We start from the raw sequence: 60,948 nt of genomic DNA on the forward strand, positions 1-60,948 counted from the left end.
CTGTATGCTTGTTGGAGCATCCGTGTCCCTTTCACAATTCCAGTTATCTTTCAGTATTTTCCTAAAGCCTAAACCTCATTTGAAATGCCATTTTTAACTAATCTTAAATTCAAAAAGCGATTAAACATATCAATAGCGTCACGTCATGAAGGAAATGACGTCCTTAATATTTCGTTTCGATTTTGTGCGCGCTGGCGTTTGATTTGAATAGCAAACGGGATGGGATATCAAAAATGCTATTTACTTAGTATTTATCTTTTTGGTTAATCTGTAAACTATGAACTAATATATGCTGGTCCCCTCCCCAGCTAGAGATATTCATTGATATCACATTTACATATTCGTGCGTACAAAATATTATTCAAATAATAAATGCCAGTATTAAATATGTATCTATAAAATATTCATTTATTTTAAATGTATAGTATTCCTTGATCATCTACATGTGAAGAACATGTTTATGTTCCTAATGTTAAAGCCTAGGTTGGACAAGCGACGGCTATCAATACAATATTGCTTGGGAGGATATGACCACCACTGTTGTGGTGTCGAATACCACTTAGAACAAACGACAGTAAGTGAACCGAAGGCTTCTAGTGTACAACTGTGAATGAGCCTTAGGCCTCAAACGTTTTACTTAAAAGAGGGGGCATACTTCACTAAAAAACCAGAGTATCGGATCCAAAAGCCATAAACGCAGCACTGAAATAGTACCGTATGCCTCTAACGCCCTTATGTGAGGGATTCAAAGACCGCAGACTTGACACTGTAAGAAAACCGAAGGTAACCAACGCGCAACTTTAAAATCAAGTAATCAAGCCACTGTAATGGGACCTATATGCACTAACGTGCCACTGGTTGTGACAGTAAAAGAACCAAATGCAACCAACACACAACTAAAGAAACCGAAGTCCGGACACGCTGTTATGGAACAAAGTCATCACGCCTAGTGTTTATAAAGTATATATGCAAGGTGCTTTTTGTGAAGTTGTGTGCTGTTGTTCAATGTTTCTTGTTTGTGATATTTTGTTTGTGTATTATATGTCTTTGGCGTTAGCCCAGTGCCATTAAACGGGGTTTATGTTTAAACTTTTGGCTACTAAGCTTGTTTCTGTAGTTTTTCATATAAATATCAGAAGACCTATAAACTACCAGATGATGTAATAAACTGACTTTCTCTCACAAACTAAAGTATTTTCGACAACAATCTTCGAAAACAATTTACAAGCATGATCATCCAAGAAAAAACAATTTGAAGGTAAATATATATGTATATCACCGCGTTTTATTTTTACCGTCTTTTTTTGAACTCAAGAATTGTAGGAGCGAGTGCAACAAATAAACATAAAAAACATGATTCTCTCTCACGGAAATGAGCCAAATTATTAGTTATGGGGTATATGGAATAAACGTGGGAAATGAAATATGTTAAGTATGATTATTTTAGACAGTTTGTTAAAGTTGAGAATAACTTTATTTCATTTCTCTTTGGCACAAAGCGTTATGTTATAGCCCACTACGACTTGACGTATATGATGTGACTTTTTTTTAATTATATTGATGGGTAACATATTAATGTCATATTAAACATTCAAATGCTATAGTTTTGTATTTATTTTACATACATCAAGCAAAGGCAATTGTGTGTAATCATGTATATAAGTTTACATGTGTTATATAACACGCTGCATATATAAAATTAAATTGAAACATTAATCCCTAATTCCAGCAAGTCATACGTGTATTTCTTATATTGTTTTTGATAAAGATTGTTTGAATAAAGAAGTGATTTTTTTTCATTTAAACATCAGAAGAAAACATCATATTTTCTCAAAATCTCATTCTTAAAACATTCGTCACTTTCTGTATTTATGATATTGATTCACAAATGTTTATTAACACAATAAAATATATACATACCATTATTAAACCAACTTTTCTCCATTATATTTTTTTTATATTTCTGTTCATTTTATTTCTGGCATTCATACAGATATTATTCCATACTATATTGCCAATTGTCATGTATATTTGCATAACATACAATTTTATCAAGGATAAACGGTCATTTTTTAATTATGACTCTATGCCACATATTCTTCAGATTTATGTTATAAATCGTTCTGAAACGTTAACGTAAATGAGATAAATGCAAATAATGAGCCGCCCGGTTAGATCAGGTGGTTGGTGCGCTATGCTATCCCCTAATGGAAACCTGATTCCATGCGTCCGCAAAAATAATACAGATAATTGTTTTTCCTAGTATTTCTAAGTCAAAATACCGTCAGTTAATAAATAAACTCGTATTTCAATACATTTCTTTACATTAACAAATTCAAGAACTAAAATTAATCACAAAACTGGGGTTTGTAAATATGTTTCATGTTTAGACAAACAACGACATAATAAAGCTCATTCTCCGTATGTTTGCTTTATGATATTATCTTCCTGCATTGAAGTTCTTTAATTGCTTAATATATGTTCAGCCAAACCTGAATTATCCTACGCAGATTGGCAAGCAATAGACTCAGCATTATTTACATAGTTTGAGGCGGAATGGGATACAACTACGCTAAGAACCAGCCTTTCGGAGAGCGCCGTACTCGTGCACTTTACAACATATATATATATATATATATATATATATATATATATATATATATATATATATATATATATATATATATATATATATATATATATATAAATATATATATATATGTGCGTGTGTGTGTGTATTCCAGGACCCAATTGATTCTACGTCTAGAACTTCATCTATGTTTTCAAATCAAAACATGTTACGATAAATGGTAGAACGAGTACAGAGCAGTTTCATTTCATAATTCCGTCAAAATCTCGTAACAGAACTATACCAGTTGATGCCATAAATGCGGATCACATACATAAGTGGAGGAATTTGCCGGATTCGGAACCAATGTGATTCCCTTTCAGTGTTTCGCGATCAGGATTTTTTTGTCATTTCACTGCGCAATCGCGCGGCAAGTATTCATTATCCACCCACTTAGCGTTGAATAATATTTAATTTTACTTGATTCAAAGAATTAAAAAGAGCTTTATCTTAACATACGATGTTAACATATCGGACTACTTTGTAAAAAACACTTTCACGGAAAGTGATGATATAGTGTAAATAAATAATGTTTCAAAAATCATCGGGCATTTCCGTATGGATTTTCATTCGTTGTTCATCGTTGAAAATTGTCCATTTTTTTCTCAAAGCTAACACGCGTTTTATAAGGACAACGTTGATGAAGCGTTTCTAGTTTCCATTAGTTGAACCAAAAATGTTCAGGCCCATTATTCCGCTTTTTGAAATAAGTAGTCCCCATTTATCATATTTACATGTAGAATATACAAACCACCGGAAAGCATAACGAGGGTTATTGTTAGATTGAGTGGTTTAATCAATTTTATTTCATTGAGTGAGCGCGAAATTAGTTTTTTCAGCTGATGTAATGTTTCGATATGTGCAAGACTTATGCCTAATCCTGATACCTACTGAAAACTGACTCTTTTCAATTGTATTTTGTTTTCTTTTAGTATGTTAAATAAAAACGAAACATTTTAACATTGAACGTTTCCAACATTCACTGTTAATATTTGTTCACCTCCATGGGCGATTACATACCAGTTCATTTTTAGTTGAACAGCCTACCGTCTTGTGCAAACATTATAAAACAAATTATCAAAATAGATAATACTATCTTCGTAACCAGAGACATCTATAACGATGGTGTATTGAAAATGTACTAAAAGGTTAAAGTCGGTCTAATTATGTATTTATGGTCTATTGAATGGCAATGCACACATCGTAATTAAGTATTACGGATTCCAAGAGGTACGCGTTGTGTTTTATTGTTCATTCGCGTTAAACATAATGATTTAGAAGATGATTATGATTATTGAAATTAGTTATGTTAATGTATGCATATGACATTGTAATTTTTGCACAAACAAGTTAAGATATGCAACTTTACTTGAATATTGAACATGAATATTGTGTGGAATGTAAACTCACAGTAAATAAGGATAAGACAAAAATTGTTATTTTCAGAAAAGGTGGTAGAATACCTGACAATTTACATTTTTATTATGGCAGCTCTGAAATTGATACTGTTTCAAAATATTGTTATCTTGGGGTAGTCATGACGTCAGGTAGCTTATAGGTAGAATGTCAAAAAACTATATCGTGTCAAGCTCAAAAAGCTGTTAACAAGCTTAAAAGATATTTGTTTAAATTCACGAACATATCTGTTGATCATGTTCTTGATTTATTTAATAAGTTGGTTAAACCTATATTGTTCAATAGTTGCGAAGTTTGGGGTTATTCGCAGGCCAGTGCTTTTGAACGAATTCATACTATGTTTTGTAAAAGCCTGATGTGCATTAAAATTACGCTGCAAAATGACGTTTTATATGGAGAGGTAGGTAGTACAGATATGTACTCGCATCGACTTACTTCTATAGTTAAATACTGGCTTTAGATATTAAAATGTGCAGATAGAAAATATACGAGAGTAATGTACAATGTATTACTGCAAGATTTTGAAAACAATCCGAGATGTATCAACTGAGTATCTATGTTACGAAATATGTTATGTAATTTTGGTTTTAATGATGTGTAGTTAGCACAAGGAGTTGCTAACATAAATAAATTTGTTAAAGACACATTTATTCAAAGCTGGTACAGTAGAAGGTTCAACTAGGGCCTCCTTTTGCAAGATTCTTACAAAATTTGAGCTTAGTAATGATCTGAAGAGTGTTAATGTGAAAAAATATATAATTGCCTACACATGATTGTTAGTGTCATCACACAGACTAAATATTGAAACAGATAGGTGGTCTTACATTCCACGGAATGAAAGACTGTGTAGTATATGTAACAAATTAGAAGATGAATATCATTTTATTTTTGAGTGGAAGTTATATGATGAATAACGATAGATACATTAAGAAGTACTATAGATTAAGACCGAGCATGTTCAAATTGTCGCGTAACGTAGTATAAACACTTTAAAGTGTCACGTAACATAAAAGTTACGTATGAAACACTTTAAAGTAATAACAAAAATCAATAGTAGAATTCAAAGTTTATTTGTAACAAAAAAAGCAAATACTTCATCATAAGTATTAAATGTAGAGGTACTTAGCTGGTGACAGTCGTGATAGCCGCTGGCTATTAGTCCAATTAGCTGGACAGTTCATGACTGTAGAATACGTTCTTTTTGTATATAACAAGAAATTAAATATGCACAACTGTCACTAGCTAGACAAAAAAGTGGTATATATAGACGCATGATTATAATGTTAAAGAGTTGGGTTAGGCACGGCAAGGAGACCGGCCTTGGGTCCTTAATGGACGGCAGCTAGGATGTGGGATTACCTTAAATGTCATGCTGTATTATATACTGATTATTATACTTAGAAAGAACGGTGAACAATAAAGACTTAGAACACTTGAACAGTTGTTGGTTGGTTACTGAACGAACTATCACGAAAGTTAAGTGAGCGGTGGCATTACGCGACACGTAAAAGTTTGGCGCCTGCTGACCGAAGATATTCAAGAACAGGGTTGACGTGGAACACAATGGCGAAGTACTTACAACTATTGGATCACATTTGAAATGAAGAAGAAAAAGGTACATGATGACAACTGCGGTTCGAGTGACTATGGACATTGCAGCGCGACCAGGCCACGGGACAAAAGTTAGTGACTTTGTATTTCTTGCCTAGATATGACATGTGTTGCTATAATTTAATTATTGCAAAATTTTAAAGTTTTGGATAATAAATGGAATCAGAGCCAAGCTGTTCTTTTGAAAGAACCCCTAAGTAATCTAATTTCTGACTTAACAACGTTAAATGCAAACGAAGAGCTTGTCATGTATTGAACTAAATCATTTAAGTACATTATTGACTAACTAGATGAAAACGAAAACTAAGTCAATTGAAGGTGAACTGAACTGTAATTTCTAGTTCTTAATTTTATTCATTGTTTCTACTAAACGCGCTCAAGTTTAATATACAAAGCGTAAATTTTGCTTCTACGGTCTACCGTTTCCACGGAATCCGGCCTCTGTTCTGCCCATTCTATGGTTGCTAGATGAATTAATGCCCTTGAAATGAGTGGACACTGTGTTGTCTCCCTTTGTTTTAAGTGCGCATGCCCAGCGAGTACCACAATGCATTGCACCATTTACCACGATGCATTGCTTTAATTTCCCGGAAAATGTTAGATATTTCTGGGTTTCTGATATCGCCTACATATTGATATAAGAATTAAATCTACAAAATCTACGTAGTCGGTTTGAATAGCGATACGAAGTGTTTTATATGAAGTCAGTCTGTATCCTTGCGATAAATATAAACGTGTTACTTCCCTTGGATTAAAATAAGCCATTTAAAATGGAGGCCATGGCAACACTACTTTCAGAAACCGTCAATGACAGACAAGTCAGTGCAGTGTGCGAAATTAACCTTTTTTACCTGGTAGCCAATGGGGCTACAGACTTTGAGATTTCTGTAGCCCAAGCCAGATTTCCATAGCCCACCGGTTAACAGAAAAACGCATCTTGAGTACCTTAAAAACAAGGAATGATATGTCAACTGTACAATATCTTATTATATTTTGTATAAAATGCAAGTATGTTGGTTGTGTGGTCCTGTGTTGCCAGGGGGCTGGTGGTGGTTCGATGGGGGGGGGGGGGGGGGGGGGCTGGTTCTGTCAAGGCAGTTGGATTGTTGATGAAGGGGGAGGATGGAAGTCCTGTCAACATGTGCTGCTTGTGGCATTAGTGACAGGATTTTACAAACATCTATTTCATAATTTTCGGTGACTAAATAATCCAAGTTTATTTAAAAAAAAAAACACACAACAAAAACAACATCCAAACTTTAATATCTCACTAAAACAAAAAAAAATAGTATTGACAGTCCGAAATATGATTTCCGTCAAAATAATTATTTTCAAGCAGTATATATATATAGCGTATAACTGCTTGACAGAAAATATCCATAACAATGAGAGATTATCCGGAAGTCGGTCAACGGTGTTGAGGTAAACATTTACCCGACAATTTTTTTTAACCAACAAGCCCGATGATTTCATCGCCAGTCGGGCTACCTTAAAGGATTTTTTCATAGCCTGGGTCAATTTTTCGTCGCCACGGGCGATCGGGCTACCGTTAATTTCGCACACTGCAGTGGCACAAAATAAGGTAGCGATAATGAAATGCAGACGATCTTAAACTTTTACGACCGTGCTCGTATGTTGGGGCAGCTGGTTGAAATGGATTGATTTACCAAACAATAATTGCAGTGCCATTCAATCGTAATACTTGCGAGGACTTGGACAGGTTATACACATTGGAGATTTTTTGATACAAGGAAATTGGAACAACCAGCATTCCATAATATTGCTTTACATTTGGCTGTTTTAAGTCAGCGTTTTTAATGGAATGCTGTGTTGCACTCTACTTAGGAAGAAAAAATTGTGAGAGATAAAGGTGAGTGATTTGATAAGTACTTGTATTTTATCAAAGAATGACCTCCACAATAACAGCAGTAAATCTGTGGGGAAAAGTGGGCCCAATGATGGGCTCGAACCTATGATCACTAAAACACTAACCGGTGCCCCATGTTCGTATAGGATTACCCACAAACTTCACCCCTCTCCCTTTTATCTAAAGACTTATCAAGACACCCTTGCATTTAACATAAAAGTTAACCTTGGATGAACAGTGTGTCCGGTGTTGGACTCTAGCCAAAAAACACTCAAAAGTTAGGATGAAATTCTTATTAACTTAACTAACCAAGCTGCTGCTTCCCCAAATACAATGCACACTACAACAATAAGGCAACTATCAATTCATTGCTGGATTTTCATACCCCGACATCCTTTTTTTTTTGCCGCCACTTTCAAATATTGACTCAAATAAAAATGTTGATCTAGTGTACCGGTATGTATTTGCATATCGGTCCAGAACTGTCTAGGAACTGAGTTTATTCTTCGATGTAAAACATTGACTTATAAAAAAGGAGAAATGTTATGATCTTGATTGTGGTTCGTCTAGAAACTCATGTTTATGGCCCCTTATGCATTAAGAAAGAGCATGAACATTCATCTAATGAACAACAAAATACCCCCATTTAAAAAAATGGTTGTGAAATTCTCTATCAAATTGTGACAAATCAGAAAACTTAAAATATTAATGCTTTAAGACAAACTTCTTATCATTCTAAATTTTTGTTTTACAGCAGACTGAAAAATCTTTGGGTTTTTTTCTGAATTATTTTAATTAAACCCCACTTGAAAATATATATGTTTACCATATTTACAAGTATACAAGTCATTTTGTGAACAAAAAGCAATCAGCTGCTATAAATGCATTGAGTACAAAGAGTGAAATGGACAATGGCTGTATTCTGTCACTCCCAAATAATGACATTTATCTTTTTTATTGAAAAGAGGTTTACACTTTAATTTCTGTTGCAATTAATTATTATTAAGTTTGTCAATTTCTTCATTGTCCTGATCATTGAAAACAATGAAAAATCTTTCCTGAAAATTTAAAAAATAAAACTGCTTGTTGAAATGCATTTTTTGTTGTAATGAATAAAATTTCATACATAAAATAGGGAATTAATTTGATAAAACTTGTGTATGATTTTTAATAATACTACATGTATTAAATACATGGTATTAAGATACTGTTGAACTTGTGCTCATAGAAATATAAGTTTACACTTTTCAAATAATTAATAATAGTAATGTTTCATTACCATTTTTATGAATGTTGTCACTGTCATTCAGAAGAACTAAAATAAAAATTAAATCAAAGTTTAAGGACATTAAATCTGTATGCTGTATGTCAAATTTTGTGTTGGTTGAGATTCGTTCTTTATGTACATGTTATGACCTACTGTTGCTTTGTTTATGATTTTATTGGTAAAATATTCTGTATTCAGCATTTGATGTTTACTTTTATTTTACTGCTTTTTGTCCTTAAACTGTAATTTTATAGGATTTAAAAAATACTGTAAGGTTAAACACTGAATCAAATTTCAAACATATTAGAGTATTGAAAATCAATTACATGCAATATTTTTATATCAGTATCTTTTTCAACATTTAATATATGTATAAAAACAAGTATCAGTTATATTGTTTATTGTGTATAATTTTGATTGGATATCATGAAGATGAATCAACTTAAATAAGTCAACTTCATAAAATGCTCATGAATACTCATATGGAAAATCAGTATTGTGAATAATGTTTTTTCAAGACATTATCTAGATCTGCGCTAAAAGCATTTATAAATTAAATTTATCATCATATCATAAAATTAAAACTGCACTCTCACAGATTGAACGTTTTGACAACTTCTTATTTTTTTCTTGAAACGAGCCAATTTTTGCGAAAAATGCACTGAAACTAGTTATGACTGCTGACAAAAAAAATGATCTCCGATTTTTATATTTAAGTTCAAAAATTGATGATTTATGCATTTTTCTTAAACCGTTAGTTACCATTTAACATGAATTTTCGAATGGAAATATAAAGTTCTATGATCTGATCTTTTGTCAGCAATCTTTTATCGTATATTTGCTGATACCTACGCAAAAATTTGCTCTTTCCAAGACAAAGAATAAAAAAGTTGTAAAAATGCTATATGTGTGAGAGTGCAGCTTTAACATGTCTTGACCACCTGATGTTTAGACTCTAGAGTTGCAAGTTTGTCCTTAATCTTTCCACATGACTTCATTCTTTGAAATCGTATCACACTTACCTTAATTTATCTAGTTAATTTGTATAACTCTGTCAGATTCCGTGAATGGCAGATTGTGACTAAGCATCCCATAGACTACAAATGCACTGGTTTGGAACTGCCAGTGCATAGTACATTCATGGCATACTAATCATGTTCAGATGTTTGTAGTAATTTCACCAATTTCTTATGTAGAGAATACATGTGTTTGGTCAAAGCCAGCATGAACCATGATGAAGTTCTCTCACCTTTAGAATGAACAACATATGCGCTTCTTTGCAAATTTCACAATAGATAGTTTTGCAAAATTAATGTTATAAATAGATGCATACATTTGAAGTTTCTGCTAAATGATTTAACATTTTGTGCAGGTTTTATCTAGCTAACCTTGATGTTAAATTTGGTTGACATTTGAGAACTTTTGCTTAGCAAATAATCTATTCCATGGCTAATTTACATAAATGGGATGTTACTCTTTAGTCAAGCCGACGGTTAGAGACGGCCTTTCTTTAAATACAAACTTTGATAGTACTCCATCGATAAATACCTAGGTTTTTAAAGCCACTTTTGTTGTAACATAGCACGACATTCCTTTTGTCAGTCAAATGACTGCCACTAAATCAGCTTGGCATTGCCATCGTTTTGTGTGTCACTACTGTTATGCCAGTTTTTCATGAGAATTTAAGTGCCTAAATTTGTAATGGCTGGCAATTTTTTTCTTGGTCTTTCAACATCACATCTGGTCTGGATTGGACGGAGGCAAAGCTGTTGCCTATTTGGGCTAACACACCGATCCCCAATTGAAATTGTATAACCGCCCCTGCATATTATATTGATACTGGTACACTAAATTATTCACAGATTCAGACTTCAACCGGTTCAAGAACACAGGATTTATCGTCAGTTTGAAACTTTCTGTGTTTGACTTGGTTGAACATATTGATTCGTTCCATTTCTTCTGTTAACTTTCAAATTAAAAGTGTCTACTTCGGAAGATTAAGCAAAATCCATATGTTTTACTCGTTATTTTGGTGATAAACCATGTAAGTGGACTGGAAACCTCGGAAAGTCCATGTTTTTTACTGAATTTTCGCGGACGCGGAAGTTGATATGTCGATTGACTGGCTCCCGTTTCATCTTCATTCTGGCAGTACCAAGGGTAGCAACTACGCATGTATAGCAACGCCAAGGGACGCAAGTCAGTTGAGTTTTTTGGAAAATGCGGAACAGGGGATAGTTTGTAACAAAATTGCCAGCTTATGACAATGATTTGAACTGAATAACATATCGTATCAAACTTGAAAATTATCAATCTTTTATATCGTTATGTAATGATTAAATGTCAAATATCAGTTCAGTTCTACTTTAAGGACATTAATTGAATAATTAACATGGAAAGAAATGTTATTAAAAGAAGTCTGAGTAAACTAATTTAGCAGGTCTAACATTAATGAAAGTTGCATAAATACAAAAAATAATGACTTATACTCAGGGTTTAGTGCAAACACTGAAGATAATACAAAATGAGATATTTTTTATGTCGAAGAAGGAGACTGGCAGGTTTCATTACTTCAGTTGTCATGTAACTGTAAGTCATTGTCAAACAAATCAGATACGTAAATGAATTCAATGTTACCTATAATTAACTTGACATTAATGAAATGAAATCATTAAAATTAAGTAAGGTTATAGTTGTGTACATAAATGTAGTATTTTGTCAATATATCATTTTATATAATATTGAGTAAATTGGTGATGGTTTTAAAGTTTTAAAAATCATATAAATAAATCATTGTTTGGATCATAGTAAGGTCTGAGAGAGAAAGCATGCAAAACGAAAAGTAATTTCTTAGATGTCATTATATAAGTGTATCGCCTGAATACGGCAAGTAATTTTCAATTTCGAAATTACTAATTAAATTGTTTGTTAGGTAATAAGTAATCTAATAAAATTATTTAAGTAACTCACAGATTAGTTTGGTAAAACTAATGAATCAATTATAAAGTTGTAAGTTATCCGATGATAAGCATGATGGGAACATGTTAAGCTAGAGTTTAGCTTTCTTATAACTATGAAGATGTACAAAATTGTACAAAGATAAACAAAGATAGTGGTCAAGAAAGACCAGGTTTCTTAAAAGTGATTGGAGATGATACGTTCAAGATATTGAATTTCAACAAAATTGTTGGACTCCTGTGAAGTCACATTAGGGTGTGAGTTATTTAATAAATTAATTGAATCACTTATGTATTAGTTTTCTTAAAATAATGGAATAATTATGAGATTAAAAGTTGTCAAATGATAAACCTACCGAATCTTCAATCTTGTTCGAAATATCTGTTAGATATCTGCTGATAAGCAGGACAGAACGGAAATAACGCACATGTTGAATAAATGGGTGTTTTAGTGTGGTAATGCTAACATATAAGCTTTGTAAAATATTGCATAAAAAAGGTTCTTAATAAAATATAAGCTTTGTAAAATATTGCATAAAAAGGGTTCTTAATAAAATAAAATGCTGTTCATAAAAACAAAACGTTTCACAAAAAAAACTTAGGTCAAACATTCATTAAATCAAACATACGAATACTTACGCACAGATACAGTAATTAATTATAAATGGGGCCACCTTCAAACTATAAGCCTGCTTGAAAATATCAACACAAAATTTCATGGTAATAGCAACACATATGTCAATGAAAGGTAAAAATACAGGTAATATGTCACGTGATACGAACAGTCAATATCAACATTATTCTTCAGCGGACATCGAGATAATATAACTAGTGGCGATATGGTGTTAAGTGGTCATCGGTGTTCATAAAGGATCGAACTATATTCTGGTATTGCGTATGTGATGTGCTAACCAATTGGTTACACTTCGGAATATCCAGAGGAACTAAGCACACATTCTCGTATGACCTGTGCTCGGCTTGACGTCACATGATCAAGTCTTTAGGACCGTGATGATTCCTGTGTGATGGACAACACCAACTTGAGATCGTTAGCATCTTCAATAACATGAACACTTGCACACATCTATCTAAGTACACTTCAAGAATTAGCAGTCGTATAATGGCAGAACATTTTGAGTCGGTGGGGACATTCTACAATCAAACAACCCCTCGGCTATAAACTCTACATCTACAACAACACGGCAGCAGCAACAACAACAACGATGATTGCCTGTCTTCAGAATGATAACACGAAAAGCAGCGCTACATAAAACATTGACTAAATACCAAATTTAACAACAGTACTGTCAGTGTTAATTACTTGTACTCAATCTGCAGTGTTATTTTCTAATTGTTAACTATTTTTATTAATTACCTGAGGGCTAATTACCAATTAGTCTATATTATGTCAGACATTTTGACAAATAACGTGTCAATTTACTTTCTATTGCTTAAAAAAAGAAAATCTTGCATTAAAAAGGGACGGTATCTATACAATTTGATATAATTGTTTGGGATTTAGGCACAGATTTTCTTTTGCGTATTTTTTTGTCGGAAATACAACTTGATCATCATTGTTTGGGATTTAGGCACAGATTTTCTTTCGAGTATTTTTTTGTCGGAATTGCATTTTTTTAATTTACCTGTTTGGGTTGAGAAACATATTTTCTTACGATTTTATTTATCTATTCAATTATAACCATTGTTTTGGGTTGAAGCAAAGATTTTCTTAAAAATCTTGATAAAAAAGGGGACGAATGTCGCGTAACGTAGTATAAACACTTTAAAGTGTCACGTAACATAAAAGTTACGTATGAAACACTTTAAAGTAATAACAAAAATCAATAGTAGAATTCAAAGTTTATTTGTAACAAAAAAGCAAATACTTCATCATAAGTATTAAATGTAGAGGTACTTAGCTGGTGACAGTCGTGATAGCCGCTGGCTATTAGTCCAATTAGCTGGACAGTTCATGACTGTAGAATACGTTCTTTTTGTATATAACAAGAAATTAAATATGCACAACTGTCACTAGCTAGACAAAAAAGTGGTATATATAGACGCATGATTATAATGTTAAAGAGTTGGGTTAGACACGGCAAGGAGACCGGGCTTGGGTCCTTAATGGACGGCAGCTAGGATGTGGGATTACCTTAAATGTCATGCTGTATTATATACTGATTATTATACTTAGAAAGAACGGTGAACAATAAAGACTAAAAACACTTGAACAGTTGTTGGTTGGTTACTGAACGAACTATCACGAAAGTTAAGTGAGCGGTGGCATTACGCGACAAAATGTACTGATATGTTATAGTCTAACGATGTATGCATACTTAGAAATCTTGACAATTGATGCAACAATTAGAAAACTACAAACAACTAATTACCTATAAATCTATAATTACATGAGAAAGCAGACACAGGACTTGAAAAGAAAAGCTGAAAAGAAAACAAGACACAAAGAATCGCATTCAAATAAGATTTTATAAAAATAATTTCTTATACAAAATAATAGTATTTACATTATATTTTATTCCTTTACTGGTTATAACATCTGGGACCAATCCTACTCCAAATTAACATTTAATAAAGACTGGTAATTAATTATTAATAATAACATAAACTTTTAAATTATCCATTTAATTTAAGTCATTTATCTCTGACTACCATATCCTTCAATTCTGAAGAATTTCATCATTAAATGATAAACAACTGTACTAAATTCCTTTAATCCGCTATTCTTAGTTAATAATTAATCTGATTATCCATCGTGTACTGAACTGTGTCTACTGTCTCGAATTGATAAGTATCCTTGTTTAAATGAAATTGCACATCTCACTTAACCATCTCTGAAATTCAATTTTACACTGTCCGTATTTTTGTATCTATTATGCACACATGACACCTATTATTTGTTGTGTTTTGAATAATCTTTACTTTCACACGTGTGTAAACGTCGTAAATGTATACACACTTTGTAACCCAAAGAAATTCTTACGAAAAAGAAGGTCGAAGATAACTGTTTGTTAACCAGAAATTTATATGAATGAGTAAATCATACGCTGTACAACTATTTAATTTATAGAAAAAATATTTGTTAAACGAATTTTTATTTCAGTAAGGAAAAACTTCAATGCCGACAAAATGAGCTATTTAATCGAGTCCTGTCATAGTATAAAGAACTTTCGCTTTCGATTTCAAATTAAGACTATAGTGAATGAGACGTATTTCGAAAGTTATCTAATTCTATATATACCGTTGTTAAATATATGATACAAATGTACTATTTTTGAGTATAATTTATTTTTATTATTCATCTATGAAATGTGATGCAGTTGCTGTTTATTTATTTGATAGAAACATACTTGTTTAATTTTACTTATTCGCTATTTGTATTTTTATACGTAAACCATTACATAATCTATGACGGATTTGATCACGGGTCACGTTGGCCTATTTCAAATTTTGGACCAGAAATTAGTTTTCCCATAATGCATCTGAAAACACTTATTTTATCATTATTTTAGTCTATGAAATTGCAGAAAAAAACAGTTATCGCATAAAAAGTATAATGGTATTTGTGGGGTTCGAACCCACGCCGATAAATTCAAGAAATAGTAGAAAAGAGATGGCTAGTCCTAACGGCCACCGGTGCTTTAACAAAAGTGGTGGATATGTTGACCTGTTAAGGATACATTGATAACATCACGTGATAATGTCAATCGACCAATCACGCAACACCACAGCCGTAATTAATTTTCAATCGCGTTACTAACACGAGTAAATATTGTGGTCTTCAAAGACGATACTTGAGCAAATATCGACATTTGCTGAAGGGTTTCAGCTTTTGATGTATTTGTTTTAAAACTCCTTATGATTTGCCACACCTTATTTCGTAATAAAAAAGTGCATTTTACAAACCATAAGCGAGTTACTATAACAGTAGATACAAATTTATTGCAAATTTGTTCAGTTCATTCCATTGATGTAAAGAATATCCGCAGGACACACCGCTCTGTATAGACTATATATACCCATATACATAAGACACTGCCCTATAGACAGTAAAGTTGATTTCAAGAAAATCATTAACAATAATCCAATTTTGAATGTATTTTATATTTTAAATAGGTAAGTATTTGAACCTAAAGATCATATCAACCTATAAAACTTACAACGGTAGTTTTATCTTATTTAAACATTGGTTATCTAATGCCAGGATTATAGGGTTATTTTGAAATTCCGTATCTCGTGACAATAAGTCATCCTTACCAAAATGTCCTCATTGTATCTTTATTCTGTATTTAAGATGTCATAATAAACAAGTAACACATACTGTGGACACTTCTCTTAACATGAGACACAAAGTCAAGATACCCGATTATAAAGGAAAGTAATTTCTATCGCAATTGTAGTAAAACTGATGATAACCCTTTCCAACCCCTTCCGTTGACTTAACCGGAGTGCATTCCCTTATTTTACTGCCTTACAAGTTAATTTCATTCATGACACTGAGTATATTGATCGCTTATACAATAAGATAAAACAAAACTTAAATAGTAGGTCCTGACTGAAAATTAAAACGATTTTAATTAAACGTAGTATTATTATGACACCTATCAGTTTAAAAAAAAAACACAAGAAAGCTAATTAGTGTTTCAAAAACAGTTGGAAGTATGAACATTAAAGAATAACTATTAAACAAATATAAATTCATAGACATACCTTCACAATTATGTGTAAAAAATATAAAATGAAAATACAAAATGCGTACCAATATTAATCCCTTATAAAACGACAGGATTGCTTTAATTTTCTTTTTATGTTTAAAATAGGGTATTCTGTATACTTCTGCACTACTTGTCACGCCTGTAGAGATTAAAGAGGACATGAACCTTGAAACATTCAGGTGATTTAAAATGGCATCGAGAAATGCATCTGTATGTTTTATGTTCTCGTGGGAAAAGATTCATCAATCAGATTTGGAATTGGTAATCCATGTATTTCGTGCTGCAAATTCTGGGAAAGTTGTTCAATAACAATGTATCGGTCGGAGAGAAATGATATACCTACTAGCACAGAATATTGCAGACGACTCGGCGTTTAAAGCTTTCCAGTAATTGTATTGGTTCCAGCCCGCTGACATCTATGTTGTTTAACAACAACATTTTTTGTACAAGTTGAGATTTATTTTTGTGAATTGAACAATAAAGGCGGTGGTTTGGGAAACCAATACCTTGACTGTAGCAGATATTAAAGTCTTTTAAAATAATTTCTTATGGAATATTGATCAAGCAAAGAGTACTGTAAATATGAAATGATTAGGTCAGATTAATGTTTCGAGTTTTAGCTTAAGAGATATGAAAGGGTTCTGTGCCCTTTCACCATTATTAAGGTAAGCATGGGTACCCTTCTGCCATCATATAATAAAACGCTTAAGAAAATCAAATGTTCATTTGGTTTTTATTTAATCTTATATTATGATAATAAATATTAATAAACTATACATAGATGTGTTAGGCAGACGATTATTAATAGAACTTCATTCAAACACAAATCTTAACATTTTCAGTGAATCTCGAAATATCCTTCACCGCACAATACAATATTCCCTTTTTTCTCTTTTCTCATAGCAACCCGATCGACTTCTGCAGCATCCTGCCCATTTTAAACCAATGTTTATTACTATTATTGTTTGCTGATTCCTGTTTAGTTATAAAAAAACCCAGTTTTTCCTATCATCATTGTAGCGAATTATATTTTGAGCACTTCTCTTAAAATGAGTCAAAAAGTCTTAAGACTCAATTATAAAGAATTGTCATTCCTATAACTATGGTAGTGAAACAGATGTTCGTCACTTCTCTTTACATTAGACCAAAACTCCAAAGTCCAAAAACAGATTATGGTCATTACTGTTAACATCAGACTAAAAGTGAAAAGTCCCAGTTATGAATAATAGTCATTCCTATTACCATGACATGGAAACTATGATCACTTGTATTGACATGAGTCAAAATGTCTAAGTACCCAATTATGAAGAAGAGTCTTTACGTAACCATCGTTGTAAAATTGATGATAACACTTCCCAATCCTTTCGACTGACTGAACCGGAGTATTTCCCCTTACTTAATTGCCTAACAAGTTAAAACTCATTATATTGATACGAACATGTTCCCTATGACATTGAGTATATTGATCGCTAATAACAAATAGATAAACAAATGTTAAATGGCGGACCCTAAAATTAAGGCGATGAGACGATAGATGCTGTACGTTTAATAGCTTAAAGCAAAAAGCCGAAATTGTAAACCGATCTTTAAAACACAAGTTTATCATGACAAACAATTTTGAAAAATAATTAGAAAACATATTAGTCACTTACGAAAAATATAAACATAACATAACATAAAATACAAATATTAAATAATAATAATAAAAAATATAAAGTCATAGACACACTGTTACAAATATGTGTGGAAATAAAAAAATGCAGACTCCCCTTTAATTATGGACAATGCGGCCACTAACAATGATGTCGGTCAATCACACCCTTCTTTTGTACAAGTTCAGATGTATTCAGGGGACTTAATTGGTATATACTATATGGGTGATTGAACTTCCTAACAAATAACTCGGCTCTCGCACATTGTTGAGTGTAAAACAGGTTAATCTTAACACGAATGAAGGTGTTTTTGTCGGAAACAAGGTTTACGGAGTAAATTTCGTTTAGTAAATTGGCTCCAGCGTTAAGACAGTACTAGCTAATAACACGGCTTTATTGTTGCACTGGTTTAACTACAAGAGTATTTGTATGTTGAGGAAATTAACTCCTAGCTATTTTTTGTTTTTTTGTACGAGCACTAAGCTCTTATAGCTACAACAGCTATCAATGAGGTTAAGAGTTGTTCCAAAAATGACGGAATGCGTCCACTACTAGAAGCTGAGCATTTGAGGGCCCAAGACGTTCCGGGGATTGGCATCGACATAAAGAGCCAGAGGTTGCTGTTGGAACGCAGCTTGAGCTCGCAATCTGTTGCAGTCGATCAGGGGTTGTAGGGACGGGTGCATCAGCGTGATCAAACTACCTGTCTTTTTTGCTCGGGCGTATACAGCTTTTCATATTCAACCTCAATGAATTAGCGGAATTAAAATTACAGACACCATAAGGCCGACACAATTTAAACCAAGAGCTCGAGCTCAGGGCTCAGTAGCTTCACGGCATAGGCTCAGCCACAACTTATTCATACACACTACTCTATATATACTCATGTGCGAAACGAATCAAAACTCTCTTCTTTCAAATACCCTATAGGTTGACTTCATGCTCAGTTTACGCTTGATGCTTTTTTTTTATTTATTTACCAGGGACGAGCTCAGTAGCCATACCTAAACTAAAAGCCTGTTTGTAGGGACCAGATATTTATCGAGACACACCGTAGACAATGTTTCTTAGAAACAGACCACATTTGTATTTTTAGCTTTGAATTTGATAAACCTTCATGAGTTTCAAAATATATTATGATGACTGACTGACTGACAGCAGTTCTGTCAATGTTAGATGTGGGAACCAGACGGTACAAATGTAAGGTTTTCCAAGTTTAAGATTTACAGTAAACTCGTATTTCAATGACTGTTCCAAGGCGCTGTGTTGACCAATCTTTTTGATGACGCTATTGTGACGAGTGTTTGATCTGGTTTTAATGATAGTGCGTTTGTGTCTCTTATTCAGTGTTGTTTGGGCCCTCATCTTGTGCCTCTTAATAGGGTTTATATTTGAATAACTGACTACTTGACTTGTACATTGTATTATCATTGTTTTGTTTCAGCGCATGTGAACGATGTAGGACGCTATTGGTCATTCTGTTATGTTTTTGGATCGATCATTGTCATAACTCAAATAAAATGTAGAAAGCAAACACAACTCATATATTGTGATACATGTTTTATTTTTCTGAATTATGTATATACAAGTACAAAGTATACTTTTGACATATCTTGGTAGTTTAGTTCATTTTTAATAAGTAATTAACAATAATCTTACTTCGAATTTATTTCATATAATGAATAGACAAGTATGTGTCAAATACGTAAATGACATTAACTTATACCACTTGGTTATTTTTTGCATTGACAAGGTGTTCATCTGATGTCAGGCATGGCTAGTTATCATGTATCAGCGTAACCTTTTTGTTAGCTTAAGAAAGAAATAAATAGAACAATTGTGAAAAAGGCAGAGATATTCAGCAATCAGAACCACAATGGCCATCATAATGCAGAATTCTCAATGAAGAAAGATAAGCCAAAACACACAACCAGTGTTAACAAACAAAAACATTAAAAACCATATTTTCTTTGGAGAAGTAACACAATTTGTACACTTGTACCTATATCTAATGACATTTGTCTTCGTTGATTCATTTCGCAAAATGTTTTAACTGTTCTATGCATTGTCATTTGAATTGTATGACTTATTTGATAATCGAAATAGCTAATACCCTATTAGAGTTTAAACTATTCACTAAAACATTCACAATCAAAGTAGTCCGTATACTGGTTATAGAGAAAAGAAATTAAACTTGTGCATTAACAAAACAGTCACCTTTCGACTCACAATCCCATTGAATTCAATTATATGTATTTTAATCTGAACTTCATTAGTAATAATAACAGAAACTCGTTGTCAGACATTAACTAGATTAGTATCGTGGTAAATAGGATAAAATTACCTTAATTCAATTAATCACTAAAAGTTCAAATTTTATCTTTTTTGTTATAATTATTTTTTTATGTGACACAAAATGCTATGTTTCGCCAAGACATTCGTAACAGTTTCGAAAATATACTTATAATTACAATTTTGTTAATAATTGATGTGAGGTGTCTGTTGAAACTTGTAAATAGTATAGCTCAATTGAAACGCAGTTTAAATCATTCCATGCCAACATCAACTGAATGAATCCCTCGTTTGATTTTGTTCAAATCTTCGTTTGTTGAAGTACTTAAAATAATTAATTTAAATAAAAGCCTTTGTTATTAGAAGTCGTCCACAATATGGCACCTAAATATTAAGCGTCGAAAAATGTCTCACTTTTGGTATGCAAAGTCTTTGGCTCTTTAGGTAAAATCCATGATACATATACATAAACAATGCGAGAATCGATAAGGGCACACTAAAAAATTATCAAAGTCTTTTACAGGGAAAGAATGGTGTACGCAAGCAGAGACAACAGAAGGCTTCCGAGAGCGGCAGCCATTTTTTCCTTCCCGCTGCACCCACCGACTTTCACCGTCAGTGTAAGGTCGTTGCTTTCACCACCAGTGACGGTGCCAGTAATGGTGACCGTATGTTCGGCTGCTGTGGCCTTGTCGAGAGTAATACCGGAAGCCGTTGTCACAGCTCCAGTAGCTGAATCAACATCAAAGGTGGCATCTGGAATGGTTAGACATTGACACATAGAGATATTCTGACATTGCCAATGGTGTTCTAAAACAAATAGTTAGTATGCATTACAAATACGCTTACATAAAATGGATGTGTCTCAACTTCAAAAAACAAACAAGATTGTTATCGACTTTCGTTATTTACAAGCATGGACTATTTATTTTACTTACGACTGAACGCCGGAACACGGTATGCATTACGGATTGTTTAAACTACCTTTAAAAACAAATAGCAAACGGATCAAACTTAACAAATATAGTCTGGTGAAAGCGTCGTAGTTTAAATTAAGCAAGTATCTTGAAGAAAACGAGAAAGGCACGTCTGATATGTAGCATATTTGCACAAGTACAGATACTCTATTGGTCTTACCCTAGGGTTATATAAATGTTTGTCATAGTCTTGTTTTAAGGACTTAGTAAACATGTTTCAGTGGTCATATTCTAGGGCTATATAAATATCTTTAACAGTTTTGTTTTTGAGTACTACATACAGATGTTCCAGTGATCCTACCCAGGGTTATATAAATGTCTGTCATATTTTGTGTGTGAGTACTATATACAGATGTTCCAGTGGTACTAACCTATGGCTGTATACATGTCTGTCATAGAGTTGCTTATACTCAAATAGTTAGAATTGTTACTTATTACCCCTCGTAAGTTCTACACTAGAAAAAAAAGAGTTTGTTTTACACATTTCATTCAATTTACCTTTGATGAGTTTGATGTGATGGTTTCTTTTAAACAAAATGTTGTTTTAGCAACACAATACTAAAATTTGATCATGTCATCTTAAGGTGTGTAAAGAAATGTTAATTACTCATTTAGCAATAAAATATCAATGAAATAGTGTAGACCACATGTTGAGGACTGCTGCTGTTTATATTATTAGCCAGAGTATGGAAATAGTTTGTGGTTTAATGGAAGGATGCTACACCCTGTCCTCCTGAGAGCGATCCCTTCTTTCCTCATGGAGTAAAACATTGCGCCCTTCAGCCCTCAAGGAGATCAGCATTGGCACCCTTCTGCCCCTATGGAGACCAGCGTTGGCACTCTTTTGCATGCAATTAAATGCTTATAGAGACTGGCAATTGCAAATTTTATTTTGATTATAATTTATAACATGATTGTATGATTTTACATATTTGGCAGTTGAAACATTATATAACACTTTCTGTCGAGTGCATAATATTTTTTACAGACAATCTGCCATTTGTCTTTAAGCTAAAACCTGGCTGAAACCCTATCTATTTCAATCAAATACATTACTTCTAAATGTTAGTGTCAATCCAGATATTCTGTTTAGTTTATAGATAAACCCACTCGCTTCTCACCAAGGTACCTCGCCGGCCTCGGCACATGTGAGTTTAATGTGGTCACTAAGCCGGACAAGTGGGTTTTCTCCGGGTTCTCCGGTTTACCTCACAACATATGACCACACTCTCGCGTGAAATCTCCAAACGAGAGTGGTTAATAGATTGTTGCAATAACTTCACAATCATTTTCAAATAATACGTTAAGGTACGTACCAGAATCCGCATACGTAACGACACTGCCGGTAACAGAAACAGAAACATCACCAACCGATTCTCCTTTAAATAAAAAGTTCGTTTTGTAAATTGGGCAATAATCTATTTAAACAGAGTTTAAAAAGCTTTCGCAGTTTTATAGTCTTATTTTCAACATGGAATATTATATTTTATAGTATATGCATATTATATATTTTCATTTTCAATTTTAATTAACAATTTATTTCGAACGGCTGTCTCCTGTACCATTTTGGAAAGTCTTTTGTTTGTTTTCGAGCATTCATTAATTCAAATATCGGAACGGTATCAAGTAGTACCGTGCCGTAAGTAGATTGCCGATACATTTTTACGCGGTTCAGTTTATCGCATACTTCGTAATAGTTTTTCCCTTTAACCATTATGATGTACTAATTAACTACTAATGTAACTTATATTTTAATTAGCCGATACGCATTCATAACCTGGAACTGGTTCGATTGAAAATAAGTTAATGGAATTATTTTAACAACAGTTTAGACTTTAAATACTGATTCCTTCAACATCCCACCATTGGATTGTTTTTAATTTAGTGTGATTTTGATTTGAAAAAATGATGTTCATGGAATGCTTGATTTGATTGCAGTATACGGAACTTTTGGTCGTCGCTTGTATGGACTAAAATGATTGACAATCGGTCATCCTGTATTTAAAATTACAAATTACAAATTAGCGGTTTCTTTTATTTGCCAGTTTGCTAGATTTAAATTAAACCAATACCACCAAAAAATATTCGCGCATGTATATCATCATCGTCGGCGACCACGGTGCTTTCTTCTGTATGTAACATAACGTCAGAAAAATTAACAGAAAATATCTCGTTTATATGAATTGGCGTAATGCAGGGGAGACAACTCTTCTTCCAATGCTAAATACTATACAATTACCCTGTACTTGTCACTTGACTTCAAAGGCGAGTGGTCTGAGTAACTGGTTTAAAACTTGAAGTGATCAAGCAAATCGAGTTAAATTGGAGCTTTCGCCAAAATACTTTTTCGACGGGAGAATATATATATGCATTTTTAAAGATTTTTTGTTTCGAAGGGAATTTAACAATCACTGGACAATGTCTACAAATTTTAATCAAAGATTTCTACCGACCTGGACCTAAACCATCGGCTACGCATAACTCTTTTGTTGTTGTTGTAAAAGGGGGCCCGGCGACATCCCCAATTGACACCGTAACCGTAGCTGTTCCAGTTGCAGAGGTATCATCTGTTGCTCTAAAAATAGCAAAAACTCGTCAGACTTTTCGATATCACTTATAATAATATTATCGCACATGCCCAATCTTTTTTTCGAGCTTATGGTACGATCGATTTGTAGAATTGCTATGTATGTTTGATGATAACACATATTGTTGATCTTACGAAACATTATCGTACATTCGTAAATCAGCTTACCCAAGTCAGTATAACTAAGATTTATGAACGATATTAGTATCTTCGTTTGTCTTGTTTTTTTTTCGTTGGTTTGTTATTCGTTATTAGTGCAAGTCATCGATAAGTATGTGATGGCCGAAATATCTATATATATATATTTTCCGTATCTATTCCGTAGCAGAAATGTTTTACTGAAATGTTCACTTACCACTACGTTTGACAGAATGGAAGGTAGGGGAAGATGCTACATGTCTGCATAGTCTTATATGACCTTTTTTGAAAAAAAGACACTGATATTATCCTTCGTTTAATTTTATAAACTTACATGATTAAAAGAACCAACTCTGTATTTGCTTCGTAGTCCACTAGGGCTTTAAGCGTTACTTCGCCTGAAGTAGATGTGGCTATTTCCACAACGTTACTTGGAGTTCCGGTGACCGTGTATGAGTCCACTGAGGTGGCACCAGTGGTAGCTGTAAGCGTTGCAACTGTTGTTCCCACAGGTGAGTTCTCGGACATTGGTGCAGCAAGTGTTATTGTTCCATCGGCTCCTGTTATTGTGCCCCCACCCGTCTCGGACCAAGCAGTGATAGCCGATTCTAAAATGAAAGTATTTATTGGTTAATTAGATTGATATGATGAATGATATTTACAATTAATTAAACACCTATATGGTAATGATATGTTATTTTACCCAAAGAAAATTTTATTGTACATTTAAAACGGCTAATATTAGTGAGGGTTAATTCTCTTTTTTTTAAATTTATATCATGTTATCATTTTCGATCATTTTCGTAACCGGTTGCAAGAGTTAATAAAACGCCAAATGGCTTCCTTTTTGACAGTGTACAAAAAAATGTTCAACGAATCATAAAAGCCGAGAGGTAATGAATTGTTGCCTCATCGATGTTTAAAGAATAAATATTTACACTTGAACTTAATTAAATGAATTTTTTGTAAATATGCATAAATAAAAAAATACTTTAAGTGCAATTTTTCAGTTCTGTTCCTGTCTGCAGCTGTACTAAAACAAATTAGCACAAGAAAAAGTTGCATTGTTCAAAATAGTATATTGTATCAATTATGTAATTTGCAACAATCATTTATTTATTCAGAAACGAGGACGATAAAGACCCTTCTACCAAGAGAACTATATTCCATACAATACATTTCCAACATAAACAGGACCACTGCAAGCGATTTTTTTCGATAAATAGGATTTATTTTTAAATCAACAATAATCATTGCTATATTTAAGGCCATGGTTTCGTGTTAAGGGACATAAGAGTCAAGTCTATTTTGAATATCTTGACCAATCGTTGTGTCATAGTTGAAGCCAAGTATTGAGTTTATGCGCGCCGACCTCGATCATGACCACTAATGTAAGTATTAAGACATGAATACGATAATTTGAAGCTTTCTCTTACGTCACTCTTTTCCCATAATTCTCTAATAGGTGGCGCTGTGTTTTAGAGCCTAAAGCATTGTTAAGCGCGCCTTCAGCCGGGAGCGGTCATTTTTAAGAAATTTGAACCCGCTCTCCCTCCCATTTTGTAATTATACTTGTGCATTTCATGGCGTGTTTTGAGGCTGCATGTATACAATATATTTGTTTAATTCTCATTGCAGCCTCCTTTTTCGGCCAAAATTAATTAAACTATGTTTTTATTGCATGGTGTTGTTTTTCCTGTGTTCCAGCTTGATGCTTTGAGTGCCTAGGATAACTAAAACAACACATTTCTATAACAGCAAATCGTTGTTGTTGCCATTTCTTTAAATGATATTGAAAATTGAACGACTGAAATAATACAGTTATAAGTGGTTTTCTGTTGGTCAAAATAACCGAGACATATTTAAAAAAAGGACTCAGCTTTCACACTGCTACTTTCCTATGTTTCCTATGTTTTTGGAATGAACGCGGTCGATTTCCAGATTTCCAAAATTTGCTCAATATTCACCTGTAAAGGTTACAATAACATATCATAACATAGGTACGAGTGAATATTTTGATTCTAATTTTCAATTATTTCTTTTTTAATAAAAGAGTAATCAAATTCTTAAACATATTATCTTTTGTATGTGTTGGATTTGTATTAATGTAGACCATACAAATACTATTAATGTATTCCCGAACGTTGATAATCGCTTGATAATCGAATTGTTGTCATCGCTTTTTATAACTTTGCTCTGCTTTTTATATTGTCACAGTGTGTGTCAAAATATTTTCTACAACGCATTTCTCTCCTTTAAGAAAGATCTTCGAAATAATTCTGGTTTTATTGTCAAGGTAAATTTATGGAATAAATATTGACTTATTTTAAAAAAAAACTACAAATATCAACCTAACCAGTGGTATTGTTATTCTACTTCGGCAACCGTATAAATATAAAGAGCCCGTATGTAAACTGCAATGGTACCGCATGATTCATTCCGATGCCGTACGGTACTTGGTCGGGAGACGGACGGAAGTCGTCAGATACACGTACGATATTAAGACTAAGATATACTAAGTAAGAACCTAAAAAATCACGCCAGATAGACAAGGTACCCTCGCTGCCGCCCGGGTATTTTGCAAACTTTCAACGTAACTTGTAACATACTGGCAACCAACTAATGGTCCAAGGATATGTAACTGTTCTCTTAAGTTCAAATGTAACATCATGACAAAATACATGCGTTTTCAGAAAGTTTGTTTTATGAATTTATGGATTATTAAAAACTAAAGAATGCATACTGGACCATTCTCTAAACGATTTCTTAATAGTATAAAAGTATTTTGGAGTTCAGCAAATGTAATTAATTTATTTCTAACATACAAGTTACTTTCGCTGATGGTATCTATAAGGATCATTATAGACCTTATCGCTCCGTGTAAAAATAGCATTCGAAAAAGATGCTTGATTAAAATTCAAAGAAGTTACTTAACATAAACATAGCTTGTGCTATATGCTTGTAATAGCAGGTCAGTTTCATAGTTTATAATTGTTTTTGTTTATGTTCAACCCGAATTCTGAACAAAGTCACTAAGTAATGATTTCTTCGTCACAAAAACGCTGCTGACTTTAAGATATCAATAAGTCAGAGGCGTTCCAACTCCTTAATGTGTATGTATTTATGTTAAAATTATTTAGAGTAAGATAACAGAAAGAATCTTGCAAGATACCAGATCTCTGAACGTCGAAGAACACAAAAGCACAGAAAACAATTTCCCGAAATCTTTATTAATATTTTATCAATCATAAATAAATGCAAAGTGGACCGACGCGGCTCTGAAATTTAAAAATAAAACAGATGAATGTTTAACACTTTATTGTATGCGTTTTGAAGATGAACTGTTTGAATATTTACATTCTCATGCTCGTGCTGTTATTTTCTTTGAAAAGAAAGTAAATGGAAATGTATTTTATTTCATCCCTGTTCCTCGACCCATTTACTTTGCAGACAGTCTCCCGGGGATTTGAATGACCAATGCAATGACAAATGCTATACAAACACAACTTGTCATTATTGTATAACCTTTTGTTAAAACAGAAAAGGAAGTATATGTTGGCACGGCGCATTTGAATTGTAACGACGTTAAATTTATAACGACGCATTGAACAGACCGTGTTCAGTGTGAACACACCTGAGCAAACACAGAATAAAATATAGGGCAAAAACCAGCCAGATAAATATGATCACCGCGTACTCGGTTTGTATAAATTGCAACCCAACCTTAAAACGTTGTCATATTTATAAAGTAACATTCTTTTTCTCTAAAATTCGTATTGAGTATAGTGGAAACATGTTGTCTGTCAATTTTGCAATTTAAATTCCATTGCACTGATGCAATCAGTTTAAATCTTTCAACTGTAAAACTACGCAATTATTTTGTTCTAATTCACTGATGTGAGGCTTTTCGAAGATATTAAACACAAACGAGATACGATTAGTTTACAAGTATTAAATGAAGACCACATTTGAAAGACATAAGACTAAGGCTAACAGACACTTGACATGAGACCCTCGACACAGGCAGATCACACATGCATCAGAATACCTATAAACTAAAAAATGATGTAATAATCTCACTTTCTCTAACAAACTACATATATTTTGACCACAATCATCGAAAATATGTTATGATCCCATTTAATTTACAAGTGGGATAGTCCGAAAAACACTATATACATAACCACCTCAGATTTATTTTTGACTGTCAAGTTTTGATTTAAAAATTGTAGCAACAGGTGCATCAAATAAAAATGTTCTTTTCTCTTGCAGGATTGAGCAAAGTGGTTATTAGGGAAAAATAGGTGACACGATAATTGGATGTACGTGACAAATGGAAACTGTAAAGCATATCCATTTTAAACAATTATTTAAAGTTGTTAATAACGTAGTTTCATACTTTTTTATTTAGCGAAGAGTTATGTTGCAGCCCACTTTATTTAGATAAAAGTCTGATGCTCGTTTCATCATATATTTACGAGATACACAATCGTATTCAACTCGTTTTAATATAAAATATTTTAGTAAGCATATCAAAATGCTCGCTTACTAACAAATTTCCTGAACTCGTTGACTATATGACGACTCATGACAGTTCCTATATATCTCTGTTGTAAAATAAATATTTGGTATCGCATTTGCTTGTTAGAACGTACCAAGATATTTTTGTCGACGACCCTTTATGCTAAAAGCTATATATTTTTAGAGTCAGAAATTATCAATCTTTGTATGTAAAGCATTCAATTCAGAACTGTAAATAACCCTGTCATATTAACAAATTCCACATTTTACATTGTGTAAGATACCATTTGTTCAGTTTCGCCGATTTGCATATTTCAATTAACTTAATGAGAGTTTAATTTAAATTTGTTTGTCAATGGCTTTGAAAAATATATCGAATCAAACATGTGTATTAATACCAATGTATATATTTGAATATTTGAGATATTTCATAAGAAACAAAGTATAAAGTTTATTCTTAATTTTGCCATAAACGACTCGAATGTTATTTCATTTTATTTCATGCATTCAAACAGTTATCTTTCTTTTTATAAACCCTATAAACCTCTATCGCCATGCTAATACGCATACTGATAATTTATCAATGATAAGGGGTAAATTTTGACTGATGTCTTCATGTATATTGCGTAAAATGTTAAACACGAAAGAAACTTTGTAATTTTGTGTTATATTATGTGTGAATGTTTAGACCCCGTTTATATGACGTGAGCAAATTTATCCTCGTGAGAAATGTGGCCATATAAACGCAAAAAAGCCACATGTTTAAATTTACCATTAAGGTCTTGAGTTGGGGTAAATGTGCCTCCCGTTGGACTCTCATGTCAGATAAACCTTCTGATTTTGGTCGGAATTTTCAGTAAATGTTCGTCATAATTATAAAATTGTAGAGTGAACATTGTTATAAATACACAATTATTTATTTTATTAAATCTATGATTGTCGAAATTCCTTCTGCACACAATTTATTATATGCATTTTATTTAAAAAAAATCCAGCAGTGAATGAACATGAACAGCTAATATTAAGTGTTCGAACAGTCTTACAATTATAGAATGAGGTAATACAGGACATCTGTTAGATTAATCTAACAAAACAAAAATGAATTATATATAAATATTTATATCGCTAGTCACTGGTCATGACACTTTTTACATTGAAATAAACACGAACTAATATTTGATACGTAATCGCAGAAAATAAGACTATATCAAAATGATAAGGACATAATTAAACTCATTATCTGTATGCTTTACATTTAGCATTTTAGTTTCTGATTGTTCATAAAATATAACTTTTGCCAGTCTTTCTAATTTTGTTTCCACCAAACCCGAATTTGTCCGACACGGATTGGATGCGACAACGCAGTAGTACCAACAGTATTTAAATCGTGAGGTTTAAACAAAGCACCGCGTGTTTGCCTGGTGCCAGTTTTGTCTCAACAGCCTCTAGAAGGTATTGATAAAGAAACAACGAACGACAAAATCATGCAATGCTGACTTTAACATGTAAGCTAGCTTACGGCCAATTACATATCTTCTCATATCGGAATCTTTTAACTTCGCAACAACAACTCCCGATGCGCCCTACGGCTAATTAAAAAAAAACAAGGTGCCTACAGGACAGTCTCGGTACCTTGCATGCCTCATATTTTATAAGTAATGTCATGATAATAAACATGCATTTTCTGATCTGATTTTCTTTTCTGAATGATTGGTTTATTGAAAATTATCGGAGCATTTCAGAGTTAAGCCATTTTAAATTAATTTATTAATGCAATACATTTAATTCACCTATGGTCCACGGTATCAAACGTCTGCATAGAGTCCATGAAAATACTTTTAACCTCATCGCTCCGTTTAAAACAATGTTTGAAAAAAACGCTTATTAAAACACAAGCGATTGAAATTCAAATGATAGTATATAAGTTAAAATCAACTCAGCTTGTGTTTTCTGTAGCATATATTGTTGGTAACATTATGTCAATTCCATATACAATATGGTTATATTTATTTGTGTCAACCATTTGTCCATTACCCGATTTCTGAACAAAAGCACTCGTTCATTAAAGAAGATATAAACCAACTCTGAGTTCTTGACTTGAAGACATCATTAAATCGAAGGCCTTTCAACATCCTTATTTGTTTTTAAATAATATTATTTAAAGTGAAATTACAAATGTTTAAACATACCAGATCTCTGAACGCCGCAGAACACCATTGCACAGAAAACAATTTCCCGAAACATCAGTAAATCGCAGGTGTGCGTGGAACGTTTTTCAATCAGCCGATATGGCGCTACAGCCCCGACCTGACAATTTATACTGCAGAATGCTAGGGTTTCTACGGCAGCAAGACAACATTACCTTATTTAGACAAAATGTTATGTGAGTTGCAATTTTCAATTGCAAACAAACTGACACTCGAGGACTCATTGATTTTATTATATGAGAACTTTTATTAAATGTATTATCGATCGGCTACAAAACAGTGCAGGTGTCATCAATAAATTAATGAACGCCTTGGTGGTCCTGTAATGAACAGATACCAAACAAAGTTAAATACTGCACTGCCTGCGTTTTGAAAATGATTTATATTATTGATTTACAATAACAAGAACAAAAGGGGTCATGTACTGGTCAGGCCCAATTCCAAGTCAAGTTTTAGGGCCATGGGTTTAGGCATTGTTGAGTTATCACTCGGACAAGCTTTAAAATTATTTTGTTATCACTGTGACCTTGACCTTTGACCCGATGACCCCCAAAATCAATAGGTGTCATCTACTGGTCAGGCCCAACCTTCATGTGAAGTTTGATGACCATACGTCCAGGAATGCCATAATTATAAGGTTATTATCTCGTGACAATAAGTCAGCCTTCGCAAAAATGTCCCCATTGTATCTTTATTTTGTATTTAAGATGTAAACAAGTACCACAGACTGTGGTCACTTCTCATAACATGAGACACACACAAAGTCAAGAGTTTCTATCGCAATTGTAGCGAAACCGATGATAACCCTTTCCAACCCCTTCCATTGACATAACCGGAGTACATTCCCTTACTTTACTGCCTTACACGAGATATACAATAAGATAAAACAAAACTTAAATAGTAGGTCTTGACTTGAAAGTAAATCTGAAATTTAAAACGATTTAAATTAAACGTTGTTTTATTATGACATCTATCAGTTTTACAAACAAAAACAAGAAAGCTATTTAGTGTTACAAAGACAGTTGGAAGTATGAACATTAAAGAATAATTACTAAACAAATATAATGTCATAGACATACTTTCACAAATATATGTAAAACATATAAAATGAAAATACAAAATGCGTAGCAATAGTAATCCCTAATAAATCGACAGGGTTGCTTTAATTAGTTTTTATGTTTACAATAGGATATGCTTGTATACTCCTGCACTACTCGTCACGCCTGTAGAGTCAAGAAATGCATCTGTATGTTTTATGTTCTCGATGGAAAGGATTCGTCAATCCGATTTGGAATTGGTATTCCATGCATTTAGTGCTGCAAAACCTGGGCAATTTGTTTAATAAAAAATGTATAAGCCGGAGAGCAAAGATATACCTACTAGCACAGAAGATTGCAGACGACTCGGCGTTTAAAGGCTTCCCGTTAATTGTGCAAATAGGCTACTGACAAAGTGTTGTTTAACAACAAAATTTTATGTACAAGTTGCGATGTATTTTTGTGACTTGGTGGTTTCTATAAAGGCGGTGATACGTGAAACGAATACCTCGACTGTCGCAGATATTAAACACATGTAAAAGCATGCATTATGGAAAATTGATCAAGCAAAGAGGAGTACTATAAATGTGATATGTATGGCTCTCTGATTATGCCAGATTAATGATTCGGGATTTAGGTTAAGAGTTTGAAACGGTGCTGTACCCTTTTTAGCACCCATCCACCATTATGAAGGTAAGCATTGGCACACTTCCGCCATCATAGAATAAAACGCTCAAGGAAATTAAATGCTTATTTGGTTTTGATTTATTCTTATATTATGATAATAAATTTCAACAAACTATACATACACGTGTTTGACAGATAATTCTTAATAGAACTTCATTCAAACAAAAATCCTAACATTTTCTGTAAATGGCGAAATGTCCTTCACAGCATTATTAATGTACTATATTTTCTTTTTTCTCATAGCAACCCCACCGACTTTTCAGATTCCTCCCTTTTTAAAACCAATGTGGTTTATTACTTTTATTGTTCGCTGGTGACGCTTCGTCCTCAAGTATAAATATTAGTTTTACCTATCACCATGGTAGTGAGTTAGGTTTTGAGCACTTCTATTAACATAAGTCAAAAGGCCTGAATACCCAAATATGAAGAATAGTCATTCCTATAACCATGGTTGTGAAACATATGTCCGTCACTTCTCTTAAAATGAGACCAAAACTCCAAAGTCCAAGAAACAGATTATGGTCACTACTCTTAACATCAGATCAAAATTGAAAAGTTCCAGTTATGAATAACAGTCAATCCAATTACCATGGTAGAAAAATAATTAATAGTTCTTTACATGCGACTTTACGTCCAAGTTATAAATATTAGTCATTCCTATTACCATGACATGGAAACTATGATCATTTGTATTAGCATGAGTCAAAATGACTAAGTACCCAATTACGAAGAAGAGTCTTTACGTAACCATGGTTGTAAAAGTGATGATAACCCTTCCCAACCCTTTCCAATGACTAAACCGGAGTATTTCCCCTTATTTAAGTTTAAGTTCATAATATTGATACGAACTTGTATCCTATGACATTGAGTATATTGATCGCTAATAACAAATAAATAAAACAAAAGTTAAATGACAGGCCCTAAAATTAAGGTGAAGAGACGATAGGTGCTGTAGGTTCAATAGCTTGAAGCAAAATCTGAGATTGTAAACCGATCTTTAAAAAAACGAAAGATTTTGAATAAGAGTGTCACTTCAATTATGCACAATAAGGCTGCTTACAATGATGTCGTTCAACCACATACTTTCTTTGTACAGAAACATGTATTCAGGAGACTTAATTAGCATATACTGTAAAGGTGTTGGAACTTCAAACGAATAACTGGACTGTCGCAGATTGTAAGTATCTTCCATGATCAAGAGTGTAAGATTGGTTCATCTTACCCCGACTGTAGTTTTTTTTTTGGTTTAGTAAATTTGCTCCAGCGTTAAAGCAGAAATTGCTAATACTTCGGCTTTATTGTTGCACTGGCAGTTTTACCCACAAGAGAATTTTAATGTTGAGGAATTTTAATGTTGAGAAAATTAACTCTTAGCTAAATTTTTGTGCGAGCACTTAGCACTTATAGCTACAATGCCTATTATTGAGGTTTAGAGTAGTTCCCAAAATGACGGAAGGCGTCCACTACTAAAAGCTGAGCAATAGAGAGCCCCAGACGCTCCGGGCAGCGACAGAAAGAGCCAGGGGTTGCTGTTGGAAAGCAGCTTGAGCACGCAATATGTTGCAGTCGATCATGGATTGTTGGGACAGGTGCATCAGCGTGATCCAACTACCAGACGTTTTTTTGGCTCGTACGTGTATAGCTTTTCATATTCAACCTCAATGAATAAGCGGTATTTAAGTTACAGACACCTTAAGGCCGACACGCTTAAATCAAGAGCTCAGGGCTCAGTAGCTTCACCGCATAGGCTCAGTCAAAAACTATTGACACAAACTGCTCTATATATACTCATGTACGAAACGAATCAAAACTCAACAAGAATTTGACGTAAACGCTTAATGCTTGTTTTTCATGGACAAGCTCAGTAGCAATACCTTGACGAAAAACCTGTTTGTAGGCACCAGATATTAATCGGGACACACCGTACAAAATGTTCATCAGAAACAGACCACACATACATCTTGCATTTTTTGCCTTGAATTTGATAAGGAAAACCTTCACGTGTTTCAAAGTATATTATGATGACTGACTGATTTAAAGCACTTCTGTCAATGTTGTATGTTGGAACAAGTTGAGAGAATTGTAAGGTTTTGCGCATATAAACAAGTTTCAACCCCACAGTAAATTCGCTCCATAGCGCTGTGTCAATCATTTTTGATAAAGCTATTGTGACGAGTTTTTTGGACTTGTTTTGATGATAGTGCGTTTGTGTCTCTTATTCAGTGTCATTTGGGCCATCATCTTGTGCATCTCAACATGGTTTAAATTTGAATGTCTGACTACTGGACTTGTACATTGTATTATCATTGTTTTGTTTCAGCGCATGTGAACGATATAGGACGCTATTGGTCATTCTGCTATGCGCTTGGATCGCCATCGGCATAACTCAGATAAAAATGTAGAAAACAAACACAATTGTGATACATGTTTTACTTTTCTCAAATATTAATATACATGTACAAATGTTACTTTTGACACATCTGGGTAGTTATGTTCAATTTGAAAAAAGAGATTTACAATAATCTTACTTTGAATCTATTGTATACAATAAATAGGTTGGTATGGGTCAAATACGTAAATCACATTAACTTATACCTCTTGGTGATTTTTTTTCTTACTTATAACGTGTTCATCTTATGTCAGGCATGCAAAGTTATTATGCATCAGCATTTACTTGTTGTAGGCTTAAGAAAGAAGGAAATAGAAAAATTGTGAAAAAGGCTGAGATATTCAGCAATCAGAACCAAAATGGCCATCATAATGCAGAATTCTCAATGAAGGAAGATAAGCCAAAACACACGAGCAGTGTTGACGAACAAATAAAATGACCCAAAAAACGATTTACTTTGGATAAATTGGACAATTTGACACTTATCCCAATATGTTATAACAATTATCTTCGTAGATTCAATTCGCAAGAAATTTTATCTGCTCTATGTATTGTCATTTGTATATTATAACATATATAATAATCGAAATAGCTAATACTCTTATAGATTGACTTTAAACTAAACTTTTCATTAAAACGTTCACAAACAAAGTAGCCCGTACACTGGTCCTAGAGCGAAAACTCCTATACTGTATAAATAAACTTGTGCATTAAAAAAAACGGTCACCCTTCGACTCACAATCGCATTGTACTCAATCATATGTAATTTTATCAGAACTTTATTGAAACATATACCAGGAACTCGTTGTCAGGCATCAACAAAATTAATAGCGTATATAATGCGATGAAATTGCATGTTTCAAAGATAAAACATCATAAAAAGTTCAATTTATAAATATTTTGTTATTATTATCTTAAAATGTGCCACCAAATGCTATGTTTCGTCAAAAAACGTTAAAAAAACTATAGAAAATATACTTGAATATAAAATTGTGTTCATGATTGCGTCATAGCTACTGTATGGTATTTGTTTAAACATGTTAAAAAATAGCTCTATTGAAACACAGCTTAAAGCAATCGTTGCCAATAATATCAATTATATAAATGAATCCCTTGTGAAATGTGTTCTAGATCTCCGTTGTTTGTTTTATTAAATTGTTAAAAGCAATATATTTTTAGAGTCAGAAATTAAATGCATACCACATTACAAATCCATCTTTGTATAGAATGCTCTGAATTAAGCATTGAATCAGAAACTGTAAATAACCCTGTTTGAATTTGTTTTTCAATGGTCTTGAATGTATATATTTAAATATTTGAGATATTTTATAAAAATAAAGTATAAAGTTTATTCTTAACTTTGCCAAAAACGAATCGAATGCTATTTCATTTTATTTGATTCATTCAAACAGTTATCTTTCTTTTTATTAACCCTATTAACCTCGATCGGCATGTTTTCACGCATACGTGATAATTTATCAATTATAAAGGGTAAATATTTAATGATGTTTTTATGTATATTGCCTGAACTTTTGAACAGGAAAGAAGCTTTGTTATGTTATGGTTTGTTCTGTGCAAATGTTTAGACCCTGTTTATATGGCGTGTGCAAATGTATTCCCGGGAGAAATGTGTACATGTAAGCCACTTGTGTAAATTTACCATTAGGGACTTAAGTTGAGGTTAATGTGCCCCATTGGGACTATCATGTCATATAAACCTTCTGATTTTGTCGGATTTATCAGTAAATATTCGTCATAGTAATAAAATTGTAGAGCGAACATTGTTATAAATACTGCTGTCGAAATTCCTTGGCAAAGTATTCCTAATAAGCGACTGATATGTCTACAACAATGTTTAGATCTGATTGTGTTTCTTATTTAGTTTCTTCGGGGTGTGTATACAAGAGTTATACAATACAATTTATCATGTGCATGTTGTTTCGGAATAATCGAATAGTGAATATACATAAACAGCTAAGTGTTCTAACAGTCTTACAATCGTTGAGGTGACACAGGGCATCAGTTAGTTTAATCTAAAGTTACTTAAGAGAATAAAATGATTAGATATTTATATCACAAGTCACTGGCAAGAGTTTAATCGAAAAAAAAAATCGAACTTTATTAAAAATAGTTAGTTTTTTATATTGAGGGATGAGGTACAGTGTGGGTAGGAACCAGCCGTCAGGTAAGATATGTTGATAAAGTGCAGCGTGTTTGCCTGTGGAAATGGGTTTTCACAACAGACAATTACTGTTTTGTCTTGTAGGTAATGAAAACGGAATAACGACTAAAGTATTTCAGGCAGAAGTGATTTTAGTTTGGTCAAATAACTGAAAAACATTATAAATGATTCCCTTAAGATTCTCTTAATTTTCAAATGGCCGCTGTCCTTTTCCAGATCACTAAAATTGCCTAAAATTATATTGTAAAGAATATATTATGTGCAGTTGATTTTAGTAGTGAAATGTATTTCAATGACAATGTATACGTTTATATCTTTCATTTTATCAATCTGAGTGAATCCTGGATTCAATGAGTGCTCTGTTTCCCGCAAGCAAAAAAGAGCTAGCATGTACGCAAGATTAATATTTTGAATCATTGTTATGGTTAATGTTCAATTAAAAGCATAAGTTGGAATGTACGCATGCTCCAGAATGCTTCGATTATGTTTCTATTTTAATCTTTAAATTCCTTACTTATAATGCAATTATTAAAGCATTTTTATATGTATATTGTTGTTATTTCGGTGGTTTATGTTAATCTGTATCATACAAACACTCATTAGTGTCATAATACCGACGTACCAGTAAGTTAAAAATAATAGTCTGTGTTGTCGTCGCTTTTCAGTAGTTTGGCCCTGCTTTTAATAATATTCTAATAGTGTTGCCCTGCCAATATATTTACAACAACGCATTTCTGTCCGTTTACGAAGTTATTCGATATAATTCCGGCTTGATGATGAACGTTAAATTAATCTTGACATGGAATTAATAATGACGTATGCTACAATCAGCTATCCACCTGACCCGCTGTTATTCTACATAGAGCGGTTTTCTACGAATTCTGCAAATCATGATGTCAGTAGTCTTTGGTAAACGTGTTAAGCAGGACCCGCGTTATGCCCTATCATTGTTTCGCGAATTCAATCGCGAGGAGTCCGTAAGTAAGATAAAATAGTACTGCGTGATTTCATGCGGCTGCCTCACGGTACTGGGACGTTCTAGAGCCGTCAGATACACGTTATATTTTTTTAACATCGTACGGGGCTCGCGAATGACTCGCAGGGACACGGTTAGGTACTTGAACGATGAAGGGCCCGAAATTTCCTAAAGTCAGTCACGAAATCGTACGGCATCCGCTCGAATCTTGTTGGGACCGTTCTGTGACGGTACACGGCTGTCTCCAACGTGTATGCTAGCTTAAGGTAAATTAGAAATGTTCTCACATCGGACTAAAATCTCCCGATGCGACCTACGGCTGATAAAGATCTCCAAGGCGCCCGCCGGATAGCCACGGTACCCTTGCTGCTGCCGTGACATTTTGCAATCATTCTACGTTATTTTTAGTTCAAATGTAACATCATGACAATAATCATGCGTTTTGCGAATGTTTGATTTCAAACATTTATGGATAATCTAAGAAAACGAGCATAATGCACCATTTTTTTAAATACATTCTAAAAAGTATCGGAGCATTTCAGAGTTTTACAAACTTAATTAAATTATTAATTTAATGCCACTTAATTATTGTAGGAACCTCGGTATCAAAGGTTTACATTGAATCAATGAAAATCATTTTAGACCTTATCGCTCTATGCAAAATAGCACTTGCAGAATTGAACCTTTGTAAACCACAAGCGATTGAAATTCATATATATGTTGGTTAAAATAAAAACAACTTTTGCTGTTTGCTGGTTAAAGAATGTCACTTTCACATATTACATGATTTTAATTATTTATATTGATTTTTAACCTGATTTCTAAACGAAAACACTCGCTCATTAAGGTAGATATAAATCATATAAAAATAAATTAATCTTTTAACATACCAGATATCTGAACGCCGCAGAAACACCAAAACACAAAAAACAAATTCCCGAAACATGCTGGCAAACTAGATCGCAGCTGTGTGTGGAGCGTTTTTCAATCAGCCGGTAATGCGCTAAAGCCCCGGTCCGACAATTTATACTGCAAAATTCTACGGTTTCTACGACAGCAGTAAACATTGCCTTATTTAGACAAAATTTGACAAATAGCAATTTTTCATCACAAACAAACTGACACTACAAAACACATCGACATTAATTTAATTAATATTATTATTATTAATATTATTCGAATAGTTTCAATGTGATTCAAATTTATTTTGCAGACACCATTAATAAATACAAAGTAGTCCCTGGCGGTTTTGAAATACAGGAATACGAGCTCATTTCAAAAGATGCACCAAAATATGCAAATTTTAAATGTGTACGTTCTCAACCTGTCAGTAATTTATATTTTAATACAACCCTTGATCCAGAACCCATTTGTATTACAGGCATCCAGGTGGTGTTAATGGCTAATGTAATACAATCAGCTTGACATCCAAAATATGTTTTGACAAAACAAATTTAGATATATGTGTAAGAGTATACGTTTATGGTTATGTTAATCGACAAGAGGTAATATTTATTCTAAAAATGGCATATTAATATTAACATTTGCATAAAAGTGGTATTAAGTTATGACACAGTGTATTATGCATTGTAATTAATTCTGCATATATTATAGTGCCTTAAAGATTTATAATTAGAATAGAACCCATATAATAAAAATAAATCTTATAATTAAAATTTGTTTATAACTACGCCCTTAACAGTCTGTGCCGTGTGCAATGACTTTGCAAGACACTTAAGCAAACACATAATAAAACTGTCAATGGGGTATAAACACCGAAATGGTATTATGAGTATTTTTGCTTGAGCGTCTGTCGAAATAGTTTTATAGATGCGAGTATAAAATGAGCCGCGACACGATCTCCATTAATAATAATTTATTTTCTTTCGATTGAATACTAACTTAATCGAATAGAAACTTCTTCTTCAAACCTGTTTATATATTTTGTAACCTATTTTCAAATATCAGTTTTTTTCGTTACTTGTGAAACATAGCTTTAAGTGCGCACTCGGTAAAACATATTACCAGCACTGTAATAAACAATTTATTTATTTTATGATATGCATAGAAAGGATATATAATGAAATTTAATTGAAGATTTTTTCGGAAAGCCCGCATACTTAGATGTGAATGGAATGTCGTTTCAGAAATGACGTTGATGAAACTGTGACCCAGACAGAGTCTTACCTTTGATTTATACGTGAGAACGAGAAATTTGATTTGATTTGAAGACAATACTTAAATCGTTTAAAACAGTGGAATATCTTATTTCACAAATCATCGAAAAACATGTTATACTTCGTGTCAGTTTATAAATGTAGCTTAATTTCTTATAAGATCACATCACTTATGTCTAAAAACCGCACAAAGTCACATTTTGTCAGAAAATGACGTTCTTGATTTCTTGTATCATCTGTGTGCCAGCTGAGTACCGAAATGAGTTTCGGTTTTCAAAACTTGTTCAAATCCTGCTACGACAAACCTTCGTGATCTATTACATTTTACCTTGTTATCATTCAATCTATAAAACACATTTTCTAATATAACACCTGATTTCTTTTCAGATTTCCATCTAAACATGTTTATAATTCAATGTATCACCTGAAAGAGGTTTTTGCGCAATAAACTGCCTGTGCATGGATTTCAATGATTTGAAGTATCAAAATACAACGACTTAATGTTAACTGTATAATCAGAGTCACTGCCAAATGTATTTTTACTGTATTTTGACATGAAGCATTTATTAGGTATTAAAAGGTTTGCATCGCGCTTATGATGAATGCATATGCCATTGAATGGCAATGAATACACCGTAAAACTATTACTGATTTTGAGTATTATGTATCTGTAATTTATGCTTCCTTTGCATTGAACATAAAACAGATGGATTTACAGTGTCGAATGGTCCTTTACATCGGTCTGGTTAAGTGTTGCACAGAAACATTATTTTCACATGAAATGACAGAAAGGTCATACGTGGCTACTCGATTTGTTTTAAGTGTTTTATCCCCTCGAGTTTATAATGACGCTTTCCGACCATTTTCCATCGAAAAACAACCTCGGATGTACGCCAATACATCAGTGGATGTAGTTCATATAACACAAATGTAATCATTAATTAAGTGTAGTGTTTAACGTGTATTTTGTATTTCTAAGTTTAAATTGATTGTCAGGGAGGTGTATCATTGCATAAACAACTAACATTGCCAAGAGTACATTCATGAAGTCTAACCCCCAAATTTATATGCGATCTTCTTTCAGCATAGTTAAACTGTTAAGATTTTTGACATTGTAAACCATTGTCCATATACATTCCATTTGTTTTCAACGGATAATGGCTTAGAAGTTCTGAATTTGCCGTCATCCGCTAGCGATGGTAAATGTCAACCATATATACGTCTCTTCCTCTTTAACATAGCTTTGCGATGTGGTCGGGGCATAACGTAGCCAATGGAAGCGGGCAGACGTTTAAATTCTTAAATTTTGCACCACCTTGAGGGTCTGTAATTGTATAATGTCAATGTATAACATGGCGTCCGTTTTGAATCACTGATCAAACCTTTGGCTGCCTGTCAACACTCTCATATTTCAGTGCGGGTAAATTTATTTTTCAATAAATTTACAAGAACAGTCGGAAACCTTTTTCAAATATCAAGTTATACTTAAAACACAGCCTCGGGCAATAGTTTACTTGTCCTTCTCGACCTCCGGCAATAGTTCGCTCGTCCTTCTTCGACCCATGTCAAAAGTTAGCTCGTTCTCCCTCGACCTCGGTCAGTAGTTCACTCGTCTTTCCTCGACCTCGGTCAGATTGTTTTTACTTTTCATCGACAAACTGTTTCATGAGTATATACTAACGAATTAAAAAGAATGATGAAAACTGTATTTTACAGAAAAAACACAGTAATCATTTTATAACTACAAACTACATTTTGTATGAACCAAAATGAAATGTTCTTGGAAGTCCATCATTTTTTCTTGTCATAAACTCGACTTCTAAAAGATTCTTGTATCTTGTATTGTTATCAATCGTATCATGGATTAAACTACTATCAAAAAGAATATACTTCCAAAAATGCATGCTTTTTAAAGAATATTGGTAAAAATGATATGCTATAAATTGTATCAAATCTGCATGTAAAACAATAGGTGTGAATGTCGATAGGGGTATTAAATCCACTTATTGTTGAATAAGTCAGAAGAGTAAATCATTTGCTGCGTCGTTACGGAAAAGCCCCGACTAACTCTCTGTGACTAGAATGGTGCTGTTTCGAGAAAGAGGTTTTCGTGAACGTGCTGTTAAAATTTATATCAATAATAAAAAAAAGCTTGGCCTTGTCCGAGTCGAGGCTTGGCATTTCCCGCACTTTTTGCATAGTTTGTTTTCTTTCGTAACAAAAAGCGCGTTTGCTAAACAATAAGTGTGGGTCTGCAATTTTTCATAAAACATAGGTTCAGATATAGTATTTTCCAGGCTAAAGTTATCACAAATGTTATGAAGATGTTTACATTTTTCTTTGTTCAGTAAGTCATAATTCAAGTCTCGTATGCAGATAATAATTATGTTCAAACGTTATCAACATTTTGTCCAAACACTTTGAAGTATAATTTTCTAATTCTGGATCTAACATCGACGGTTTTTGATACAAGCACAGAATACTCCATTTCCACCTCTGGAGTGACAGCTCGTAGCACAGGCACTCAAGTTAATCATTTTTCAGGTTCCTGTGGCGTTTGAAGGGGAGATCAGCACGGGTGAAGGCCATCAGTCCTCCACCATGGCAGTTGTGATCTCGTATAACTTACATCCGTCTGCATTGAAGAAGTTGTTGTTGAGACTTTCATCCAGTTTGGTTTCAGCAATTACGAGCAGATCTGAAAGTTTATCATCAAGGATTTTACAAATTTTCATGGAATTTGTACCGTATGCTCTTAATATTTAGGTAGATTAAATACCTACCGGACATTTTTTTTTTTTCTAAGAGTTTTAAGGTTGTCGAAAAAATCTGAAGAGTCGCTATTTGTGCAGCAAGATAAAACAGAATCATTAGTCATAGGTGTTGTGGTGTCCGCTGTTGTGTCCTCGCCAGGTTATAGCCAGTCTTCTTCAGGATCTGGAATAGGATAAAAAGAGTCATTTATATCTAAAAACTGGTTGCAACTGTCAGTTGCAGATAATCCTGGTCCACCTCGTCACTGGGGGTGATATTTTCTCTGGTGTAGGGCTATTAAATGAGTCTGAAAAACAAGAACAATTCTTTTATTCAGGGCATATGGCACACGGAGGACATGTAAGTGAGTTATCAGATAGATTATTATTTAATACTGATTTAAGATCTTGATTGTTTCTTTCCTTTAGTTGGGAACATTTTTTTATGAATCCTGTGACGAAGGGTAGAGTTAAGTTAAATATGATGATATTTGCGTACATTGTTTAGGCAAACACTGTAATTATTAATCGAATTGTTACCAGAAGGTCCAAGGTTAAGCGAAACGTCGCCGCTTAATATAAGTGATAAAGAAAATTTATACAAATCTGAATGGTCATTTTACGGTTTGTCAATTTATTTACCCGAAATCATTCCGTCCGAATACGTACTTACCACATAAGTCGAATTTTCATTTGGCTGCCACACGCCCGCTTGTCTTGGTACAGTTTTTTTTATTTACGATTACTGTTGTTTTTGTGATGTTTATCTCATACAAATTATTTAAACTGGAGGTGAAGTAAAGGTAAAAAGACAAAAATAAAATGCTGTTTACAAATCGCGCTATACCGCGGAGCAGGCAACAGTCGTAAGCAAAAATATTTTAGCAGTCACCAATCATTTAATATGTTTGCGTTTTCTGTTATTAAATACAGGGTTACATCCTTGTTATCAGTTTGTTTTTTTTTAATTTAATACAGGGTTACATCCTTGTTATCAGTTATATTTATTTTTCCATAAATGCATTATTTAGTATGTAGTTTAAGGTTTATCAGTCAAAATTGATGTTTGTTATACATGTGTATGTATTGATTTTGAATAAGGGTGTCACTTTAAATGTCCCAGTAAGGAAGAATCGTTATTCATATAACTATGGTATTTAATCAGATTATGAACCGTTGTGATGGTAGTAGAATGTGAGGATAATCCTTTCCAATCCTTTCCATTGACTTAACCGGAGTATTTCCCCCTAATTAACCGCCGAACAAGTTGAATGTCATAATATTTATACACACATGTTCCCTATGGCACTGAGTTTATTGATCGCTCAATAACAATAGCATTAGACAGGTCCTAAAACTGAAGGTAGTTAAACGATAGATGTTGTACGTTCAAAGCTTGATGCAAAATCTGAATTTTGAAAACGTTTTATCTAAAACATAAATTAATGATAAAACCAGTTTCAGTTTTGCAATGGGATACTGGAAAGCAAGGTATAAACATGAACATTGTTGAATATTTAGAATAAAAAGAAAGAAAAAATAAACAAAAATGTTTAGGCATAAAACGTCATAGACATACTGTAATAAATACGTGTGGAAATGTAAAATAAAAAAACAGTAAATGTTTATCAACTTTTATTACCACTCAAACGACAGGATTGCTTTAATTATGAAACATATGGAATGCGATTTACTTGGAAACTCCTTGACTTGAATCGACATGTGTGTAGAGTTTGAAAAGGGCAGCTACCCTGAAACACTCAGGTGATTCAATGTGGCATTAAATACTGTACATGTATGTTTAACGTTTTTATGAAAAAGGGATTCGAAAAGTTCATGTTTTGTGCCCCAAAACCCGAGGAAGTTTTTATCAAAATGTATCGGTCAGATAAAGATGTTTACCTACTAAAACAAAAGATTGCAGACGTATCCACCTTAATAAAAATCCAGTTAATTGTGCAGAATAAGCCCGTTTCATGGTTGTAGGTCAAATAAAACATTATTTTGTACAAGTAAGATGAATTTAGTGACAATCATGGGTACTGTAAAACCGACTGACCGTGGAACAAATACCTCGGCTGTCGCAGCTATTTACACCCTGAGCTGATTTTAAGAAGCATTGCAAATTGGATATTTTTGTGATAACCGATATGGATAATAATTACTCTTTTGTTTGCTGATGCGAATTCTTAATCAGCTTTATTATACCTGCCGCCGTTAATTTGTCGTTATGAACTTGAAGTATAGTCATCAATAGCTTTTCTGTAATAATGATACTTTCAAACTTCTTTCGAGGACTGAAAATTATATGTCTGTATTACTTTACGCTTGTCATTTCAACATTTGTTAGTGGCGCTTCTTTTAACCCAAGACCAATGATCGAAAGTCCCAGTAATGAGGAATATTCATTCCAATGGCTACGGTAATGAAACAGATTTTGATCTCTTCTTTTAACATGACTCAAATCTCAAAAATACCCAATTATGATTTATCTTTCCTATCATCATGGTAGTTAAATTGATGATAACCCTTTCCACACTCTGCAGTGGACTTTACTGGAGTAGTTTCCCTTACTTAACTGCCTTACAAGTTAAAATACCAACACGTGCCCAATGACATTGAGTATATTAATCGATAATAGCAATTAGATTAAATAAAATACTTAATGGCTAGTCCGAAAATCAAGGTAGTGAACGAAAGCTGCTGGACTTTCAAAAGCTGGAAACAGAATTTGAAATTTAAAAACGATCTAAATTAAAACTGAAATTTATTATATGATTCCTATCAAATGATCAAAAATGAATAAAGCTTGTTAGTGACTTTCAAATATAAACATTGTTAGTATTTGAGTCTGTGTGGCCATACAAAATACAAATACAAAATTTGTAATAATTTAATGTTAATCACCAATAAAACGACAGTACTGCCTTTATCGTTTAGTGTGTATAAAAGGATACACTCCGCGAGCTTAGTGCAAGACGGTTGTAATTCAATGCAGAAATAGAAGGCGTTACATCAATTTTGCGTATGCGCATGATTCATCACCTATGTAGCATTTGAAGGGGAAAGGCATTCATAAAATTGCAGGTACTTCAACGAATGCACTGGTATATTTATGTTTTCTTGGATAAAGGATGGTTTTACCCGAATAAGGGTCGGTTGTTTATTCGTTTCGTGCTAATTTCCCGACGAACTGATAGGAATGGTAAACCTACATACACAAAAGAATATAAACGACTCAACGAAGTGAAGCTTCTCTTAATTGTGTAAAATAAGGCCGCTGACAATGGCGAGGGTCAACCACAACATCCGTTTGTACAAGTTAGTATGTGTATTGGTGACACGGTGGTAACTGTAAAGGCGTTTGAGCTTGAAGCCTATGGAATATTGCGACATATCATTCTGGTTATGTCAGGATAAAAAATAGGGTTTTAGCTATAGAGTTTTTCAAGGTAGCAGCACCAAGTCCTTTTTGTAAGCATCCTTCTGCTCTCATATAATTGAATTCAATGCTAGCTTGGGCGCCCGTCTGCTTTCATATAATTAATTGCTTAAGAGAGTCAAATATTTATTTTGTCTTCATTACCTTTTATTCATTTTTATTATAAAAATAGGGATGGCAACGAGTACCCGAGTATTAATCACTACTCGGGTACTCGGAAAAAATGTTTGAAATTCACGAAATACATGATATACATACTATGTATCAGTATTGGCGCATTGCTTATAAGGCAATGTACTGTCCCTCTAATCCCCTCTATGTACACAATTGACCCTTACTATTAAGTAGAATACAACCTACATTTTAACCCAATGACATTGCATGTAGGCTATCATTAAGTACTAGACTTAACCATTAAGAATTTCACCTTTGCGGGTGTTTAAAGTCAGCCTACTGCCACTCATCCGAAACACATTACCTGCGTCAGATTTTGCGCTGTCAATGCATCAACCAATTAGGTTGTATTCTTATTCAGTTAGATGACCTAAAGTAATTTCTTAATGAATTGACTTCATGTCATCTTACTATTACATGAGAGTTGTGAGAGTAAACAAACTGTCATAAAGGGCCTAATTTGCAATAAGCACTGATATCAATTAGCGAAGTCTATCTCATACACATTTTTTATTGTTAACCAACTTTTTTTTTTTCGAATAATGTACGTTGACAAGGGAACTAGGAACGACAGTTACGAGCATTGATTCGTTAAAAGGCGTATTTTTGCAATGATCCGCACAATTGACTGGTGGATATCTTTAATTTGGAATTATGAATAGTAATGATGTTAACAACAGTATAACAATATGACGAATTGTCCCTTAGTAATAATATTGTGTATGGTAAACAACTGAACATCAATCGCAGTGGATTGTAGTGTCAATTATGCAGCTCGCAAAGCCCACAACGTCAATTACGAGCAGCCGACAGAGTCGTGGAAATGCACGCTGTTAGGTGTCGAGAGAGTTCTAGTTTTTTGTATGTGCTTTTTTTTATTATTTTTGGATACATGTTCGTTGGATCTTGAAGTTTAATGTATGCTAAAAAAATTTCGTTCTATGAAATTTTATTTACGTTCATCATCAGTGTAACCGGAACAGCAACGGTGTAAATGACACAATCACAGACTTATTGAAAGTTGAAAATGGCCAATATATATATATGCCCATTATTTGCACTGTATTACTGTCGGAATATACCCGTTTTTTTTTTCTATGGATGAACATAAAGATGAGATTTTTAAAACAAAGTTCAATGGCGTTTAATATCATTTATTTTTATCACACAATCGGTAGCTTGTCAGTAAAGAAATTGTCTCGAGAGTGACCAAAATGTTAAAGTACTGCTCTAAGAAATCCAAGTGTCGTTACTGTGCCAGTAATTCATGTTGGATTTACCTAGGCTATTTCATGAAAAATCATAATGTAGTTCGAAAAAGTAATTTGAATGTTTTCAAATCGAGACAATCTCCGTAAATCTGACTGGCATCCGAAATTAGTATACACACTACACACTTTAAAAGAAATATGGGTAATATAACTCATAATCGGTTGTACAAAGCCGAACGATTGAATTCAAATTGTTTGTCTTTTTTTATATCACATATATTGGATGGTGGCTAATTAAGCAACTACGTTTTATGAAAAACATGTTTACAACTCTGAATCGTATGATCTTATAATAGTTTAAACAGTTGACATTTTTTAACAAAATGCAATTCCCATATGTGTAAGAAAAAAAACTGTCATTGTACAATGATCACAAATATATCAAGGTATAATAAAAAAAACATTAATTGAAAGTATACAAAACATGACTTCAGATAAAACAGAGATTACAAATTGTTTGTGAAACACTGCGTGTAGTTGCACTTAAGTCTGCAGTTGGTGACAAAAGCTGTTTGTACGTGTAGGCTCAAAGACATCATTGCGCGTTCCTTGTGATTGTATTCAATTTTGTACCAGTGTAACCGTGAGTATATTGAGTTTGGCTTAACTTTCTCAAACCAGTGGGAGTAAGATTCATATCGGCTACAAGTTTATGATTTATAAATTGTGCCCATAACTAGAAAGTATAGCATTTAAAGAGAAGCCATCATGTGCAAGTACATGTAGCGTTTCGCAACCTCGCTAATTTTAGAATCGGGTCGTCAGTTCAGCGAACTATCATTGGAAAATATGACTTGCCATAACCCATGGTAGTTGTAAAGGGGTTCTCAAATAATAAACAAAATATTTACAACTGCAGTTAGAACATGTGAATATTTTAGAAAGTTAAAAAAATGCATTGATATTAAGGGATATTAAGGAAACAACGACTTGAAACTAAAACAAATAAGCGTCGAATTGTTTAAAAAATATATGTGTTTTTTTGTTTTGTTTTTTTCATAATTTTAAATAATTGCTTGTTCTTCACACGATATTTGTCTTTAAATCTCAAATCACAGCCTTGTTGAAAAAACATTCTCTGAAAAACTCATCAAGTTTAGATCAGATAAGAAACAATCGCAGACAGAAGCACAGACGCAAACATGGCACCGATGGCTTCCGCGCCGCTGCATGTTGACTCGACGCTCAACGTCACCGTTGCTGTTCCGGTAAGGGGTGCGGCGTCAGCAGCATGAAGCACTAACGTATAGGTTGGCGTTGCACTTTTGTCAAGTGTCTTGCTTGGCGCCACTTTCAGTTGACCATCAGTCCCGTAAGCGAACTCAGAATTGGTGTCTCCAGCTGAAAATAAACACATGATATTATGCGTTTATATCTTTACATTAAACCATGAGATTATATTCAAGATTGAAGCTGATTAAAATGCGGCCGCACATTCGTTACAATATCACTTGCCTGCAGATGTATTATGGATGTAACATTGTAATTTTACTTTTTTAAGCTTTTTCAAAAATCTTTTCAGCCCGAAGACTACAATGTTTATCAATTTGATTGTAAAATCAACTTCATGTAGTAAAATATGCAATATTGTTTCAGGTAACAGCTTCAAAATATTTTGAAAAATCATTATAACATACAGGCAATGGAGTATGTGACGGTATTGCTTGCGTCCGGATCTGTGGCTGTGTATGTGCCTACCAACGTGTCTGAAATGGTACATGATCAATATATGTAAACAATAAACGAATTCAATTGTTTAAGTTTAAAAATGTTTCAATAGTTTTATCAATCGATAAAATTACCATCGATGTATTGACTGTTGGATTGAATGATCCATTGTTAACCAATTGATAACGAAATAGTTGAAGGGAAAAGCTGTAAATTATGTAACTTATATTGAAACCTATGAGGATTAAAAAGACAAGGGGTCTAATTTCAGAAGTATGTTTTAAAAATGCAATGTTGAACTTGTTTAATCACTTTGGAATTCAGGTTCTTTAAGGGAGTCGTTCAAGTGTTTTTTGGTCAAACGTGGAAATAATTAATGTCATTTGATACGTGAACAGACTGCTTGTTGCTAGGATACGACTTCATCATGAGTTCAAAAAAAACTCAATTGCGAATCATTATGGAAAATGTGAAAAAATATGGTATATTTAGCTGTAAAGTATAAGCAAATGATAGAGTTGAAAATATTTGCTTTTAGCGATCTTAATTCTTACGATGATAAATGTTTTTTGTTTTGTTTTAATGTACGTATCTGAATGAAATTAATAATGCTTAAACTAATGCATTTGAAACCTGATTCATTTTAGGCTTTAATTTACAAATTGCTGTTCAAATTAGTGTTTGACAGTTACTATTCGTTCATAAAAAAGGAAAACAAAAACATGAAAAAACTCATATCTGCCCGACAACTGTCCGATATATTTGGTCCTGATGCTGTTTATATGACATCATTGTCACATGGTATGTACAGCGTGATTATATAAAGAGAACGTTTAGCATTTAATGTTTCGCTTTTTAAAGAAACAACCCAAGATAACTAACGCTTAATGCAAATCGATTTAACTCAGATAACTATTTACCAGCGCCAGACTTGTCTTCAACACACGCAGTGAATTGTGCTTCTGCGTAGGCTGGCGCTTCGTTGACGTCGGTAATTGCAAGGGTAATGGTGGCTGTCCCAGTCCCGCTGTCTACACTATCAGTAGCCCTGAAAGAAATAAACAATTAAGCGTCACCTTAAATATAAAAAATACGATTAATTATTACATTGTTTTCGAATAGTTCCCAGGTTCATACTAACTAGGAATGATTGCGAAATAAGGTGACTATAAAATGTCTTAAGCATCCGAGTTTTTATAGTTTTATCCAACAAAAACATGCGATCCATAAGCTTTAATTATTGCAAATTAATACAAATTATAATTTAAACACACCAATCCTTTCAAACAAAAATCGATTGATAAAAAGGTTTATTGAACATAGACAGATTACATATATTTTAAAATGTTTGTATTAATAAATGTTGGGGTTACTGTTTTGAATAATCAGCAATGCAGTAATTCATGGATACTGTTACCTTATTGATGAGGGCTCAACCTCACATTTGTCCAACACTCTTATATGTTTTATATTTTAGAGGAAAATGGAAAAATAAAATACATACGTACTTAACTATAAATATAAGAGTTGGAGCCGTTTCAAAATCCAGTGTCTGGCCGGCTGCTAAGGACACTTCGCCAGATGTAGCGTCTATCGTCCCTTTACCACCCGCATCATCGACAAGAACATAGGAGGCAGTAGCGCTAGCCCCGTCAACAGTTGCTGTCGCTGTAAAGAGGGTTGTTCCAGCAGCACTGTCTTCTGCTTTTGCATCTCCCACAGGAATAATAATATTTCCATCTGCGCTATCTGTAACCCCCGGAGATGGAGATGTCCAAGCAGTTACCGCTGCCTCTGGCAAGAAGAACGAAAATGCACAGTTGAATTACAGTTTATATAAGAAATAATGCAAAAACATCGTTTAAGTGTGCGTGCGTGCGTGCGTGCGTGCGTGCGTGCGTGCGTGCGTGCGTGCGTGTGTGTGTGTGCTTCTAAAATAAAACAAGTCAGGGGAAACTAGCGAATATCCCAATCTATGAATCTGTTATATGTATGATAATGACCTCTGTATAAGTAAACTACAAATTTAAATGCCAAAATCCATAATATCTATCGTATATTTACTGTCGTTTAGAACAGTGACTAACAGCCTACATTTGAGATTAATTATGAAAATGATGAATTCATCACAGCGGACGAATTTTAGTACCTGATTGGGCAATATGTTTGTTTTTTAAAAACCACATTTAACTTATTCAAGGATCCTGAAGAATCATTAAATAAATGACTTCACTCTGGGCTTTTGGACTGTATGCTGGGCGGCTCTACAGCACAAGGGTGATGTTATCCGTGAACCGAAGTGTTTAGTGTAGGTACACTTACATCTAGTTAATACTAATTTGTTTAATCAGGATTGTAAAGACAGCTTCGTTTTCTTTGATGTAAACAAATAATTGTGCCCTTTTTGAAAGTCCAATAGAACATCCCTCTGGTGGTTATCATACCTACACATCTTCGGAACCTTACCACTTTACTAAACTTACGCTCTAAGAAGTTAAGAAAGTTTATCTTAAATCCCCAACCAGCAGTCATAACAACTTGTTTCTTCAGAAATGCACATCAAACGTAATTGTGTGCGTTATTTAAAATCGATGTATCTGTTAGTAGTTAAAGGTTTATCACTCAAACTTTATGTTTGTTATACATGTGTATGTATTGATTTTGAATAAGAGTGTCACTTTATACACCTTTATTGTGGTGTTTATGTGTTATTATCAGATTATTTACGTACTTACAAGCGTTTAAACATAGACCACATACGCACCAAAATAGCTTTATCAATAAATGATGTGATTCCCACTTAGGTCAACAATCACTGGAACTTACTATTAGACATTTAACGGGGTGTATGTTTAAACTTTCGACTACTGAGCTTGTTGATGCAACTTTTAATAATAAAAGTGTACGTAAATTTAACTAATTCCACTTTAAAATACTTTCATTGTGATTTTACGCTTTATACTTAGACATTTAATTATAGAAATCTTGATCAAAGCAAAAAAAAAATAAAGGTGTGTTTATAGTTGTTTTATATATCCGTTGTCTTGTGACGTCACCTGTATATCGTTTAGAGAATGTTGGGATTTGTCCCTCGTCTTTAGCTTATATCGTGTATGATAATTTTAAAATATAAAGTTTTGTAAATCATTTAGTTTTATTTAACGGTTTGGGTATAATTTATATCTTCCATTTGCTCTTTCCATGACCTCACATAGTGGACTCGTCCAATCCATCCATGATACCGGTTATAGAATGTGTGCCAGTGATGCATTACTTGGTCTCTGCAGATATTGCGATATTGCAATAAAATGTTGTATGCACTCTCGGGGGAGTAAAACTTTAAATTAAACAGAAAACACGCCATGCATCTTCACGAAATATATACAGTATTCGTATGAAAACCTACAAAAACAAGCTTAGTAGTCGAAGGTTTAAAGATAAACCCCGATTAATGGCACAGGGTAAGCGCCAAAGACATAGAACACAAAAGCAAACAATCCAAAACCGAAAACATGTACTACAGCACAAAACTGCACAAACAACACAGTACATAAAAACTTTATAAAAAAATGAGGTGTTAATCAATGATTGTAAGGTACTGCCTTGGAATTGTCAGTGAAATGTAATTTTACTGGGGATTTAAACAAGTTTGTGTGCACAAACTCATTATCCCTACAACCCCAAATAAAGTTACGTAAACCTTATCAACGTATGCATTTACTTGAGAAAAGATAATCCCCGTTTAAGGACACAGGGTAAACGTCAAATACATAGAACACAAACACAAAAAATCGCAAAATCAACTCGGTACATATATACTATTTAAACAATCTAAGGGTATTTATCAAGTATTGTTAGTGCAATGTTTTCTGCGAGGTATGGAATTGTAGACATCTGTGCACCGTGAGAATTTTGCATTCTTTTCCCGGAATCCGGCCTATTCCAACCCGATATATGATCTTGGGCTTTAGTAATGCAGCGTCAATGCAACAAACATGCGATTTTTGAATGTTTATTTTCAATTTACAATGTAACTTTAAAAGGACGTAAATGAGCTTTACGCTTAACTCCCACCTGATACTTTCAAGACTATTTCGGGAGTCGCCCAATTTTGAACCAATTGATTAACTAGAGACAGCCTAATTTCGCTTTCGGTCTATGGTACCAAAGGTCTACGTTGGATCCATAAAAATCAAAAAGACCATATCGCTTTATGTAAAAAGCGTAGAACACACGTGATTGAAATTTATAAGATGAACAACAAATGTACAAAATGCAACTTGTGCCGTATGCTGATAATAATTTGTCAATTTTATATATTATATATTCTTTTGTGTTAACTTCATGCTAACTCTGATTTCTGAAAAGCATTTGTTCATTAACGTAAGCCTTAATCTACTAATCATAAATGATTTTAAGATATCATTAAGTCAAGGGTCTTTCAACATCCTTTTTTGTACTCTTTTTGATAATTATTATTTACAGTAAGATAACAATAACGATATATCTTTTAACACACCAGATCAATGAACGCCGTAGAACACCATAAAAGAAAGCAATTTCCCGAAACATCATGCCTAAGTAGATCGCAGTGTTTTTTCAATCAGCCGGCAAGGCTCTACCTCCCCGACCTGACAATTCATACTGCAGAATGCTATGGTTTCTACGGCAGCAGGACAAGATCACCTTATTTAGACAGATTAAATATGGGTTGTGTTTTTCAATTGCAAATAAACTGACACCTGAGAGCACATGGACTTTAATATTTCAGTAATTTAATTCAATTTGATTTCAGTGGGCTACAACAGTTTTGCAAGCGCCATCAATAAATACCAAATAGGCCCTGTAATAAACAAATACCAACGAAAGTGCAAGGTTAAACACTGCACTCTCTGCGTTTTGAACATGATTTTTTTTAAATATTTACATTCTCATCCGTAAAAGAACACTTTGTTATCCTTATTCAAGGACCAATTAGATTTGCAGACAGTCTCCAGGGATTTTAATGACGACTGCAATACACACACACAGCTTGTTATTAATTCAATGCCTTTTTGACAAAAAAATCAGAACAAAACATATGTTGGTACCAAGCATATTGAATTGTTACCACGATTCATTTATAACGAGGCGCTGTACAGGTTGTGCCTTCGCCGGCGGTTTTGCCAAAGCACCTGAGCAAACACAAGATAAATATATGGGGGTAAATACAGCCAGGTAAATATGTACCTCATGCTAAAATAAGTCTCTTATTAATAAAGTAAAGTTCTATAATAATAATAATAATAATAATAATAATAATAATAATAATAATAATTATTATTATTATGATTATTATTATTATTATTTTTATTATTATTATTATTATTAGTATTAGTATTAGTATTATTCATGAAAACCAGATGTGTTTTGTATAGCAATAAAACAATATTGTGAAAGCATTTTGTTTGTCAGGTGTGTACTTTTCCAATCCCTTGTACTGCTGCAATCAATTAAAATCTCTGAACCGGAAAAATGCAATTAATATTTCACTGATGTATTGCTATAATAATATTCAAATTGAAACCATAGGCCAGTTCGAACCCTTTCTAAAGGCACAAAACTAAGGCTGATACCTAAAACATCATACATGCACCAGACAAGGCTTTCGCAACAAACTACATATATTTCGATCACAATCTTTGAAAATATTTTGTGGACCAATATCATTTACAAGTGCGAAAGACCGAAACACACTGTTTAATGGTAAAAATGCTATATACATAGACGCACAAGTTTTTTTGAACATTTAGTTTCGAGTTAGAAATTGTAGCAGCAGGTGAGTCAAATAAAAATGCTGCTCTCTCAAAATGTTTAAACATAAACCCGGTTTAGTGGCAATGGGCAACGCCAAAGACATAGAACACAAATTCACAAACAAGAAACATAGAACAGCACACAACTCTACAAACAGCACAGTGCATAAATACTATATATAATTAGTATGTTTATCAAGAATTGTTAGGTACCGCCTTGGAACGGTCAGTAAAATGTAAATTTACTGGGGGTTTAAACCAGTTTATATGCAAAAACCTCACTCTCACTCAATTCTTAATAAAGAGAAAACGCAAAAGATAAATCTTATCAAAGTATGCATTAACTTGAGCAAACTTATCAATAAAACAAATAATAATAAAAAAACGAAAAGGTTAACCCCAAGTACTTCAATGATTAGAGATTCCAACTCTATCTGCAGACGGAGGGAAACAATTCAGAGCACCTAATTCAAATACTTTTCAAAGATACGATGCAGTCATCGTTAGAAACCAAAAGCTTCACACACAGTCTGCCTTAAAAGGTTTAAAACTGTGTGATCATAGAGTTTCATAATAAAAAGCATCATTGTACTAAAACTGGGAACAAATAAAGAAAAACATTATTAAAAATAAAAGCGACTAGTATATGCTATTTTCTCTTTCCAAATGATTTAAACACGTGTCCGCCAAAAACGGTTTTAAATATAACATGAAATAGCGAATTCTTCATAAAAATCAAAGCACTGAAAGTTTAGTTATGAAAGGATGCTATATTCAACCCAATATTTTGTTTCAGGTATTCATCTTCAAATACAAGAAGGCAAGTGCTCTTCAAAATATTGCCTTTATATTCACGGTTTAAATAAAATCCAAATAATTCATTAAGTCTATCTGCCCAACTGCCTCTGGAAACATTTTAATTTTACGAATTTTCTTTAAAACATCACCATAAAAATCAGGATAAGCAATACTATCAGCAATGAGCGATTTAAGACTACTATTGTACATTGATATGAGATTATAATGACCATTAACAAATTTAGAGAAAGTTTTCCTTAATTTAAAATATCGGATACCCTGTTTTTGCGTCATAAGTTTACTGCGAGAGTTGATTTTTTTACATCTGTACATATTCTAGCAAATCGTATTAACAGTGCAATAAAATACGATGGTGAAATAGAAACATCACCATTTAAAGAAGGGTAATTTATTATTTTAAAATTAAATTCATCACGTTTATCATAAAGATTGATGCTCAATATATCATCCTTTACTTCTAGTTGCAAATTTAAATAGGTTGCTTTTAAAACGGATGTATTAGATTTATTAAGTTGCAATTGTGAAGGGTATATCGAATTAATGTTAACTGTAAACACAGGATTATCTAAACTTAGAATATCATCAATATATCTGAACGTGCTATTGAGTTTATCAACAAGAGCTAGATCTCCAGACTTAAATAATTTTAACATATATTCACTTTCATAGCAGTATAAAAACCTGATTTGCCTCCGGGATTGTTTTGATTTAAGCCGCAATTTTAAGTAATGTTTGGTATAATTATAAAACTGAAGGACGAACATTGTTATATATACACAATTATTTATGTATTAAATATGTTGTCGAAAATCCTTGGCAAAATATTTCTTTAAAAAAAAACTAGTATATCTAAATACAATGTGTATATCTGATTTTCTTTCATCGCGTATAGCTGTTTGGACAATTTCGAGGCAGGTATACAAGAGTTGAAAGCTACCGCACATATTTTTTCATATACATTTTGTTTAAAAAAATAACAGTGAATAAACATGAACAGCTAAGACGTAAGTGTTCTAATAGCCATACACTAAATGAATGAGGTGACACAGGACATATATAAGTTTATCTAAATGTTATAAGTCGTTTTTAATCTTTAGATTCAATGCAATTTTGTTGTGTGTAGAAATATCCGACGGTCTTTCTTATATTGTTTCCACCACGGATCGGATGCCCACATCACCAGTCCCAACATTATTTAAATCGTGATGTACGCGATGCGGAAGCACACAGCATGTACAAGGAATGACATAATGTGGGATGGGGTACAGTGTGTGTAAGAACAAGCCGCCTGGGAGGATCTTTTGACAAAACGCCGCGTGTCATGAAAACGGAGTAACGGCTCAAATAATGCAGGCACAACTGATTTTAGTTTGGCTGAATTAACTGAGAAACATTAAAATGATATTTCACTTTCACTCTTCGACTATCCTTTGATTCCTAAATTTTCAAATCGGCGCGGCCATTTTCTACTGCTGAGATTTCCTAAAATTACGTTGTAAAATTATATTATGTACAGGTGTATTTCAGTTATTTTTCAATTACAATATATACGTTTATGTCTTACATTATTTCGATCTGATTGAATTTCATCAATGAACGCAAGCAAATAACACATTGTATTTACGTAAGATTGATATTTTAGATAATTGTTTTGGTTGTTTTTCAATTTAAAACGTCCATATAAGTGTACGCACGCTCCAGAACATTTCGATTCTGTTTCCATTTCAATTCTAAAATTCCTTTTTTTATTCTATAATTATTTAACAAATGATTATGTATATAATGTTGTTATTTCGATGGTTTATGTTTATTCTATATCAACCAAAAAAAACATTTGTGCAACAATACTGACTTTCCTGAACGTAAATAATGATAGTTTGTGTTGTCCTCGCCTTTGAGTTTTTTTTTTTTTTTTTTTTTTTATATTCTGAAAGTGCTTATCCGGTCAACCGTGTGAAGCGGGACACGCATTGTGCCCTATCATTTTTTTCGCAATTCCAATCGCAATGAGCCCATAAGTAAGATACAATGGTGCCGCAAAATTTCATGCGGACGTTACATGGTACTAGGACGAGAGAATGGCTGGAGCCGTCGGATACACGTACTATTTTTAACAACGCACGGGGCTCGTGGTGGACAAATTATGTTTTGAATCACAGAGGTATATCAGATTGTAGAATACTTAAACGATTTGAAGAGCCTGAAACTCAGAACAGTCCGTTCCAAAATCATAAAATCCAAATCATATGGCATTATATTGGGGCCGTACTGGACCGGTGCAATGTTGTCTCTAACGTGTATGCTAGCCTACGGTCAGTTAGAAATCTTCTCACATCGCACTCAAGTTTAAATGTTCAATCATGATAACAAACATGCGTTTTCAGAATGTTTGTTTTCTTAATTAATGGATTATTAAAAACTATTAAAGATATATGTGCCGCACACACTGACAATGTCCAAGTTTGACACCAACAAATCACAACAAATTGTTGGTGTTTTTTTTTTCTTGCCGACCTCAAAATGATATTGAAAAGGGAGTATCGACTCAAATGCAGTCATAAATGAGTAATTTTTGTTCGATATACCCAAGAAACATTACATTAAGATTCCGCTTTTACTCTGTGACTATCTTATGTTGTATTTATTTCAAAATGACCGTGGTCGCTTCCAGATTATTATTATTATTAATATTATTATTATTATTATTATTATTATTATTATTATTATTATTATTATTATTATTATTATAAAATCATTTCATTAGCCCCCCGTACGAAAGAAATCCCTTATTTTAAATTTGTCTTATCATTTCAAAAATACTATTTTGTTCCATAATACCGACGTTCCCGAACGTTGTTAATAACGATATTCTGCGTTTTCGTCGCTTTTCAGTAGTTTGCTGTGTTTTTTTAAATATTGTCATAGCATTTATCCGGTCAATTTATTTACTACCACGCAATTCTGTCTGTTAAGAAGTTATTCGAAATTATTCCTGTTCTATTGTGGAGAAAACGGGAGAAGGCCGAGAGATGTCAGATACACGAACAATTTTAAATATCGTACGGGGCTCGCGATGGACTCGCACGGACATTGTACAATACTTAAACGATTTGTAGGATTCGAAACTCCGAAAAGTTCGTTACGAATTCGTACGGCATCCGCTCGAATCTTGTTCTGCGCCAGTACAATGCTGTCTTCGACGTGTATGCAATATGGTCAGTCATGACAACAAATGCGTGTTCATAATGTGTGTTTTCAAATTGAGTATCTTAAAAAAATAAACGCATTCTATCGGAGGATTTCGAGGTGTAACAAAATAAATCAATTTGATGAAATATATATATATATATATATATATATAAAAGTACAAGCTCAATAGCCAAAGGTTTAAACATAAACTTTATTTGTTTTAGGATCCTTGGTATCAAAGGTCTACATTTAATCTATGAAGATCGTTTTAGACATTTTTGCTCCGCGTAAAATAACATTTGAAAAACTAAAACTTTAGCAAAACACAAATGATTGATATTCATAGCAGTTAATAATATAAAAACATATTGTTGTGTTTTGAAAGTAAAATAATGTCACCAATAGTGTATTATTCTATTTGTTTAAGCTTATTTTCAACAAGAAATACTCGCTCATTAAAGTAGATATAAATCATCTCTGATTTCATCGTAACCAGATAATGCTGATTTTGATTTTAAGATACCATGAAGTCAAAAGCCGTTAAATATTCTAAATGTTCTTTCTAGTTGTTATATCATTAGAAATGAAATCAAACGTAATTAAATCCTTGAACATACCAGATATCTGAACGCCGCAGAACACCATAGCACAGAAAAATATATCCCTAAACATCGTGACAAAGTGGATCGCAGTTGTGTGTGGAGTGTTTCTTAATCAGCCGACAAAGTGCTACAGCCCCGACCTATCAATTTATACTGCAGAATGCTAGGGTTTCTACGGCAGCAAGGCAACATTACCTTATTTAGACAAAATGCTATGTGAGTTGCAAATTTTAATTGCAAACACACTAGCACTTGAGGACTCATTGACTTTAATATACGACTATTTTTATTTTATTTGGATAATAAATTGATATTGAATGGATTAATTATGGATTATCAATGGGCTATATCTGTTTTGAGGAGCCTTCAAAAATACAAAGTGGGCCCTGGAGGCTCTGTAATAAACACATACTAACGAATTAACGTGGTTGAATACTGCACTGTCTGCGTTTTGAAATTGAAACTTGTACTTGTTTACAATCTCAAGCTGTCAATGTTTTATTTGAATAGGAATTATCCTGCACCGATTTGCATCACAGACAATCTCCCGGAGATGTTTATGACGGACGCAATACAAACAAAACTTGTTATTAATTCAATACACTTTTTGACAAAACAAGAACATAATTATATGTTTGGTACGAAGCAATTTAATTGGGATTAAATTTATAACAACGCGCTGAACAGGCTTTGCTATGCCCACGTGGATTTACAAAATCACCTGAGCAAACAAGGGGGGTTTGTGCTGTGGTTGTGGTTGGGGTAAACACAGCAAGTATGAGCTCTAGTGTACTCGTTTTATGATTTATTTAAACTTCTACCTAAATATCTGTCTTATAAATAAAGAACCATGTTTTCATATATTCAAAGGATGTAAGCTTATGTGTTTCCATAGCAAAATAGGTTATGAGTGTAACGTCAAAATTGGTGATC

At 33.3% G+C, this 60,948-nt stretch overlaps 1 protein-coding gene across 2 annotated transcripts; it reads right to left on the bottom strand.

Annotated features, from left to right (window-relative positions):
• Positions 1 to 19,677: 19,677 nt before the first annotated feature.
• On the bottom strand, positions 19,678 to 60,072 carry LOC128240599 (protocadherin Fat 4-like). 2 transcript variants are annotated; one of them, XM_052957296.1, is made up of 5 exons: positions 60,031 to 60,072; positions 24,461 to 24,734; positions 23,855 to 23,976; positions 22,718 to 22,780; positions 19,678 to 21,180 (listed from the first exon to the last, which is right to left on the bottom strand). In XM_052957296.1, the coding sequence occupies exons 1-5, from the start codon at positions 60,056 to 60,058 to the stop codon at positions 20,942 to 20,944; spliced, it is 726 nt and encodes a 241-aa protein (XP_052813256.1). In that variant the 5' UTR covers positions 60,059 to 60,072; the 3' UTR covers positions 19,678 to 20,941. The 2 variants fall into 2 exon arrangements, with proteins under 2 accessions (XP_052813256.1, XP_052813257.1); XM_052957297.1 differs by lacking the exon at positions 60,031 to 60,072 and adding an exon at positions 39,016 to 39,324.
• Between the last annotated feature and the right edge of the window lie 876 nt (positions 60,073 to 60,948).

Source organism: Mya arenaria, chromosome 7, assembly GCF_026914265.1.
Source record: "Mya arenaria isolate MELC-2E11 chromosome 7, ASM2691426v1".
Taxonomy (NCBI): Eukaryota; Metazoa; Mollusca; class Bivalvia; order Myida; family Myidae; genus Mya; species Mya arenaria.

What these genes read in the sequence shown, in the direction of transcription:
- LOC128240599 (XM_052957296.1), bottom strand. Translation starts at nt 60,058, where the DNA reads ATGGTGTTCTGCGGCGTTCAGATATCTG. An exon ending in GAGTTGGTTCTTTTAATCAT is followed by an intron (nt 23,977 to 24,460) that starts GTAAGTTTATAA and finishes TGCTATTTTTAG; the next exon opens with AGCAACAGATGATACCTCTG. An exon ending in AGCCGATGGTTTAGGTCCAG is followed by an intron (nt 22,781 to 23,854) that starts GTCGGTAGAAAT and finishes TTTTATTTAAAG; the next exon opens with GAGAATCGGTTGGTGATGTT.